Raw genomic sequence first — 72,089 nt, 5'->3', positions numbered from 1 at the left:
GCTCCCCTGCCAGCCAGCATGAGCAGACCCTGGAGCTCTGCCATTTCCTGGCAAAAGTCAATGGCCAGGTGCTTTCAAGAGTGTGTTATTTGAGACACCTAGAGCTGTTATTCCTGTCAGAGCACATCAGAACACATATAAAGAGTTAAAGCCCCTGCTTAGCCCACCGAAGGTTGTTGTTCCCAGAGGCCTCAGCAACATCTTCACTAGGAACCGTTAATGGGAGAGACCAGATACTGTTCCAGGAAGTAAAAAGCCATAAAAGCTGCAAAGAAATAATCCAGGCTTTGCTACCTGGTTGTTACATTACTGGACATTCATTAAACAGCACTGCCTGAATCACTGCGGGGAGAGCAAGGTATAAAATATTGTCCTTACCCTAAAAGAACTTTAATTAGAGGAGCATGGCATCTATGGATAAAAACATTTATTAATAATATAAAACAGACTCTGCTATGTAGTAGAGTTCAATGGAGCTTGTCGATACATAGTCATTGATTGCCTACTAAATTCCAAACATGAGTGAGATACAGACGTGTATATAAAAGGTCCTGTGCTCGCCCTTGCAGACTTTACACTCTAGGTGTAAAAAGTATGATTTATTTTGTTTTAATTTATTCAGTAGTGTTTAATGGACCACCTAGAACATACCATCATGCTAAACCAGAAGGATATGAAAAACTATAATCCCACCCACAGGGAACTCAGTCTGGCTGGGAAGGCAGACCTGTAAACAAATTGCTTAGTTTCAATGTAGTATATGTGTTATGTAGTAATATATATTTTTTCATTACTTTCAACTGTTTGTAGATAGATAGATATCTACAAATATCTATCTATAAGTACTTTATTTATTTATTTATTTTTGTCTATTTAGGGCCACACTCACAGCATATGGAAGTTCCCAGGCTAGGGGTCAAATCGGAGCTGCAGCTGCAAGCCTGCACCACAGCCACAGCCACAGCAACGTGGGATCAGAGCCACATCTATGATCTACACCACAGCTCACAGCAATGCCAGATCCTTAACCCACTAAGCAAGGCCAGGGATCAAACCTAGTCAGGTTCATTACCACTGAGCCATGACGAGAACTACTAAAGTATTTACATATAGGTAGATAGAGATAGATAAACAGATATAGACAGACAGGTAGTTAGATGGATGGATGGATAGATAAATAGAGGTAAGAAGATGGATGGATGGATGGATAGATAAACAGAGGTAGGCAGATGGATGGATGGATAGATAGATAAATGGATAGATAGATAAATTGTATTTGTGTAGTATAAAGATTATTTTAATTGCTGCATGGAAGATGGTTTGAGGTTGAAAAGGATTAGAGGTGAGGAAATAATTAGAAGTCTATTTCAGTGGTTGAGACAAAAACTAATGAGAGGGATAGAATAAGGAACTACATAGGATGTAGAACCAAGACAACATGGTAGTCAATTGATAAAATATAATGATGTGTTTCTATTGGGTGTTCTTACTCTATTGGGTCATGATTGATTGTCATCAACTCATATCCTAGGGCTGGCAGAAATGGGAGAGAAACTATAAGAAAATGAATGGGAGGAATAGAGGATAAAGAGCTCAGATCTAAGTGTGTTAAGTTCAAGGTACATGTGAACTATATATTGAGATGATGTATAAATAGCTGAAAGCTAAGGTGGTCATAGAATACTTCCTGGAAAAAATTAAGATTAATACAGAACTAGAAGGATAGGTAGAGTTTGTGGAGGGGAGGTAGGGAGAGGGGAAAGATTTGGGAATAAGGAGCATGACAGGTAAAGAAATATTCTTAAGGAAAACAAAGAGGTAGGAACAAGAATAGAATACAAGGTCACCATGAACAAAGCAAAGGGTAAAAAAAATTAACCTAAGGTCGTGGTGAACCTGGACTTTGAGCAAGACTATCCTATTCATAAGATTCAATACATGACTTAGAGACTAGAAAATCCAGATCAGAGTGGCAAATGGGAAGTGAGTACAATTTTCAAGGCATGAAGGATATAAGATAATGTCATTTCCCTTAACAAAGTAAAATGCAGACTCTCCAAAACTTAGTACCTAGAATAGAGTTTCCTGGTGTAAGCAGAAATTGATATAATATTTATTACATGCTAGGCATTTCTTTAAGCACATTACATATATCAATATATTTAATCTTCCCAGAAGCTGTATTGTGGGGATATCATTACTATTGTCATTTTATGGATGAGGAAACAGACATGGAAGGACCCAGTAATTTGATAAAGGTCATGCAGCTGGCAAGTGGTGAGACAGGAGTCTGGCTATGCAGTCACATCTTTAATCACTTCATTACACTGCCCCCCAAGTACTGTAACTGCTCCCACTTGGAAACTTCCCTTTGAGCCCACCCACTACCACCACCATGCAGATTCCAGGGGAGGTCTGCCCTGGCCAACACCTATAAAAGTCTTCACTAAATCATAAAGGAGAAGAAAGTGGAAACATAGGAAGAGTAGTCAGAAAAACAATCTGACTGATGAAACACGCCTCTAATCCTTCCCTGGCTAGCTTGGCCTCATCTTCATTGTCTCTGAATACTACACTCACCCTAAGGGCTGATATTCCCTGCATGCCTCTTACCTGAGATCTTCACCTTCTGGTGTGTTCCATGTGGTAAAACCATATGATCTAGCAATCCCACTCCTTGGCATATATCCAGACAGAACTACAATTCAAAAAGATACATGCACCTGTATGTTCATAGCAGCACTATTAGCAACAGCCAGGACATGGAAACAACCTAAATGTCCATTGACAGATGAATGGAATAAGATGTGGTGCATACACACTACTCAGCCATTTAAAAAAAGCAACAATGTCATCTGCAGTAACATGGATGCAACTAGAGACTCTCATACCAGCGAAGTAAGTCAGAAAGAGAAAGACAAATACCATATGATATCACTAATGTGTGGAATCTAAATCGACAGATATTGTAAATCAACTATAATAGAAAATATAAAAAACTTAAAATTTAATTTAAAAATTAAAAATACATAAAATAAAATGTCACAAATGAACCTACCTACAGAAGAGAAACAGACTCACAGACATGGAGAATGGACTTGTAGTTGCTGCCAAGGGGGAGGGGGAAGGAGTGGGATGGCCTGGGAATTTGGGGTTAGTAGATGCAAACTATGACATTTGGTAAGCAATGAGTTCCTGCTGTATAGCATGGGGAACTATAGCCAATCACTTGTGATAGAACATGATGGAAGATAATATGAGAAAAAAAGTATATATGTGTATGACTGGGTAACTTTGCTGTACAGCAGAAATTGATACAACATTGTAAATCAACTATACTTCAAAAAGATTTTTAAAAATAAAAAATGAAACAAGTGATACAAATCAACTACCTGAACATCTAACTTAGAGAAGATCTCCGTGGAACTCATTCCTCATTTCCATAGATTCATGGGAATGTCCACCTGTTCCCCAGGGCATTGACATCATACATGACTTCACTCTACCAGGGAGATTTCTTGTCCAGAAACCCCATACCCACAACCTTCACCCTGAAGTGTGTCTTCACTCTTCCAAGTACAAGAGCATGTCCGGATACATTACACCAAACACTGTGTGCAGATGGGAGCAATTACCCATCTGTAAAAATGAGAGTATTTCCTCACAAGGTGACAGATGTTAGACCAGGACTGGGCACTGGGCAAAGAGAGGAAAAGAATGACTTTGACAAAACTGGGATAAGTGCTGTGCTATAGGAAGTGAAGGAGAACCCAAAGTTTCAAGTCCAAGTGAAAGAGGACTGATTTTATTGAGAAATTCAGGGAAGTGTGTATTAGGAGTGTGGTTGCCAAGGAGGACGGGGGAGGGAGTGGGATGGTTGGGGAGTTTGGGGTTGGTAGATACAAACTGTTACATTTGGAATGGATAGGCAATGGGGTCCTACTGTACAGCACAGGGAACTATATCCAATCACTTGGGATAGAACGTGATGGAAGATAATATGAGAAAAAGTCACTATGCTGTACATAAGAAACTAACACAACACTGTAAATCAATTATACTTTAATAATAATAAACGAAAAGGAGATTCCATTCTTACCCAAGTTTTCTGGACAATGAGGGAGAAAGATCCAGCTGTGGATGTCTGATGGACAGCTGAACATGTACATCTACACCTAGGGCTAGAGATGTAGACAAGGATGTCATCAGAATAAAGGTGAGAAGTGACAAAGAATTGATAAATATTCCAGATGTTGAGGGAAGGGGGGAAAAAGACCAAGTGGGTAGAATTCAGAGCTACTGATGAAGTGAAGAAAAGAAGAGGAAATAAGATAAATGGAAAAGGAATAGTTCTGGGAAGAAGGGAAAACCGAGAGTTACCGTAGCACCACAGAACCACAGAAGATAGGAGAAAGGTTTCTGAAAACAGAGTGAATTCCTTAAACATCCTCATGTGACAGAGATGCCAAGGCCAGAAGGCAAACAATAGACAAGAAAACATTTGAACTACATATGGCAGAGGAGTTAAGATACATATGAAAAAATCTTCCATAGAAAAAGGGCAAATATCTGAATAGTAATTTTACAGAAACTGAACTGAAAATGGCCAGTTTATATATGAAAAAACACTTCCGTGGGTTGTATTTTACATACACACACACACACACACACCACACACACATGTGTGGTTTTCTTTGGTTAGGGTGGGTCCCCTTTGGCCTTGCCTAGGGTTTATCACATTCTTTTATACCAACAGATATCACCTCCATTTGGAAAACCTAGTCCTTCAAAACTTCAGTGTCCCTGCAGAGCTCTGCACATAGAATTCACACAAGCCTGAAGCTCACGAGCTAGTTACTCATGACTGGAGAATTTCTGGAGTATTCTACAGGTAAAAGCCAATAATCAACCGTCATTGAATTCTAAAACATGGGATTATAACCAAAATAATACCCACACTAGTACCATACAATTAGATTGTTACAGCCCCAGCTATAATGGTTTGGTGTTCTTTCATCCCTTTTCTAAAATTATAGCAGAATAAACAGATTACCTAACACTCTATGCATATGCCTGTTGTGTGTGTTCTCAAAAGCCTTCTAGGAGTTGCATATAAACCTAAAAATCAACTCTTTCATCACTTATTGAGCACAAACTATGTATTATAGCTAATGATTCTGCTACATACTATCTAGTATGTGTGACATAGTATGTTGGTTTGTTTCTCTTTTTTAAATTTTTTTGTTAAAGTATAGTTGATTTACCATGTTTTACTAATTTCTGCTGAGCAGTAAAGTGACTCAGTCATGCATATACACATTCTTTTTTTAATATTCTTTTCCATCATGGTCTATCCCAAGATATTGGTTACAGTTTGCTGTGCTACCAAGTAGGACCTTGTTGTTTATCCATTCTAAAGGTAATAGGTTGCATCACTAACCCCAAACTCTCAGTATGTCCCACTCCCTCCTCCCTCAAAGACACAATCCCTTCGTTGCAGAAAGTCACATTTGAGTGAGGAATCCAGCCAGTTCAGACTAATACCCTCCATTTCCACAAAGTTGAATGATCATCACTCTGTGTGAGATGCTAGGCTGGATCCTCTAGGGCATGAGAGTGTCTAAGGCAAGGCCTCTGCCATCAGGGACAGGCTTATAGTCCCCTTGAGTGGCTACATTGAGTTTTAAATGCCTGGTACACCACATCTTTCCAAGTTTCATTTCTTGCCTATTAAATGTGGAAGCCAAGGCAGTAGATGATGGAACTATGAGATGAGCAAACGTAAAAGGCAATTTTTCCTAACGCCTGTATCCATAATCCTTGATAGGCATCATAAAATAGCAATATGGTATAAATAGAGCGCTCCGGACATCATAAAATGTAATGGGTACTTTGGGCAGATCCTTTACTTTTCAATGAAGTAACTTGCTTTGGATTCTTTACATTAGGAAATACTGGCAAGAGAGAAAAAAAGAAAAAAGAAGGGAGGAAGGAAGATGAAAGAAAAAAAGAAAAGGAACAAACAAAAAGAAATCTTTCTGTTGTTTTGAAAACTTTATCAACTGTTATTTTTTCTCTCTCTCTCTCTCTCTCTTTTTTTTTTTTTTTTTTTTTTTTTGGTCTTTTTAGGGCCACACCTGCGGCATATGAAGGTTCCCAGGCTAGGGGCTAAGCGGAGCTGTAGCCGCCGGCCTACACCACAGCCAGGGCAATGCCAGATCAGAGCTGTGTCTGCGACCTACACCACAGCTCAGGGCAACGCCGGATCCTTAACCCAATGAGTGAGGCCAGGGATCAAACCTGCAACCTCATGGTTCCTAGCCAGATTTGTTCCCACTGAGCCACATCAAGAACTCAACTGTTTAAAAAAAAGAATTCTATTGACTCACAGTAGAAATGAACTCACTAGCTCATCCCTCTGCTTTTTTGGAGCAAAAGTGGTTTAGTTTCCAGAATCACAAGCTCCTTCCTCACCTTAGAGGAGTCCCCAGGTGTCAAATGCATTATTATTCCTCTCAGCCTCTGAATTCTTGACATAGAAGGTACTTCCTACCCCTAACCATTGCCTCTCAGTTACCTGTGTCATAGAATCAGTGTCAGGTTTTAACTTGGAAACCTGGTTAAATTTAGAGGACATAGGCGACATTAATCCAGTTTGAAACTTACCCAGTTGACAACTAAAAATAGGACAAGAAATTAGACTCTTATCTAGAGGGTAATAGGGAGACACTGATAAAAGAGTACAGATTTTCATCTTTAAGATGAATAAGGTCTGAGGACCTAATGTAAAACATACTGACTATGGGAAAGAGAAAGAAAGAAAGAAGGAGAGGAAGGAAGCAAGGAAAGGAAGAAGGAAGGAGAAAGAGATGGAGAGAGGGAAGAGGGAAAGAAGGGAGAAAAAGAACCTAGATTCCTGGTTGAATCCACCCAGATTCCTGGCGGTCATGAGGACTCTAGCACCAGAGACAAAACAGAGGCTGGGAGATAAAGGTAACTTCCCTGGCACATTGCATTTAGACTTTGAAGAAACTTAGCCTAGCTGGGCTTAAAGAACAATCTGGAAATGATCATAGCAGTCTCTTCAAACAGCTTCTATTAAAGTACAGCTGTCCCAGGGCCAGTCCTGGCTCAGGCAGCAGAAGGGAAATCAATCAGTACTTAGCTTTGCCCCCAGAAGCCCTGACCCTGTGGCACATCCCCTGGTTTTGACAGGTTTGGTTTTCCTAAAATTAAAATATCCAAGTCACATTAAGCCCAAAGATAAAGGAGCGGCAGGAGACGGCAGAACAAAGCAGAAGGACTCAGGCTAGGAGAACACTGCAGACCTCAGGAAGATCTGATGGTATTCCGGAAGTTCAAGTCATTAGAGTTTTCCTGAAATAAACAAGAAACCTAGAGGGAAAACCCCGGGAACGAAAGCACTTTTATTGCCAAAATTGAATCCCTGATTATTCTGATTTTTCTTATAGTAATCGCTCCTTCAGGGCAGCCAACTTGGCAGATGAGCACACAAATCATAGGAAGATATCAAAGCCTTAACAAATAGCCCAACGTCACACCTTCGTCTCTTCACAAGCAGAGAGTCAGAGTCCTAAGACTCAATCAACATTTTTGTTCTTATTTTGAAGCTACTGATCTCAAGTGATGAGAGGTCCAAACAGCAGAAGGGACGAGATCCCAGTGTGCGCTTAGCAGCTGGTAAGTTGATTCCACAATAATTCCAGAAGCCAACTGCCTTCTTACTGGATTCCTAATTTCACAGCAGCTTTCTGCTTCCACTTCCATCCCCTGGGTCATTTAACTCCCATTAATATCAAATCAATTTCTTCAGTCATTTAGGAATCTCCTAGTTTGTTTGATTACTCGTTTTATAGACATTTTAGTTCCAAAACCTATGAAACTTGGCACAAATACCACTTTATGTTCATTTCTCTATATCTTCACGTGAGTTCTAATCGTGAGAGGGAACCACAGCCCTTATTTGGTCCATTAATGAGCAGATGCTGGGACACTGGAGAGAAAAATGTTCAAGAATGAGAACAGAATTTCAGTGCTAACCCCACGTTCTACCTCCTATGTGTTGAGTGACTTCCTCTACTCCTTATCACCGAAATTACTCCTCCACAATCTAATATCTCATGGACATTTTCTATGGACTTTCAGACGTTGGGCCAGGGTAACTCAGAGCTTCCCTGAGGAAGGGAACTGGGTTACATCAAGCACCATCCTCGCCTTGCCTTTAATCAAACCAGTTGACACAAATTCTGTAGGTCCTATGCTCATCCTTGTACTTATCTTGCACATTTTCCCAGACCAGTGGGCAGAAGTGTTCCATCACAGAAATCAGTAGAGTAGCTTTGTTTAAAATATACTCTGAGTTGCTCATGAAGTTTCCAGGAAGAAGGAGGATCGAACACATGAGGATGTAGGGCAATGAAAGAGCTGCTCGTAGTGAGTGGGTTTACAAGAGACTCTCTGTTAATCGCTTTCTCCCCTTTGTCCCCAGTACAAGATCTTGTCGAATTTCTGTAACATTCTGTCTCTTTCCAGGAACCCATAGCCACAAAAATTATAAAGGTGGAAGAGAAGGCAATAGTGCATTTGTCTAATATGCTCCCACCCCTGTTCTCAGCACTGTGATCTAATTTTTTTAAGAAAGAAAGCATGGAAGAGAAGGGGAGAAAGAGGAAGAAATGGAAAATTTTCATAAAATGTCCAGAGTGGGGGATTTTCTGATGTAAAGATGTGTGACTTCTAAGGATTAGAAAGATCCTAGAGTGTCACCTCAAAGAAAACTCTCCTATAGCTGTGTCTCCTCTACCATTTTTCTACCAGGTGTTGGGGGTGGGGTGGAGGTGGGGACAGTAAGAGGTGGAGGTGGGGATGGGAGTGGAGGGTGTGGGAGGGAGGGGGGCATATCCTATGTGTGATGCTACTGAAAGAAAATGCAATACCCATAGAGGCCGCCCATTCCATCCAAGCTAATACATACAGTCCAGCATCTCAAAAGGCCATGACCCTGAGGACCCATCTAGACATCCCACTACCATTATAATGCCATCTTTAGCATGCAGCCTGGGTTCCTTCTCTGAAGCACATCTCTCTAAGTCAAGCGTGGAGGAGAGTGACTCTGCTTTGGTCTTAAATAATTGCAAGGTATTCCTGAGCCAACAATCCTAACCTCCTCTTGATCCTTCTCAACTAAGCTTTGCATGATACTCTCCTTACATTTCTACTCATAAATCAATCCGTAGTTCCTTTATAGTAGCCACTTCAATGGTTTTTTATAAAAACTAAATTACACATAAATATAAAGCCACTAGAGTAGTGTCTAGTATATAGAAAGACCTCAATCAATAGCTATTATGAATCACTATTATTCACTTGCAATTTTTCTTTTAATTCCACTCACATGAGCCTCTTCTGAAGATGTGGCATATAGATGTAAAAACAGGAACTGGCATTCTTTTTTTCTTCTCCCTGTACCCAGGGCATGTGGAATTTGCCCAGCCAGGGATCAAATCCACATTACTGCAGCAACCTGAGCCTCAGCAGTGACAACACTGGATCCTTAACCCACTGAGCCACAAGGAAACTCCAGGACCTGGCATTCTAAATGAACCAGTACCTAAAAGATTCTGAGAAGAGGGACTGGCCCTTTCTCTTCCATGAGGCGTTCCATCCAAAAGAGCCCTGCTCGGAGTTCCCATTGTGGCATAGCAGAAACGAATCCAGCTAGTATCCAGGAGGATCCAGGTTCAATCCCTGCCCTTCCTCAGTGGGTCAGGGATCATCTGGCATTGCCGGGACCTGTGGTGTGGGTTGCAGACACATCTCAGATCCTGCATTGCTGTGGCTGAGGCCGAGGCAGGCAGTTTGATTTGACTCCTAGCCTGGGAACTTCTATATGCCATGGGTGCAGCCATAAAAAGCAAAAAAATAAATAATACAGAAGACCCCTGCTCTTCCCCACTGGGAGAGCATGTTGCACAGATGGGTGTTATTGACTTTTCATTGTCACCATGTCTACTTTGAAATTCTTGTCCTTGTCATTGCTCCTAGAGCTTATCATATACTTTAAATTATTTTCCTTGGAAATAAATGAAAACCATCTCTTTTTTGGGAGGTGGCACCTATGGCATGCAGAAGATGCCACTCCAAGAAGTGAACCTGGAGCCACTGCAGTGACAATGCCACATTCTTAACCCACTGAGCCACACAGGAACTTGCAAAACCATCTTCACGTAGGTTTTTTTAATTGGTTCAAGCCTTTCGCTAGTATTTACTACTCCTTCAATTTAGCATTACCACCAAGTTTCATTAGAAAGGTATTAGGGAGTTCCCATCGTGACGCAGTGGTTAACGAATCCGACTAGGAACCATGAGGTTGCGGGTTCGGTCCCTGCACTTGCTCAGTGGGTTAACGATCCGGCATTGCCGTGAGCTGTGGTGTAGGTTGCAGACGCGGCTCAGATCCCGTGTTGCTGTGGCTCTGGCATAGGCCGGAGACTACAGCTCCAATTCGACCCCTAGCCTGGGAACCTCCATATGCCGCGGGAGCGGCCCAAGAAATAGCAAACAGACAAAAAAAAAGAAAGAAAGAAAGAAAAAAAAAAAGAAAGGTGTTAGTTGGGATAAATTCACATGGAGACATACATAGAAATATTTAATTCAAATTCTTCAATAAGTGGCAGTTGATTGATTGCATGCTGAGTGCACAGCACTGTCATGGGAAAGCATGATTGATACTTAACAAATATTAATTGATTCCTACCATGGGCAAGGTACTGGGGCAGGTTTTTCTTATGTGGGAAAAAAAAATGTAATTTTACAGGAAAATATGGTTTTCAATTGAAAATAAATATGCTGGAGTTCCAGTCATGGCTTAGCAGTTAACGAACCCAACTAGCATCCATGAGGATGTGGGTTCAATCCCTGGCCTTGCTCAGTGGGTTAAGAATCCGGCATTGCTGTGAGCTGTGGTGTAGATTGCAGATGCAGCTTGGATTCTGCTTTGCTGTGGCTCTGGTATAGGCTGGCAGCTACAGCTCAGGTTGGACCCCTAGCCTGAGAAACTCCATGTGCAGCAGTGGAGCCCTAAAAAAAAAAAAGAAAAGAAAAGAAAAGAAATATGCTATACAGTGGAACACTACTCAGCCATAAAAAAATAAAATAACGTCCTTTGCAGCAACATGGGTGGAACCAGAGACTCTCATATGAAGTGAAATAAGTCAGAAAGAGAAAGACAAATATCATTTGATATCATTTATATCTGGAATCTGAAACATGACACAAATGAACTTACCTTTGAAACAGAATCAGACTCACAGACATAGAAAGCAGACTTGTGATTGCCAAGAGGAAAGGGGCTGGGGGAGGGATAGAGTGGGAGTCTGAGGTTGGCAGGTGCAAACCAGTATACATAGAATGGATAAACAGCAGGGTCCTACTCTATAGCACAGGGAACTCTACTCAATACCCTGTGATAACCCATAGTGGAAAAGAATACGAAAAAGAATGTGTGTATATATACATATGAATATATATATATATGAATCACTCTGCTGTACAGCAGAAACTAACACAATCTTGTAAATCAACTATACTTCAATAAAAAACAGATCTAGAAGTATGCATAATATGTGTAAGATGCATAATAATTGCTATTTGCTATGAAGAATAATCTAGTATTTCTCCATCACTCACTAGCAAAGGCAAATATCCTGACATCCTCCATCCTGAGCTCACAAAAGATATCAGTAATTGATCATGGCTCAGCCAAAACAAAGCCTTGGAATCCTCCTCAACACAGCTCCTCAGGCAATCTATATAAATCCATCAGAACACAGCTAGTCACTCATTTATTCAACCAATTATTTATTGTGCACCTACTGGGTGCTAGGCATTATAATAGGTGCTAGGTAATCACAGCAAACAATATAGGATATGGTACCTGACTCCTGCAGGATTAATATGATGGGGCTGGCATGCAATACAAAGGATGTTTCCATCCTTGACTTAGACTATCCCTATGCTATTACATCTTCTCCCTTAAAAGATATATGATGATGGAATATAAGAAAGGGAATGTATATATACGATAACTGAGTCACTGCTGTACAGCAGAAATTGGCACAACACTATAAGGCAACTATACTTAATTTTTAAAAAGAGATATAAGATGAGTGAGGGGAAACAGACATGACTACTTTTACTGCCTGTTGATTCGAGGTCCTCAGGACTTGAACTCCTGGGTAAACAAAGAGAATATTCTAGATTATACACTAGAAAAATGTTGTATTAGTCAAGATATCTTTGGCTATATAATATAAACTCATTCTAAATGGTAAAGCAGTATTGCCTCACTGTGTCAGAGACTGAATTGTCCCCAGTATCCCATAGCCTTATCACCTGTGATGACTGGAGCACTTGACCACTCAAAATAAAAACTACTTTCCCAGGCTCCCTTACACTAAGTTTTAGCCAGTGAGATATAAGCCAAAGTGTATTTGGCAGCTTCTAAGTATCTTCCCCAAGAGACAGATGGTACATACACTTTGCTTTCTTTTCCCTTATGCCTTCCTCCTTCCAGGCTCCTGGAAAATGAATGCCATTATCTTGGACCTTAAGGATAAGGTCTATATCCTAGAGATAGTGGAATGATGATCTAGAAGAATCCTGGGTCCCTGAGGACTTCATAGAATATGATCACCGTACCAGCCCTGATTTGCTTTCCCACAGACTTTTCCATGAGAAAGAATTAAGCATCTATCTTGTTTAAGCCATTGTTACTTTAGGTCTGCATAACTCACAGCAAAACCTGACCCTAACATAACATTCATATAATGGGAAGTCCTGTGGTAGCATGGGCTTCAGGAATGGTGGGATCTAGTGGCTCTGACTCTATTCCTTGACGATATCCTTGGCCTCTGCTCTCCTCCATGAAAGAGACGCAACTCAAGGTGGTGACGATATAAGTGTACTGGTTCTGGACCTCACATCTGCACATGACAAAAATCTAAAGGGAGAGGGAAAAAGTCGCTTTCAGAAGTTTTTCCAAAAGAAAAAAAAAAGTAAAGCAACAAAATCTCTCCCCTTGTATTTCAGCTTGAATTGAACCCTGAAACGATCATTTGCAAGTGGGAAGTGTTCCTATGCTCTTAGACCCTAGAGCTGGGGATGGGCCAGGCTTCCTCTTCCTTGAGCTGGTGGGAGAGTGGAACAAAACTGAAACTGTTTTAGGAAGGAGGAAAAGTAATATTCTAGTTACCTATGAGCAAGCCACCCTAAACTTGTGCCTAAAAACGATTTTAATAACAATCTTATTCAGCTTAATAACAATTTTGGCAGGACTCAGAACAACTATTTTTTGTGCCACATGGCATCAGCTGGGGGAGGGGGTTGTTTGAGGATCGTGCATCTCTCTCTATCTCCACGTGGTCTCTGTATGGTCTCCCTGGTGCGGCAGCTTCCCAGTCACTGAAACTCTTACATAACAACTCAGGCCTCTGAAGACCTAAGTCCCAATGTAGAGTCAGTGAGATGCTCTGTAGCCTTTACTAACTTAGCCTTGGTTTTTGTTCTGTTTTTTTGTTTGTTTGTTTGTTTTTTGGTTAGTTTTTTGTTTTTTGTTTGTTTGTTTGTTATTCTCTTTTGATTTGGTGGGTTTGGAGCTGCATCTGTGGCCTGTGGAAATTTCCTGGCCAGGGACCCAACCTGCACCACAGCAGCAACCCAAGCTGCTGCAATGACAACACCAGATCCTTAACCCGCTGCACCACAACAGATCACACTAAACCTCACTTCTGTCTCACTCCATTTGTAGAAGTCACAAAGGCCCACCCAGTTTCAAGGGGAAGGAACAGAAATTCCACATCCTGATGATTCCACGGCAAGATTCTGGAAAGACATATGAGATTAGAATGGCCATTGCGACATATTTTGGAAAACACCCTCTGCCACCAAGCGAATGGGAGGTTGATAGGCCACCAATAACATCCATCACCAGGAGCTCAGACATATCTTCAGGCATCCACCTGCTTGCTGTGCAAAGTAATTACTGCTTTAAGACTCAGGGGGCAAGTACTAGAGCAGCTCAAAAATGCAAAAGGTTACATTTCTAATGTCAGGATACATCGAGAAGGCAGCACTGGTGTGGGTCATGAGGAATGGGAATGGTACATAAACAGAGAAGTGTGGCTGAGGGGGTTCCAGAGAGAGACCAAGTAAGTAAATCCCGAGACGAGAGAGAACGAGCGCAGGTAAGGAAATTCTAGAATAAGGGACTAGGTACATGAATCCAGAGGAACAGGAATCTAAGCAATCACTCGTTCGTATCTCCTACTTATTAAAAATTGAGAATGCTATTTTCCTAGGGCTCCCCTTTAAAACTTTTGGAAAGATAAATAAGTAAATTGAATGATAAGTAAGTAAGCAGGCAGAGGCACAGACAGATGAGGTAGAGACAGAGATGGAGCACAGACCTGGCAGCTGCCCTCTGTTGGAAGCATGCAGGGTTGACCCAAATGCCTGACAACATCCACAGCTGTGGCCTGATGACATTCACACCATCTTCCTGTAAATGACAGGGATGAGTTTTTTTCTTTTTATGGCTGCACCTACAGCATATGGAAGTTCCCAGGCTAGGGGTGGAAATGGAATTACAGCTGTCAGCCTACACCACAGCCACAGCCCCAGCCACAGCCACAGCCACACAGGATCTGAGCTGCATCTGTGAACTATGCCACAGCTCATGACAATGCCAGATCCTTAACCCACTGGGCAAGACCAGGAATCAAACCCACATCTTCATGGGTACTACATCAGGTTCTTAACCTGCTGAGCCACAAAAGGTATTCTGAAAGGGATGAGTTTTAAACCACCAGCTGCTCTCAACCTGTTTGATATAGAAAATGATCCTATTTCTCAGCAACATAGGTAGGGAGGCTTGAGGCAGAGGGAGCCTGCTCCTGCCCAGGAACCCTGGTCACGCTAAGAGCTAAGAAGATCAATATACCATCACACCTACACCCTGGTTTAGATTTGGAAGTTGGCCTTACAGCAGTGGGTTCCAGCCTGGGCTGCACACTTGGGTTCACTGGAGAACTTTCATAAAATTACAGAGACCAATTTCTCTTTCTTGCCCCCTCCCGAGAGACTTCATTTAATTGATCTTGGATGCTCTCTGTACAAGGGGATTTTTTTTTAGATAAATTTTATTGGAGTTGACTTAGAAAGTAGTGTTAGGTTCAAGTGTACAGCAAAGTAAATCAGTTATACAGTTATATATAAACAATTATAAATAAACATAAACAGTTATATATAAACAGTTATAAATAAACATAAACATAGTAAATCAGATTCTTTTCCCATATGTTTATTACACAGTATTGAATAGATTACCCTTGCTATAGAGTAGGTCCTCATTATCTATTTTATATACAGTAATGTATATATGTCAATCCCAACCCCCTAATTTATCCCTCCCACCCCACATTTCACAAGGAGATCTTTTCTAGTCTCCCCAAGTGATTCAAAATTGTTGCTCTACCAGCATTAATTCTTAGAGAACAAAGTCTTAAAGGCTTAGCAGCTCAGAGCTCAGGTTCACAGTGGCATCTCTACCCTGTTGTAGCATTTAACAATTTTTTTGCAGGTGAATCAGGAAGAAGTCTGTGGTGGAAAGCAAAAAATCTGGCCCTTATATCTCTATTATGGTAAATCTCCAACTGTGTAGAAGTAAGTGATGATTTTTTTAAATTTCCAGTCCAGATGTGTGCAACTTCCAGAGGAAAACTCTCTGTGGTCTGGCAATCCTAATGAGAAGACATATCTTTGTTATTAGATGCTGAGGAATTTGAACCTAAATAATCCCGGCTGGGAGTTTGTGCATCAGATTTACTTTTCTCCATATTGGTCTCTGCCTTGTGACAGAATAGCAGAAATATTCTCATGCTTGACATATGATTTCCACCAAGTCCCCAAAGTATCAGAAAGTATACTTTCTGATTGTTAATTAAGGACTTGGCAAGAATTAAGTAACTGCAGTAGCAGGAGCACATGGAAACATGACCACCACGGATTATACTCTAATTCATCGGTACAATCATATCCTAAGTGAAGAAATTCTCATTGTGGCTCAGCGGGTTAAGGACCTGATTTTGTCTCTAGGAGGATACAGCCTGATTCCTTGTCATGACTCAGTGGGTTAAGGATCCAGCATTGCCACAAGCTATGGGGTAGGTTGCAGATGCAGCTCAGATCGGGTGTTGCTCTGACTGCGGTGTAGGTCAGCTGCAGCTCCAATTCCACCCCTGGCTCAGGAACAGGTGCAGCCATAAAAAGAAAAAAAGAAAAGAAAAGAAAAAAGAGAAGAAAGGAAAGGGAAAGAAAGGAAAAGGAAAAGGAAAGGAAAGGAAAGGAAAGGAAAGGAAAGGAAAGGAAAGGAAAGGAAAGGAAAGGAAAGGAAAGGAAAGGAAAGGAAAGGAAAGGAAAGGAAAGATTTCTAGGACCACATCAGCCACAATCAGTCATGATTTTTTCACAGTACCTTCAGGGATGTCCAAATCAGACTATGCCTCAGAGTTGCAGGCCATAGCTTCTACCTGGGTGATGTGGAGACAGAGAAACAGGGTAGGGAGGAGCCTGAGCCTAAATTTCAGCTGAGGAATAAGGCAGAAATCAGGAAGTACATTCGGAAACTGTATCACCATGATCCTTGAGCCTGACTGGACCTAATTCCTAAGAGGAGGTTGTCAACCCGTGACTCACCTGGGCCAGGTATCAGCAGTCACCAGACATTTTCTGCTACAGACCATCAACTCTGTGCTCCTATGGCAACAAGTGGGTGGAGAACCAGACTCAACCATTGCCCAGTGGGTGCCCACCTCTTGCAGATATTGATTCTGATTGGCAGACCCTAGTTTCTCCATCCCCATCCCAGGTAGGAGATGGACTCTTCTCCTTGGAGACACTATTCTCCTCCAGACAGCCACCTGGTCCCCCCTCCTTGACCCTGGCATTGCTAGTGTCTAGAAAGTGCTGCTCCTCATGGCGATTGCCATGGCTACCCTTTGCTACATCCACCTGTAGATTCACACCCAAAGTAGGTATTATTTCATCCCTCACCTGAGCTCCAGCTCCTGAATTTTGTTTTGGCTTTTGCTTGCGTCTTTGCTTTTTTTTCTTCTGCTCTGTTGTCCTGATTGCCTTCCCAGCTCTCCTGCATTCCAAATCATTTTTGTTCCCAAAACACATGAGCTACAAAAACTTGGGTGATGTCCACTCCCCTCAGTGCCTATCCCCCACCAGGAACTGCCTCAAGCCCACATGTCACAGGGAGGAGGCCGTGAACCCTGCCCACTGCAACAGCCAGGCACCCAGACTCACTGACCCAGAGCTGGCACACAATAAACTGAAGGGATGGGGATTCATGCCAGATCAATAGATTGAAAATAGAAAGATAAAAAAATTAAATTAAAAAAATAAATGAGGAGCTCCTCATCATGGCTCAGCAGGTTAAGAAAATGACTAGTATCCATGAGGATACAGATTAGATCCCTGGCCTCGCTCAGTGGGTTAAAGATCCAGTGTTGCAGCTGGATGCAGGTCAAGGATGCAGCTTAGATCCCACATTGCTGTGGCTGTGGTGTAGGCTGGCAGCTGCAGCTCAGATTCAACCCTTAGCCTGGGAACTTCCATATGCCACTGGTGCAGCCCTAAAAAAAAAATGTAAATGAAAAGCTCCCTTGGGAGTGGTGAGGAGACTAACCACTGACTCACACTCCCTCCTGACCTCATATCTGACACAGAATCTCAAAGCCCACTTCATTATTCAAGCCCACAGTGAACACATGACTGCAGTGGGCCTCACACCTGCCTCCTAGTCCCCAGCATCACTGCAGAACATTCAGTTCAAACCCAATACCAAGGCTAGATTACAGATGAGGCTTGGCAAAGGAGGTGATTTTCCAATAGCTAATTCATGAGTTCCCATGACTATTTGTTGTTGTTGTTGTATGAAAAATGAGGTGAACAAAACAACAAATTCAACAAGCCATCAGTTTGGGCCATGATATTAAGCCAGTCTAAGGGCAACACAACACAGAGCAAAAGATGGGACCTTTTGGATCCTGAGGCCAGGAATCAAATTCTGGCCCTAAAGTATGAGCTTATCACAGAAACCCTCTGAGCCTCCATCTCTGCTCTGAAAAATGGTGAATTTGAATAATATCCAATTAGGAAGTTGATGATAAGATGGGTGTTGGGATATGGAGAAAACAACTGGGGCTTTCGAGTCAAATGGCCTTGAATTCCTAAGCTGGATTGCCACTCACTCCAGATTGACTGTCTGTCTCTGATCCAACCCTTCAAAACCAGCCTTAGCTAGAGTTCCCATTGTGGCACATGAGGATGCGGGTTTGATCCCTGGCCCCACTCAGTAGGTTAAGGATCCAGCATTATCATGAGCTGCTGTGTAGGTTGCAGACATGGCTCAGATCCTGTGTGGCTGTGGCTGTGGTGTAGGCTGGCAGCTGCAGCTCTGATTTGACCCCTAGCCTGGGAACTTCCATATGCCACAGGCGCAGCCCTAAAAAGCAAACAAACAAACAAACAAAAACCAAAAAAACCAGCCTTAGCCCATCTCCAATATTACACACAGGCATCTCTTAAAATATTCCCCAAAGCCCTGGCTAACCAACACTTTAGCAAGAAAGAGGCAGACTGGTGAGCTTAGGTATCCCCATGGGGATGCAGCCTCCACTGAGATACCCTTCAAAACTGCACTCACGTGAGGTAAAGACAGCTTCAGAGCAGGTGCAAATGGTCTTGCTAGCACTAGTTCTCCAACCAGGACCTATAAGCACAAACAGCCCATAGCTTCAGCTCCCTGGGTTCTGGGGAGCCTGGCCGCATGTGACTCCTCAGAAGACTCCACATTTCCTAGGTGAATCTCAGCCAGCTGGGTGCTGCCAGCCTTCTAGTCAGAGCCATGCACAGCCTAGATTTTATCACTGGAAGTTCAAATAGGATCATGTCATTTGGGGGTGGTGATGTGGACTGCCAGCTGTTATCAGAGACACTAGCTCTGGAAGGACACTCTAGGGAGACTCCAAGGGAAGTGAGGCCTTCTGCCTTAGTAATTAACAATTATTCATGTAGAAGTCCAGAACTTGGATTGCAAGCTGCTGATCATGTGTTTGAAGTCAGAATTCCTAGCTTGACATTCTCACTTAACCAGCTCCTGGAAACGGCAGGCAAATCATTGAAACTGTCTCAGCCTGTCTCCCCATCTGTGAGACGTAGTTTTATTATCATTAAGTTTTGTCACTAACTTACAGTTAAAATGACAGTGGAGCATTCTGGCTCCAATATTAAGCTAATCTAGGGGACACCACGCTGTGGAGCAAAGCATAGGAGTTTTAAGTCACAAGATAAAGGTAAGGCTCTCAGCCTCTCTGAGCTTCTGTTTCTTCCTGCTGGCAGGTCTAGGGGTGCTAAGTTGAGCAGCAGGACCTTGAGCAAATCACTCAGTCTCAAACTCGGTTTTCTTCATTGTTTAGTGGGACTGATATTTTCTATTTTTGCATATTACTGCAATCTTTTCAACAGAATAATGAATAATGGATTCATGCAAATTATCTTCTAGAGAGATGCTTAACAAATAACAAGCACTTAATAAAAAGAACAAAACAGAGACTATTATTATCATTATATGTGACTGTGCCTTGTAATTGTGTGAAAGGTTATACACATGCCAATTATCATTAATTTATCCATTTTATCCCACAGCATCTAAGGATACACAGGGTAGTGCCTAAATTATTACCTTAGAAAAGTAAATAAAGTTAGCTATGGTCAGAATATAATCATTCAAATGAACGTATTTGGATGGTTAAGAGCTTGGGCTAGGAGTCAAGCAGCTTGAGCTAAATCCCAGCTGTGCGACCTCAGACAGGTCACTTAGCCTCCCTGTGCTTCAGTTTTGTCATCTCTAAAAAGAGATGATAATTGCAGCTGTCTTGTATGGTCATTGTGAGAATTAGGTAACCTTAATATACTGAAACATGAGAAATCTTTAGAACTCACAGCAAAGTTTCAGTAGATGTTGACTTTTTTATGGCCATGTGCCGACGGCTATGCTAATAGTTTGGTAAATCAAAGATCACTATGCCCTCTGTAATTTTTCCCCAAATGACTCATAGGCTAAGGAGAAAATAGACCCTATCTAACCAGCCTTTGGGTTTCCCCTATGGTCCTTTGTGCAATTTTGAAAAAGCTGTCTTTCTTGACACTTTCTTGTCATCTGCCAGAAATTTTTCAAAATAAACATGCAATAATTATTCATGTAAATGACGCCCCCAGGTTTGTGCAGTACACAGCCTTAACAACCGTACATGGGGACCTGTATAGCTGGACATTTAAAAATATGTGTGTATGTGTGTGTGTGCATGTGACAAGTACACATTGTATTAGTTTAACAGAATAAAGGACCAAATGAAAGATAGTGGGCTGGAGAGAGTGAAGGAAAGTTTTGTGGAGAAAAGCGATGTTTAAATTGGGCCTTAAGCAATGAGTGGAAATTGGCCAGGTGGATTTAGGGCTTGAATGGGAGAGTGAAGAAGAAAATCAAAGCAGAGGAAACAAAATAAGAAAAGTTCAGAAACATAAGCATAATTATCTGTAGACAAGAGAGAGGAATCTGATATGTGATTAGAAGAGGGTGAGAGGTTGGATCTGATAGAGGAAGGTGGGAAAGTGCTGAGAAATGTGTGATTAGGTCCTTGTCACTCAAAATGTAGATGACTCTTCCAACAGAACCACCCAAAGTCTGTGCTGAAATGCAGTTTCCTTGACTCTCTCCCCAGAACCTCTGCAGCTGGCTCTCAGGAGGTTAATTCTGGGAATCTGCATTTTTATTTTTATTTTTATTTTTTAATTTCCCCAATACCTATTTTCCTACTGTACAGCATGGTGACCCAGTTACACATACAAGTATACATTCTTTTTTCTCACATTATGCTCCATCATAAGTGACTAGATGTAGTTCCCCAGTGCTACACAGCAGGATCTCATTGCTAATCCATTCCAAAGGCAATAGTCTGCATCTATTAACCCCCAGCTCCCAATCCATTTCACTCCCTCCCCCTCCCCATTGGCAACCACAAGTCTATTCTCCAAGTCCATGAGTTTCTTTTCTGTGGAAAGGTTCATTTGCGCCATATATTAAATTCCAGGTATGAGTGATATCATATGGTATTTGTCTTTCTCTTTCTGACTTACTTCACTCAGTATAAGAGTCTCTAGTTCCACCCATGTTGATGCAAATGGCATTAGTTTGTTCTTTTTTATGGCTGAGTAGTATTCCATTGTGTATATATACCACATGTTCCTAATCCAATCATCTGTCAATGGACATTTGGGTTGTTTCCATGTCTTGGCTATTATGATTAGTGCTGCAATGAACATGCAGGTGCATGTGTCTTTTATAAGGAAAGTTTTGTCTGGATATATGCCCAAGAGTGGGATTGCTGGGTCATATGGTAGTTCTATGAATAGCTTTCGAAGGTACCTCCATACTGTTCTCCATAGTGGTTGTACCAGCTTACATTCCCACCGACAGTGCAGGAGGGTTCCCTTTTCCTCCACACCCCCTGGAATCTGCAATTTTAGTTAGCATTTTAGATAAACTTGATGGTCAATAAATGTTTAAGAACCACTCTTGCAGGGAGCAGGGAGCCATCCCAAGTTCTGAAATGGAGGAAGATCAGAGAATAAGTTAGTTTAATCTGGCACTTCTCTCCAGGTGGGTGGAAGGGAAATTTTACACGACAGGGGTGACCCAGTAGACTCAAGAGGTCCTTCTCTGCATCATGGAAACAACATGCAGACCCTGGGAGCTCAAGAGTTAGAAGAGACTGGCCAACTCCAAGAGGTCGGAAAGCAAAAGGACACTGGAAACAACGTACCTGTTCATCAAAGACAGAAGGGCTGAGTCTACTTTTGTTTGTACACCACACAGAAGAATATACGCAGCAGTGAAAAAGAACAGCATGTATGTAAAACATCTCCAGGAAATATTGATTGAAAAATGAAAGTGGCCAAACAAAACCCATAGTCTGATCTTCCTTTTTGTAAAGCAAACACTCATACGTACACACAAAGCAAGATCCCACCACCTCCACACATGCAGTGCATATACATGTATGTAAATATGTAGTTGATGTTCTTGGATGGCTCCTCAAGGCACTGATAATAATAGTGCCTCTGGGAATGGCTTAGGCTTGGGGAGAGTGGCCAAGAGAAACTCAGGTTTATCACAGCATCTTCTTTTTATAAGCAGGATGTATTCATGTAGTACCATGAAAATTAATTCTGAGAAGAGATCCCAGATTAAAATGCTTTGAAGACACACTTGGCCCTCTTCCCAATTTTCCTCCCAAGACAACATTGATATGGGAGTCCCAAGTACCCCCTTGTATGTCTCCACCCAACAAGATGAGACAGGACTAAGCTGAAACCTTCTGCCTCCCCATCCATTGAACCTGGGTGGGTGAAAGCTAAAAATCTGAATAAACCCATGAAAGAGGGGATTCTCTGGAGTGGATAAGCAATGGGGTCCTACTGCACAGTACAGGGAACCATGTCCTGTCTTTTGGATGAGAACATGATGGAAATAGTACCAAAAAAAAATGTACACATATATATGATTGGGTCACTTTGCTGTACAACAGAAATTGAGGGAACATTGTAAATCAGCTATACTTTAATGAGAAAAGTTTTTTCAAAAAGAAAGAGGGGGTTCTTAAAAGAGTACCATCTCATTCTACACAAAATTGTCTCTGTGACCAAGTCCTCATTTACTCAGGTTCAGTTGTTGCTGGGCAACCTGGCAGGAAGGATTTCATTGTATCAAACTTTATGGCTTTGAAAAAAAAGAGCAGATGACCAATCCACTGAGGTAATAAGGAACCAAAAGCCCAAGTGTGCTTTTTTTTTCCCTTCATATGTTTTATGTTCCCTCTCTAGTATCATGGAATGGAAAGGATATCCTGCTAGGAATTGTTCATGAAGTAGGTCTTCCTCTGGGGTTTGCACCGAGAGCTATAGGAGCATAAATAGCAAGGTAACACTTAATTTTCAGTGCACAACTGTTGTTAATTCATGCACTACTCCTTACAAATGCCTGGAATCAACCCAGGAAAACCTGTTAAAGTCACACACAAGAAACTGCCTAAAAGCCAAACCTTATTGTTCAATTGAATTGGGTGTTTTATGTGTCACTTTTTGAAAAATAAACTGCATGACACATTTACTAGGCCAGAAACGTGCAGAAACTCTTAAGGTTTTGCTCTTCCACAATGGAGACTAGTATATGTCTTGATTCTAGAGCAGTAGGTTTTCCATTGTGGGATTACAGAATGTGATGTTTCAGGTTAATCTGGGTTATTACAAAATGGACAGCTAATGCTGTCCTGCCAGTTTTTCTGGGATACCCAAGGCACAGTGGTCATGTCCAATCAACTCCTAGAAATGACTCATTACTTTGTAAATCTACACTCCATGGTGACTCAGCATATCACACATTGGTCTTGACATATGGAAGCTCCTGGGGATTGAATCTGAGCCATAGCGGCAACCCATGCTGCAGCTTTAGCAATACTGGATCCTTTAACCCACTGTGGCGGGCCAGAGATAGAACCCGTGCCTCTGCAGCAAAGCGAGCTGCTGCACTAGGATTCTTAACCCACTGCACCATAGTGGGAACTCTCTTTGGGGGTGGGGGCTGAGCTTAAGGCATGTGGAAGTTCCTGGGCCTGGGACTGAACCTATGCTACAGCAGCAACCCAAGCTGTTGCAGTGACAACACTGGATCCTTAACCTGCTAATCCACCAGGGAACTCCACTCATTGGTCTTAGAATTGCCAGCATTGCCAGAAAGGAGTCCTCTTCTTTCTCCTCTGCATGCTGCTTGCAACAGAACAGAACAAAATAACCTTTTAACCAAGAAGGTATCTTGTGTTTTCCATTTTAAGTGCCCTCAGTCCATAGTTATTATAGGTTTCATAATAAATATCAAGCTGCCTAATACCCATGAAATACAGTGCAGTGCATTTAGGTATGCAAACACATTTTACCATATGATATATTATTTATCAAAAAGAAAACAACATAAATTTAATTTATCCAGGGTTTGGGTTCAAATGCAGATGATTTGAGTTCTTTAAAAGCAAGATCCACTCAGCTGAAGACACTGTGGACTTACACTCAATTAAGTTTTGAACCAACAGTTAAATAATACAGGAAAAAAAAATTCCAGGTCAATTTAGGCCACTGGATACAAAAATATTTGCAATAAGGCTGAGAGGTAAGGTGGGCTTCTCCATTCGAGAGTCCATGGAAGTTGTGATCTTTCTTTCAAAAGGCAGTTCTTTAACAAATTCTCCATCAGGACAGAGAATGTATTTAGATAGATAAGAGATAGAGAGATGTCCTCTATTCTTTTTTTATTATTTTTTGCTGTTTTTATTTTTTTATTTTTTAAGATTTTTATTTTTCCTACTGTAGTTGATTTACAGTGTTCTGTCAATTTCTGCTGTACAGTAAAGTGACCCAACCATACACACACACACACACACACACACACACACACACATATGTTCTTTTTCTCACATTATCCTCCATTATATTTCATCACACGTGACGAGATATAGTTCCCCATGCTATAGAGCAGGATCTCATTGCTTATCCACTCCAAATGCAATAGTTTTCATCTACTAAACCCAAACTCCCCTCTATCCTTATTTTAAAGCTCTTTTCTCTAGGAAATATATTGATAGACAATATTTATTAGTATTTACAGCAATTATCATAGGGTAAGCTACTACTCTGTAAGTGCTGAAGACACAGCTCTATCTTAAATACAGTTCCCAACTTCAAGGATTTTAAGGTCTAATAGGACAAAAAGTGGTAAGTTAACAGTCAAATGCTGAGGTAGAAGGAGGTACTGCTTACTATCCTCAGGTCCTTGGAGGAGAGAACCCTAAATCCATGTTGGAGGATCTGGGAAAACTCAGAGGAAATGCCACCTACACAGACAACTGAAGAACAATACAGCAATTAGATAGGCTTTCAGCTGCAAGTAAAAGAAAAATCTAACTTACACTGATTTTAACACATGGCAAGAAAACTGGAGGAGCATCCCCTTGGAGTTCTACCTCAAGCCATGCTTTTGACTAAATGACCCCAACCAACCACAGTTTGATGAGGTCTGAGCCCTCTGCCAAAAGAGGCACTTCTTCAGGATTTGAGCTGGCTAATCCAAGGAGTCCCCCCGTATTGGGAATTTTTTTTTTTTTTTTTTTGCTTTTGCTTTTGGTTTTTAAGGCCACACCTGCAGTATATGGAAGTTCCCAGGCTAGGGGTCAAATCTGAGCTGCAGCTGCTGGCCTACACCAGAGCCACAGCAACTCGGGATCTGAGTTGAATCTGTGACCTACATCACAGCCAGATCCTTAACCCACTGAGGGAAGCCAGGGATTGAACCTGCATCCTCATGGGTACTAGTCAGATTCATTTCCACTGTGCCACAATAGGAACTCTCTATATTGGGGATTTTTTTAATGTGACCCATAGGAAGGCAATCAGCAGACCATAGATTGGTGAAGTTCTAGGAGCAAAAGCTGTGATGTAAAATTTTTGATTGGTATAGAAGAACTCGTTCATGTGTTCTTGTCTTAAATGGGTTATGAGTCCATTGGAGTTATAATAATTGAGTGATGAATGAGTTTTGTTTTGTTTTGTTTTTCCTGTTTACAGCTGAACCTGCAGTACATGGGAGTTAATTGAAGCTGCAGCTTAGGGCTACACCACACCGTGGGGCAATGCTGGATCCTTAACCCACTGAGTCAGGCCAGCGATAGGACTTGCATCTTCACAGAGACAAGAGACAACATCAGGTCCTTAACCCGGTGAGCCACAACAGGAACTCAGAGTTTTATTTTTGTGTCAATATTTATAAAGTTCTTGGAAATAAACCCTTGACAACCATTTAAAGTAATGATGGTGAGGAGTTTCCATCATGGCTCAGCAGAAATAAATCTGACTAGCATCCTTGAGGACCCAGGTTTGATCCCTGGCCTTGCTTGCTCAGTGGGTTAAGGATCTGTTGTTGCCATGAGCTGTGGTGTAGGTTGCAGATGCAGCTCGGATCTGGCATTGCTATGGCTATGGTGTAGGCCAGCAGCTATACCTCCCATTCGACCCCTAGCCTGGGAACTTTCATATGTTGTGGGTGTGGCCCTAAAAAGACCAAAAAATGAAAAAATAAAGTGATGATGAAAAATATTATACACCTATTTTTAAAACATTTTTATTATAGTTTATTTACAATGTTCTGTCAATTTTGCTGTACTGCAAAAATATACATATACTCTTTTTTCTCACATTATCCTCCATCATGTTGCATCACAAGTGACTATATATAATTCCCTGTGCTATACAGCAGGACCTCATTGCTTATCCACTCCAAATGCTATAGTTTGCCTATTTTTAAATGTTCAGTTAACGGGATATAGAAGCAAAATCTTGAAGAGGGGTACTCAAATTGGAAAACTATGATTCAAGAGACATAAAGGGATCTGTTGCAAGGTAGGGAAGCTGATAAGCAGAACATCCATCAACATCACACTAACAACAGAAACCAAAGCAACCTTTAATTCAGTGCAAGAAGGTCACATTTAGCATAATTTTAAGAGGTCTGGTTATAGGAAATGCCCAACAGTGACCAGGATGGTTATTTTTTTTTTCTCTTTCAACAAAGAGATAAAACTATGCAGTTCACTGGCTTTGCATAATGCATTTCATTTGCTACTTTGCTCTAGGCAAATGACTTGTTATCAAACAGCTGGGCCTCAGAGTTCTCTAATGGCTCAGTGGGTTAAGGATCCAGTGTTGCCACTGCTGTGGCCTGGCTTGCTGCTAGGACACCTTCAATCCCTGGCCTGGGAACCTCCACATGCCAGGAATGCGGCAAACAAAACAAAAAAATTGTTGGGCCTCTTATAACCAAAGTCACCTGAACTTCAAGGACATCGGAATAAAGAATAGGAAAGTCTCCCAACCATTTCTTTAGCCATATTTGAGTCAATCAGTTAAAAAAAATAATTTGCTGATAGCCAAAAGTCTGGCAATAGTTATAGGCTTTTACTAGTCAAAAAGGGGCTGGGGGGAGAGGGAGAGGAAGTCAGAGAGAGATGGAAGGAGAATAAGAGAGAGAAAGTGGGAGAGAGAGAAGGAAGGCAGTAAAGAAATGGGAAATAAAGGAGTTCCCTGGTGGACTAGTGGTTAGGACTTGGCACTTTCACTGCTTTCACCACTCCAGCCCAGGTCCAATCCCTAGTCTGGGAACTGAGATCCCACATCAGCTGCTGAACACAACCGCCAAAAAAAAGAAGAAATAGGAGATATGCTAGGTTTTATGACTCTATGAAAAATTATTAGCAGTTATTTACACAGGTATTTCCTTCCCATTTGCTATTATATCACACTGATATCTTGCCAAAAACACATTATAGACAGCTTACTATATATATATGTATATCATATCTATGATACAAACAAGTATGTACATCTGGGAGATGGGGAAATAAAAGTAGAGAAAATAAGAGAAAGACAGATTTTAATTCACTACACATCTCATCAGATTCTGTACCCTTGCCAGAAATAGGCTACAAATTTGTCTTAAGCAAACTAACAGTCAATATAGAAGAAGAAACCTAATCCAGGAAGTATTATCTGCCACAGAGGGCCTTGCAGTCAGAGAAAACTATGTTTGAATCCCAGCTCCAACCACTCTGTGGCCTTGAGGCCAAGTCATTGAACTTTCTAAGCTTGTTTCCTCTTCTAGACAATGGAAGTGATGATATACAACTCTTAAGAGTTATGAGCCTTGGAGTTCCCATCGTGGTGCAGTGGTTAACCAATTCGACTAGGAACCATGAGGTTTCGGGTTCAATCCCTGGCCTTGCTCAGTGGGCTGGGGACCCAGCGTTGCCGTGAGCTGTGTTGTAGTTTGCAGACTCAGCTCGGATCCAGCGTTGCTGTGGCTGTGGTGTAGGCCGGTGGCTACAGCTCCGATTAGATCCCTAGCCTGGGAACCTCCGTATGCCGCAGGAGAAGCCCTAGAAAAGGCAAAAAGACAAAAAAAAAAAAAAAAGAGTTATGAGCCAGACAAGTAAGGTATCTAGTAGAACACCCGGCATTCAGCAAATATTTAATACAAGTAATCGGTTAAACAGCTCAGACAATCCCTAGAATAAAAAATAAAACCAGGTGCTGAGGATTAGCTAGTAAAGAACTAACCTTGTAATACCAGCAGAACGTCAATGAAACTCATAGAGAGAGGATCAAGAGTCTCCCCAGTTTCTTTGGGAAAACAAGTGAGTTTTGAATAAATCACGGTGAAAAGTAAAATCACTTACACATGTCCAGAAGTTTGGCAGTGCCTTCAGCCTTCCACCTAGGACATTTGGGTTTGTTGTGTCTGTGTGTTTGTATGTATGTGCATGTGTGTCTGTTATGTTATTGTTTTAACTGAGTAATCCCTTGACTAAAAGTAATTCATCCCTTTGCAGATTTGCATAGGTGGCTTCAGCATTGACCTTCCTTTCTTTCTCTATTTTCTTTCTTTCTTTCTTTCTTTCTTTCTTTCTTTCTTTCTTTCTTTCTTTCTTTCTTTCTTTTTTCACTTGTTAGGGCCACACCTCTGGCATATGGAGGTTCCCAGGCTAGGGGTCGAATCGGAGCTGTAGCCGCCAGCCTACACCACAGCCACAGCAACATGGGACCCGAGCTGTGTCTGTGACCTACACCACAGCTCAGGGCAATGCCGGATCCTTAACCCACTGAGCGAGACCAGGGATCAAACCCACATCCCCATGGATCCTAGTCAGGTTTATTCCCCACTGAGCCACAAAGGGAACTCCTCTCTATTTTCTTCAGAAGTAAACTGGACTTTCTGGCTCTACATCACTGAAGGTTGTGACAAGCTTTCTCTGGCTAAGAAGGCAGGAGAGTTCACTGAACCAGACTAACATCATTTTAATAGACCCACCAGTGCCAAGAGCTAGACTCACTAACTCAGGGGCAAACTCCCCTGCCCCATCTTCCAGGTTGGGGCTGGAGGTGGTTAAACTTCACACAAACTGAGCCCTCTTTGGCTCTCCCCATCTTTCAGCTCCAGATCTTATGGGATCCCACAGTCGGCAGGCTCCTGTGTCTCATTCCACCTCTGAAACCCCCAACAGCTGAGTCCGTGATGATTTTTTCCATGCCTCACCCCAGAATGTGTCAGCACACAAAGCCAAAGTATTCAAAATCTTTTGAATTCATTAAAATACATGCAGGAATTCCCTTGTGGTCCAGCAGGTTAAGGACCTGCAGTGACTTGGGTCGCTGCTGTGGCACAGGTTTGAGCCCTGGCCCTGGAACTTCCATGGCAAAAATAAAAACAGGAGTTCCCACTGAGGCTCAGTGGTAAAGAACCCAACTAATATCCATGAGGACCTGGGTTCGATTCCTGGCCTCACTCAGGGGGTTAAGGATCTGGCGTTGTGGTGAGCTGTGGTATAGGTAGAAGACAAGTCTCAGATTCTGCACAGCTGTGGCTATGGCTGTGGCCGTGGTGTAGGCTGGCAACTGTAGCTTCAATTCCACCCCTAGCCTGGAAACTTCCACATGCTGCGGGTGCAGCCCTAAAAAGAAAAAATAAAGTAAAATAAAATAAAATAAAATAAAATAAAATAAAATAAAATAAAATAAAATGAAAGATGTGCAGCTGAGGTCTGCTAACTCTGCTCTCCAGTATCCACTACTCTGACTTCCTACTCCCCACTGTTTCCAATATTCACAACCCCACTAGATTCCATTGAAAAAGACATGCCTCACTCTCTCTGGTGGTCTGGAAACAATAAGGTCATACTGAATTCCCACTTGCTCCTGGTTTTATCTTCAGTGGAGCCATGGCCTTGTTACCTCCCACATTAGCATCCCTCTGAGCCCATAAAAGATGTGACTGGAGGCCAAAGTCACACTTTCCCACGGGGGCCAAAATTGCCATATTTCTCAGAAAGCTGCAGTATTTTTATCCAGAACTGATTTGAAGTGCTCCCCCAAAAAACTTTTTTTAAGTTATGATCAGAGAAGTCAAAGTCAGAACAACTCAATGTCCTTTACTTGGTAACTTAGTTCTTCTTGGGAAAGAGATATTGGGTGGGAAAAAAAAAACTCCCGGGGCCTCAGAAGACAGCCAGCATGAAAGGAATACATTTTTATCATCTGAGACGTTCAAAAACAGAGGGGGAAGCCCTTCTAGACGACCTTCTGACAAAGAAACAGAGCACATCGGTCACCCCCAAGATATGAAGGTCTGCCGAGCATTGCTCGTGATTAGACAAGGTAAACAGCGTCAGGCTTCAGAGCTTGACTTTTGGAATCAAGCAGATTTGGGCGTCATTTTCTGGCTTCTTATTAGGTAGGGGTGGTTCAGCTGGCTTTCCCAGGTACTAACTTCATGACTTGGGGTAAATAACTTAATCACTTAAACCTCAGTTTCTTCCTCTGTAAAATGGAGCTAATTGTATCTTTTCTATAGGGCTGCAGTGTTTACATGACAGCTTAATATTGTACACAGAATAGGGTAAGGCAACACCCGTCTATAAGTCCCTACTTTGATGACATTTATACAGATAGACATAAATGGATGGATGATTGAAAAAGAAACGATCATTGCCCTCGAGGAGCATACAATCTAGTAAAGAAGAAAAGTGCAAACATCTGCTTATGATATAACTCAATACCTACCCAAACTGAAATTGGATGTACTGCTCCGGGGTCAGAGAACCAGACCATTGTCCTGGTGGAGTCAGGACGTAGATGCTGGCAGTCTGATCCCAGAGCTTCTGCTCTCCATCATCATGTTCAAGGGCAAGGAAATGCTAGATTTATCCATCTAGCTCCAGCCTTGTGACCTGAGAAGATTCCCAAACTCATCGGCCACTTTCTATGAGACTGCTGGGCCCAAAGACACCGGCCCTACCCTTTTAAATAAGTCCTTCCTCAGAGGACTTTGGCCATTGTCATTTATTTTCTGGAGGACTTTTGAGTCCACCCCACCTCATGGAGTCATTCAGCTGTGCACACAGTCTTCCACTGGAATCTTCCCATAAGGATGGGAATGTCAAAATTAACTCCCTAGAAAAGAGAGAAAAAATGGCTTTTTTTCCCTAAAATGGTCTTGTTAGCAAAATTTATAAGAGTAGAAACATGTCCTCAGAGACAGACAGAGGCTCATTTTCATCTGGACCAGGGAAAGCCCTGGAGAACAAATTCCCCTGGGTCCCAGAGGACAGACTATGTGCTGGAATTTGTCCCAGTTTCTAACAGTTAGGTTTTTTTGGTATTTTTTTATAGTATAGTTGATTTATAATGCTGTGCCAATTTCTGCTGTATGGCAAAGTGAGCCAGTTTTATATATATATTCTTTTTCTCATATCATACCCCTTCATGTTCTATCCTAAGAGACTGACAGCTAGCTTTTTGTTTTTGTTTGGTTTTTTGTTTGGTTTTGTTTCATTTTTGTTTCATTTTCTATCTCAAGGGTAGTGGGTTGGCCAAGCATTTTACACAGAAAAATTGATCAAGCTGGAGTCATGGACAGAGGCTGGCATAACACACTGCAGACAGCTTGGCAGAGGCTGAGGCATGTCCAGGTGCCAAGGATATGTGGAGAGGCCTAGAGCCCAGTTTAACTGTCTGGAACTTTACAAGAGATGCTAAAATCTTACTGGACTATAGCTTAAGGCACAGCCCATTTGGACCACAGACTGCCCCCAGACTCGTTACAGAATGATAAACAGATAAATTGGTTCCTCTGCCACAAAAGAAGACAAGAATTCTAAAACAAAAGCAAGAGATGGTTCTCGGAGTTCCCATTATGGCTCAGTGGTTAATGAACCCAATTAGTATCCATGAGGACGCAGATTCAATCCCTGGCCTTGCTCGGTGGGTTAAGGATCTGGCGCTGCTGTGAGCTGAGATGTAGGTCGCAGACAGGGGTTCCACATTGCTGTGGCTGTGGTGTAGGCTGGCAGCCACAGCTCCGATTCAACCCCTAGCATCCCCCATGCTGTCCCTGTCCCATGAAATAAGTGTTAGGCAGAATTTAAAGATTGTCAGCCTGGAAGGATGTCAAGTCTCTACCCTGCCCCCAGCTCCACCCCTCACCCCATCCAGTTGCTCAGAAGTATAGACAACTCTCCCTGAGTCTCAGAATCAAGAGACCAAGTGAACCGTGGGGGGAACAGTTCAGGCAAACCACCAGGTCTGATAAACAGGAGTGTTCCAGGGTAGTCAGAAAACCAAGACCCACTGACAGCCAAGGTCTCAGCAGCTGTGCCAGCAGCACAAGTATAGCAGCCAGGGGTCGGGCTGAGGGATGTCCACAAGGATGCAGCAAGACACGTCCCAGGTGGAAAGGGTGATGGCAGTTGGCAGCTCCAGAATTTCAAGTTAGGAAGGGCACTGGGGCAGCAACTGAGTGGGAAAGAGGACTGGAAAAGCTGGGTGTGTAAGCCCTTGACACAAGGCTGAAAAATATAAATCAGTCATATCCAAAAATGTAAGTGTTCAAGCAACTGGACGTGAGATTTGCAAGCCACTCAGACACAGCAAAAATTGACAAGTTTCCTGGACCAGAATTCTCTGAGGTCACTGCTATGAGGTTCTAAGCAGAATGGCAAGTTTAGAAACCAGGATTCAGGAGTTCCTCATGCAGCTCAGTAAAATCGAATCCAACTAGTATCCATGAGGATGAGGGTTCAATCCCTGGCCCCACTCAGTGAGTTTCGTACCCAGGGTTGCCGTGAACTGCAGCGCAGGTCACAAATGTGGCTGGATCTGGCGTTGCTGTGGCTCTGGCGTAGGCTGGCAGATCTGACTGAACCCCTAGCCTGGGAACTTCCTTATGCCGCACTTGCGGCCCTAAAAATAAAAACAGAAAAGAAACCGGGATCCGCAGTGGAGGGATGGGCTCAGGCTGCAAAAGGCAGCTGCAAGATGTCCTGCCCAGCAGGCAGGAGCAGGGGACTCGAAGCGTCTGGGGTGACCCTCAAAGAAGCACCCTCCATCAGCAGGATGGAGGGAGCGCTGCGGGGAAGGAGCCCTGGGGTCCGCTTAATTGTTTCCGGCCTCCAGCCCAGATGGGTCTGGGAAGCAGGCAGAGCCCAGCTGCAGGTGGGAGGGCTGTGTGGCCAGCTGGGATGGAGCTGGAGGAGGCTGAGTCAGGGGAAATGCGAGGGCAGGTCGGGGTGGGGGCGGGGAGGATGCACTGAAAAGAATCCTTGACTGCTCTGGGGGAAGGAGACGGGTCATGGGTCACAAGTGGGGCAGGAATTTCCTTCCCGCTTTCTGTCTTTTCCTTCCTCTCTCTTCCCTCACAGGCCAGCAGCCCAAGGCAGGATGAGCTGTCTCAAGGAAGGAGAAATAAAAACAGCTTTAAAATGACTGGAGGTCATGTCCTGTTTGAAACAACAAGAAAAGAGAGCAGAGTGCCACCTGTCCCCTCCCGCAGAGACCAGGCTGCCTTGAGCTCCAGCCAAAGGGACAGCGAGAGAATTTCAGGATCGCCTCCATAGCCTTGGGTGGAGGCATGGACCCCCAAAATCTCCCTTCCTACTCCTTTTTTTTTCTTTAAAAAAAATATGGGGGGGGTTCCTGTTGTGGCTCGGCGGGTTGCAAAACTAACTAGTATCCATGAGGACGCAGGTTCGATGCCTGGCCTCGCTCAGTGGGTTAAGGATCTGGTGTTGCCATGAGCTGTGGTGTAGGTCATGGATGGGGCTCTGATCTCGTGTTGCTGTGGCTGTGGTGTAAGCGGGCACCAATTCCACCCCAGCATGGGAACTTCCATATACTGCAAGTGGGGCTCTAAAAAAGCAAAAAAAAAAAAAAAAAAAAAGGAGCCTTCATGAATTTGCATGTCATCCTTGAACAGGGGCCATGCTAAGCTTCTCTGTGTTGTTCCAGTTTTAGTATATGTGCTGCCTAAGCGAGCAGCCTTCCCACTCCTTTAAAGAAATCACTCACCGTTCCCATGTCAGCCCCGTTTCCGCAAGGTCTTCCTCCCCTGAGAGTTGAGTACAGAGGCTGTAATCCAAGAGGCCGTGCCTGCAGCTCTTTTATCCTTGACCCATATCCCTGCACACTTGGCCTAGAGCGCAAAGAGGAGAACCCCAGACACAATCAAACAGCCAGGCATTGAGCAATGCTATCAGAGTTCCTCTCTTCTAACTCGGTTTCAAATTGACTAATCACCTAAGAAATAGCCATGCCTTTTTAATTTTCAGATGAGGAGTTCTTGTTGTGGCTCGGCATAACAAACCCCATTAGTATCCCTGAGGATGCTGGTTAAATCCCTGGCCTCGCTCAGAGGGTTAAGGATACAGCGATGCCGTGAGCTGTTGTGTGGGTCACAGATGCGGCTCAGATCCTGTCTCGCTGTGGCTGTGGTGTAGGCAGGCAGCTGCACTCGGATTCAACCCCTAGTCTGGGAAATTCCATATGCCACAGGTTTAGACCTAAAAATAAAAATAAAATTTGGTTTCAGATGAAAGGTCTTCAGAATGTAAATCTTCTGCCTTTCTTCTTTCCAGTCGCCGATCTGTGGCGGCAAAGTTCACTGCTGTTAGTACTTCAATGCAGCAGCAATCCGCCCCCAAGGAACTTAAAAACAAAGAGACAAGATAGACCTCAGAGAGACAAAATGTAAAATTAGTATCTGGAAAAATAGGCCCTCACCTCAAAGCATCAAGACAGCTCCCTGAATATGTCAGATATTCACAGTGTTGGGTAGGACAGCAGAGGGGTCAACAAGCCACAGGACCATGGCAAGGCATGGTCCTGGGACCCAGGGACCTGTGCTGTGCACTGGCTCATGTGGTTCAATGGCGAGCAGAGCTCCACGGAGAGGGACGTGCATTAGGCTGACAGTAGCTCAAGGCATGAAACAGAAAGTTCTTTAACTCACCGAGCAATTGCTGAAAAAAAAGATCAGGATCCTCTCATAGACCCAAGGAGGTAGAGAGAGCCAAGAGCTGTGTTTTAGTCCCCTCATCGCTTCCGGTTCTTATAAAAAAAAAAAATTGTTTTTTGTTTTTAGGGCCACACCCACAGCAACCACAGCATATGGAAGATCCCAGGCTCCGGGTTGAATCAGAGCTGTAGCTGACAGCCTACGTCACAGCCACAGCAATGCCAGATCTGAGCCGTGTCTGCAACTTGCACCACAGTTCATGGCAACGCTGGATCCTTAACCCACCGAGCAAGGCCAGGGATTGAACCCACATCCTCATGGATATTAATCGGGTTCCTTACTGCTGTGCCACCACGGGAACACCGTGGTTCTTATAAATTGACTTGGTTACTTTATTTACAAATAATCTTGGTTATTGTAAGCCTTGGGTCAGGTGGAAATTTCAGTGCTTTTGCTAAATTCAGTCATCATTTACCAAGTGAACAAATGAATAAAATTAGGCTTCTGTGCCTGCAAGTCTGAGCCACAGGCAATCCCAAAACTGCAGCTTGGTCCTGCTGTATAGCACAGGGAACAATATCCAATCACTCGTGATGGAACATGATGGAAGATAATGCGAAAAAAAGAATGTATGTAAATGTATAACTGGGTCACTTGGCTATACAGCAGAAATTGACAGAACATTGTAAATCAACTATAATAAAAAAAATTAAAAAACAGATTGCAACTCAGGAGAGACCCTGCCTGTCTCTCCCCGGGTTTGAACCACCTGTCACCATTGCTTGTTGATCAAATGTGCAACTAACATGTTGTGAACACAGACAGAAACAAATAAAACCAGCTCTTTGACCAGGAAGGAAAACACTGATACAACAGAGAATAATATAAAGCAACACCTAACTATTAAATCACGTGGGTCAGGGGCAGGAAAGTAGGAATGGCTGAGAAGGGCCTTGAGGAAGAGATGGGCTTGAGCTGGCTCTGTAGGTTTACATGGATGAGAAACTGGGCCCTGGTGCCCCGGATAGGGACGGAAGTGTGTGGGACCTACAAAGAAGGTGGGGACCCTGAGAGCAGAAAGTTTTGGTTTTGAAGTGCTAGAAATGATGTCAGAGACTTTAGACTGACCAGACTTTGCAAGGTCTTAAACGCCAGGCTGTTGCAGGTTCTTGCAGCAGAAGCAGGCATAAGAAGCCTATGCTGCTTGGAGTTCCCGTTGTGGCTCAGCAATAATGAACCCAACTAGGCTCCATGAGGGCTTGGGTTCAATCCGTAGCCTCGCTTAATAGGTTAAGGATCCGGCGTTACCATGGGCTGTGGTGTAGGTTGCAGACACAGTTCAGATCTGGCGTTGCTATGGCTGTGGTGTAGGCTGCTCCCATTTGCCCCTAGCCTGGGACCTTCCATATGCCACAGGTGCAGTCCTTAAAAAAAGACAAAGAAAAAAAAGGAAGAAGAAGACTGTGCTGCTAATGGAGCACAAACTGGGTCACAGAGGACAGAGACTAGAAGTAAGAGAACAATTAACATATGAATGTGGGAATATGTGGCAAAGGGCTGTGGAGTCTATGTTTTAAGGTTTTTGTTTTTTGTTTTTTGTTTTTTGTTTTTTTGGTCTTTTTTCCTTTTCTAGGGCTGCTCCCATGGCATATGGAGGTTCCCAGGCCAGGGGTCCAATTGGAGCTGCAGCTGCCGGCCATAGCCACAGCCACAGCAATGAGCGGGGTCTGAGCCACATCTGCGACCTACACCACAGCTCACGGCAACGCCGGATCCCTAACCCACTGAGCAAGGCCAGGGATCGAACCCGCAACCTCATGGTTCCTAGTTGGATTCCTTAACCACTGAGCCACGACGGGAACTCCTATTTTTTAAGTTGTATTGAAGTATAGTTGATTTACAAGGTTGTGACCATTTCTGCTGTACAACAAAGTGATTCAGTCATACATAGACACACCTCTATTCTCATTCAGATTCTTTTCCCACATAGATTATCACAGAATATTGGGTAGAGTTCTCTGTGCCCTATAGCAAGTCCCTGTTAGCCAATCATAAGGGTGCATATGCCAATCCCAAACCCCAGTCCATCCCTTCCACACCCCAACCTGTCCCACTTTGGTAACCGTAAGTTTTTCAAAATCTGAGTCCATTTCTGTTCTGCAAATAAGTTCATTTGTATCCTTTCTTTTAGATTCCACATATAAGTGATATCATATGATGTTTGTCTTTCGCTGCCTAAATTCATTTAGTATGATAATTTCTAGGTCCATCCATGTTGCTGCAAATGGCATTATTTCATCCTCTTTGTGGCTGAGTAATACTCCACAATAGTCCTGCAGTGACCATTGGGCTGCATGTATCTTTTGGAATTATGCTTTTCTCTGGATAGATGCCCAAGAGTGGGATTGCTGGATTATATGATAGTTCCATATTTAGTTTTTTGAAGAACCTCCATACTGTTTTCCATAGTGGTTCCATAAATGTATATTCCCCTCACCAGTGTAAGAGGTTCCCTCTTCTCCACACCCTCTCTAGCATTTATAGTTTGTAGACTTTTTGTTGATGGCCATTCTGACTGGTGTAATGTGGTACCTCATAGTTGTTTTGATTTGCATGTCTCTAATAATTAGTGATGTTTCAAGTGATTTTTTTTTTCTTTTGGCCACCTGTATGTCTTCTTTGGGAAAATGTCTATTTAGATCTGCCTGTGGAGTCTATTTTCAAGGCTTTGTGCCTCCTTTAAACTCTCTAGATTTTTTTTTTCCTATGCTCTATTACTTCAGCTCAGCCCATTTTACTGGCTTCTGCTCTACATACATTATCTCATTTAACTCTCTCAACAAATGTGAGGTAAGTACTCTTTTCCCCAATTCGTAGGTGAGGAACAAAGAGGCCACCTGCAAGTTGAGTAACTTGCCTAAGGTCACGCAGCTGATTAGCAAATAGCTGGTCTGAGGCATAGATAGCCCTGAATTCAAACTCAGGTCTGCCTGAGCTGAAGGTTAACCATCATTTATGTGCATGAGAACAGTTTTCCTGCTATGTAGAGAAGTTAGAAAATATGATATCTTAGCAGAGGCTTTAAAAGTCAAATTCTATATTTGGCACCTAGCTTTTTGTGTGTGCTTTTATATTCATATCACATTGAGTCCAGGAAGAATTTGCTCTCAACAGGCATTAATTAAGCATAAGGAAAGTGAAATTCTTAAATTTATTCGTTTCTCAATAATATGAACAGGATCAGCATGAATTAACACAATCAAATAGGATTTAATACGCCAGATAAAAATTTGTTATTTTCCAAGTAATGAGGTCCAGGAATAAGCAGTTCTATAGTGGTGACAGAGGTGACCTTGAAGATGGAAGTTCCTATATTAAGAATGTTGGGAGTTCCCGTCATGGCTCAGTGGTTAACGAATCCAACTAGGAACCATGAAGTTGCAGGTTCAATCGCTGGCCTTGCTCAGCGGGTTAAGGATCTGGCGTTGCCGTGAGCTATGGTGTAGGTTGCAGACACAGCTCAGATCCCGTGTTGCTATTGTCTCTGGCCTAGGCTGGTGACTACAGCTCCGATTAGACCCCTAACCTGGGAATCTCCATATGCCAAGGGATTGGCCTTAGAAAAGGCAAAAAGACAAAAAAAAAAAAAAAAGAGAGAAAAGAGAATGTTGAAGCAGGGAGATAGGAATGTGGATCTTTGATGGTCCACTGGTGCCATTGTCACCAATGTAGAAGTCCATGATCCTGGTCAGCATTGAGGAAGTGAAGATGGGGAAGGAAAAATGTCCTGCCTCCATCTGTCCCTGTCATAAGGTGCACTTTCTAGAAGTCCCTCCCAACAAATTCCCCTGGGAACTAACTGGCCAATTCCCAGGAGAAAATGGGTTGGAAAAGTATCTTGTTCTAGACAGTAATGTGCTCAGCGAAAAATCTGTCACTCTGGAGAATAGATACTGAGCAGGCAACTAACAGTCTCTACCACTTAGATAACCTGAATCAGCAAGGAAGCCAAAAATTAATTGAAATTCAGACCATGTGCTAGGATTCCATTTGCATGTGAATCATGGAGAATCCGAGGCTCTTACAGCACTTTTCTACAGGCCAAAGAATACAAAGATTTAAAAATATATTTGCAGAATCTTAGGGATTGTTTGTTTGTTTGTTTTAATGATCTTTAGGTATTTTAATGAAAAAAATTTGCTCCTGTCAAATAAGGCTTAATTTCCTGAGACCTGTCAACATGTTCTCTTATTATATTTCTAGTATGAGCTCTTAGAATAATGAGGGATACACACACACACACACACACACACACACACACACACACACACACACGAAGGGTGAGAAATACAGCTACAGGGGTTGGGAAGGTGGATGCTGGATCTAGGGAGTATTAAACAGTGGAAATATGATGCTATTAAACAAAATGACCACCACTCTTCCCTGAGAGCTCAGCTTGTCCACAGAACTAAGTTTTATCTTGAGAATTTCAGGGTAAAAATTATGTAATATTTTAAAAGCCATCCCCAAAGAGGATCATCTTGCTTCCCTAGGACCACCAGAAGTGGCCTCTTATTGGTAAAATAGATTCCTCTGCACCCTTTGTTTTATTCCTAAATGGGTCAATATGTTTTAGGAATTAAGGCAGCCTTGGACACTTTTCAAGAAGGTCAGAGTTCAGTCAAGCAATTCTGATTTTAAAAACTCATGAGAAAAGGACCAGCTATCTCCCTGATTTCCCAGACTTGGCCAATTTAGAGTAAATACATGAAAACCGTCTCTTAACCATGATTCCAAATCTTCTGTATTATGCCAGAAAGAAAAATCTGCAGAAATTCAAAGAGCTGCCATTTGGACAGTTTAAAAATAAGAGAAAACCATTTTCAATGGACAGGAACATGGGAGAGCCATTATAAGACAGTGCTGAGTTGAGGTAAACAGTTGTAATTCACCTTTCAATAAAACAGTGACCTATTTTTAGAGACCAGGGGTTTCAGGGTTTCACCACTCTGGAAGTAAACATCATCATCTTCCTTTTCAATGAGCACAGCTGTCTGGGTGGGGATGTAAACATCCCCTGGCCCCGTTGTGAATCCAAACACAACAATGTCAGGCTGCCGGGTGAGAACCAGGAAATGAAGCTGATCGCAAATGGCACAAGAACCAATCTCTTCTCATTATCAAATGGAAATGTATTAAGACCTACCAGCTAGGTAATAGGCTTGGGACGCTTTTAGAAATTAGCCCTGTTGTCAATCCCTGCTTCTCCCAGAAGTGCAAAAATCCTGATGGAACTCTGTATTAATCTTATTTCTTACTTTCTACATTTTACAATGTTTTGACTTCTTAGGGAGCCTAGCTGGCTAGGGAGAGACTGCCTCCCAGGGTTAGACAACTCCTAAGATAATCACATGCCTATGAGCATACTTTTCATATGCCAGCCAAACAATTCAGAGTCCATATCCCCAAACTAGCTAATCCTTTTTTTTTTTTTTTGGCTTTTTAGGGCCTCATCTGCAGCATATGGAAGTTCCCAGGGTAGGGATCAAATCGGAGCTGTAGCTGCCAGCCTACACGACAGCGACAACAGCCACAGCAATGTGGGATCCAAGATGTAACTATGACCTACACCACAGCTCAGAGCAACGCTGGATCCCCAACCCCACTGAGCAAGGCCAAGGATTGAACCCACATCTTCATGGATATTAGTCAGGTTCATTTCTGCTGCACAACAATGGGAACTCCTAGCCAATCCCAAAATAGTTCCCCTGCTCTGCCCTGTCTTTTCCCCAGAAAATACAGCAAAGGCTCTGGCCTATGTTTTCCCTTCACTACTTTCTGTCTCCTGACCAACACTGGTGCTTCCCCACATGGCCCTGCATGATGTGGCATAACCCCTCCTTTTGGGAAGTGTAAGTCCCAGTTCTTTCTGTGCCCATCATCCAATCAGCTAGCCCAGTCTGTGGGCAGTTGGGTAACTATGACATTTGACAGGGGAAAATATTTTCTCAAGAGTGTAAGAGTGTCAGAAAAATCTCATCTCACAAGACTCCAATACAATTGTGTCCTGGCTTTCCTTTTATGCAAAGAACAAAAGGGGGGTTCCTTCCATACAGTACAGCTCTCTTAATCAGAATGCAGGATACAGACTCATACCATCTTTTTTCTCTTCTTCTTCTTTTTATGACTACATCTGAGGATACTAAAAAGTTAGGTTTGGGGGGGGGTTGTTTTTGTTTTGCTTTTTAGTGCCATACCTGTAGCATATAGAAGTTTCTGGGCTAGAAATCAAATCATAGCTGCAGTTGCCACAGTCATGGCAACACTGGATTCAAGACACATCTGTGACCTATGTTGCAGCTTGCAACAACGCTGGATCCTTAACCCACTGAGTGAGGCCAGGGATTGAACTTATTTCCTCACAGAGACATCAGGTCCTTAGCCAGCTGAGAACTCTAGAGTCAGACCCTCTTAACCCCCTGCTTGGACCACTGTGGGCTCCCCGACTCATATAACAGTAACAAACAGTGGCCCGTGGGCTGAGTCCTGGCCTGCAAATGGATCTTATTTAGCCATCATAAGTTTAAGTCAAATGTTTAAATACATTTAAGCCAACACTTAAGTCACAAAATTTCACACAAAAATCAAGATTTCCAGCTTCATTTAAAATTTGAGGGAGTTCCTGTTTGGCACAGCAGAAATGACCCTGACTAGTATCCATGAGGATGCGGGTTCACGATCCCTGGCCTTGCTCAGTGTATTAAGGATCTGGCCTTGGCATGAGCTGTGGTAGAGGTCGCAGACATGGCCTGGATCTTGTGTTGTTGTGGCTGCTGTATAGCTGGCAGCTACAGCTCTGATTCGACACCTAGCCTGGGAACTTCCATGTTTCATGGGTGTGGACCTAAAAAGCAAAAGAAAAAAAGAAAAGAAAACTTTTGTGGTGCTAGCCTGTTTTCCCACATGGCAACCACAAGCTAGAGGTGAGGAGAGTGTGTCACTTAAGTGAGCCTGTCCCTTCGGCCCCCACACCCAACAGATTGAGGACACAGAGAGTGTCAGTGGCCTCTTAGCCTTGCGCTCGCTCAGCTGACTACCTTAGTCTAGCTGTGCTTTTCTGCACCCCCACGGACAACAAATAAGGAGCTTTGGAACCAGACATTACCTGGGTCCAAACCTTGGGCCTCCCAATTGTGTTGCATTTGACCTCGGGCAGTTTTGCTCATGAGCTTGTGCCTCAGTAACCTCATCCTTAATTTGGAAGCATAATAATAGCACCTACATTGTACGAGGGTTGTGAGGATAAAAGAATTAAAAGCACTCAGAACATTGTCTAAGTGGCACAAAATAAGTGTACAAACAATGTGAGCTTTTAAAATCCGTGTCTTTCTTTGAAATTGAGTCAAGGGAGAGGGGATGGACTGAGAAGACCATGTGTTCAAAAAAGAAAAAAACAGGAGTTCCCGTTGTGGCGCAGCAGAAACGAATCCGACGAGGAACCATGAGGTTGTGGGTTCGATCCTGGCCTTGTTCAGTGGGTTAAAGATCTGGCATTGCTGTGAGCTGTGGTGTAGGTCACAGACGCGGCTTGGATCCCGGGTTGCTGTGGCTCTGGTGTAGGCCAGCAGCAACAGCTCCAATTAGACCCCTAGCCTGGGAACCTCCATATGCCACAGGTGTGGCCCTAAAAAAAGACAAAAGACAAAACAAAACAAAACAAAAACTGAGAAAACGTTTCTTGGTGGAATGAATACAATTCACTCCCAGATGTTTAACAGGCAAAGCACCAGCCAGCTCAGCCAGCTTCATCCAGTCGCTGCCTTTCCAGACTTTATAGGCAAATGCCATATAATAGAGCCCAGCTCCAGGCTCTCAACCTGGGCCAACATGTGATTTCTTCCCAGAAAAATCATCCCAGAGCAAAGCTCTATTCATTTCCCTCGGCCTTTGGAGGAGCCAGCCTCCCTAGTCTGACAGCAAGGTTCCACATGATCAGCCTGCCTTCCAACCAATGAACTACTGAAATCTGCCCCAGATAAACCCCCGAACACCTTTCAGATGAACTCGGAACACCTCTCACACCTACTGTGCCTGAGGCCACCTCTGGACCTGGTCCCTGCTGTTGGCTCACCCTGTCACGTTCTTTCTTCCCCTGCGCATGGCATGGTCAGATCCCACTCATCTCCAGGTTTAACACAAAGGGCCACTTCTTCATGAAAATGCCTTAATCACTTTACTTGAAAAATAAGCTCATCCTCTAAACTCCCCTATCATTTCTCTCACAGCGTTTTATACTTTCTACATGAAATTTCAGTTAAGGGTATACGTCTCTTCTTTTTTCCCACAAAATTCTAGGATTCTTAAGACCAATCCTTATTTTTTTTTTTTTTTTTTAAGGGATGCACCTGCAGCATATGGAGGTTCCCAGGCTAGGGGTCGATCAGAGCTGTGGCTGCTGGCCTATGCCACCACTACAGCAACACCAGATCCGAACCACATCTGTGACCAATACCACAGCTCATGGCAAATCAGATCCTTATAACCCACTGAGCAAGGTCAGGGATCAAACCTGCATCTTCATGGATGGTAGTCAGATTCGTTTCCGCTGAGCCAGGACGGGAACTCTGATTCTTTATTTCTCAAAGCACCAATCCCAGAAAAATGCATTGAATGTGAGATTAAAAGAATAGAGGATAACTTTTTCCCCTTTTTAAAATATCTTCTAAGATATAGTCTGGGTTTTGGTACAAAACAGAAGTCAGCTAATAGACACAGACTCTCTCAACTTCCCAGAAAAGTAGGAGAAGGTGAGTCAGGGGAGGTGGAGATGGGAAGCTGGTGGGAGGCAGGGAGAAAAGAAAAGAAAAATGCACTGTCAAGTGAGAGCCAGAATTGGGAGGAATCTTCAGAGATTTCAAGATCAGTGGGACTGGATACAGAAATATGAATCCTGGTGCACGAATGCAAGGCCACTTGAAACAGAGTAAACCTGCCTCTACCTGGAAGGGGTATCCCTCCCACCCTCTACAATGCAGTCATAAATCAAGTTTGCAAGTTATGAGAAAACAGAACCACCTTTAAAAGTAAGGACATAGGAATTCCCATCACAGCTCAGTGGGAATGAACCCGACTAGGAACCATGAGGTTGCAGGTTCGATCCCTGGCCTAGCTCAGTGGGTTAAAGATCCGGCGTTGCTGTGGCTATGGTGTAGGCCAGTGGCTACAGCTCTGACTAGACCCCTAGCCAGGGAACCTCCATATGCCACGGGTGAGGCCCAAAAAAGACCAAAAAAAAGTAAGGATATAAAAAGAATGGAAAAACTACCAGGGAATAAATTAAGAAAGTTGTCAATAAAATAATGGAAAGAAAGAACAAATGAATAAACAAAAGAAAGAAAGGAAGAAAGAGAGAAAGAAGGATGTAGGGAGAGAGGAAGGAAGGAAGATGCAAATACACCAAAAGTTAAGATTGCTGGGATTACATACTTTTTCCCTTGGGCTGATTTATACTTTATAATTATTCTAGAACTGCTTCTATAATAACAAAAAAGTAAATACCATTACTAATTTTAAGTTTTTTAAAATACAAAATAAAACGACATTAGATATCATATTGCCTCTTAGAATAGACATTTTAACTATTAGTTACATTTATAGTTAGCATTTATTAGGCACTTACTGAGCACTGAATAACATGCCATGGTATATTTCCACCTCAATTTGTTGTCAAGGCATTTATGTTTGAGAAGCTGAGGTCCCGCAAAATTCAACAGCTTGCTTCAGATCCCATAGGTAGGAAATGGTAGGCGCCAGGTCCAGACTTCTCAGATTCATTCCGTGGCTTTAGCTCACACAGGGGGAATATGCACAGTCCTGCAGGGGGCGCTGGGAGACACCGTCACGTGTTGCGGATATAAGAAGAAATAGTACAACCTTTCTAGAAAGCAGTTGTGAGGTAAATGTCAAGGGCTTTAAAAATTCTTTGCAAGTAATAACTCTAGGAATACATGCTGAGCACATATACTGAGAGTCTCCAAAATTTACAAACAGGATGTTCACAGCATCATTACTTATTATGGTGAGAAAATGCAAACAACTATATGTCAAAGAAGGGAAGCAGTTAAATAAATTATAGCGTCTCAATTTAAAATTATTTTCAAAGTCCTCAGTGACATGCCAAAATCTTAAATAAAAGCATAATATGAAAGCAAATTTCATATAATTCTGTTTTGAAAATATATGGAAATCTATTTACATATACATGCATAGAAAAAGAACTAGGGGAAAAATCACACAGCTGGTATTTATTGAGATGAAATTAAAAAATTGATGAATAATAAATTTTCTTTTACATGATTCATTCTTTAAAAGCCTGATTTGGAGTTCCTGTCATGGCTCGGCAGAAATGAATCTGACTAGCATCCATGAGGATGCAGGTCCAATCCCTGGCCTTGTTCAGTGAGTTAAGAATCCGGTGTGGCCATGAGCTGTGGTGTAGGTCACAGATGTGGCTCAGATCTGGCATTGCTGTAGGCCAGGAGCTGCAGCTACATCTCTGATTCTGATTCGACCCCTAGCCTGGAAACCTCCATATGCCACGGGTGCAGCCCTAAAAAGATAACAACAAAAAATCCTGATTTATACTCAACTTTCTGGATTGCACCTATTGCCTCAAAACCACCTTTACTTACAAGAAATGTTTTCAGATTTTAGGTTAATTCCTAGAATATAAGTAAATGTTAAGTATTCTATATGAGCAATATTAAAGTTAATGTAACACAACAGATTTAATTCACATGGAACTGCAACATTAAAATGTGATCACTATTAGAAATAAAATTAGAAATTGTTTCATTTGCAGCAAACATCAGTTTCTCTTGAAATCAACCTGCTGGAAAAATAAGATAAGCATAATTATTCCATGCTGCATAATTGGAGGGTGATTCCTGTTCAGAATGATGACTGAAGGCATGGTAAGACTCTGAAATGTCTCCTAAGTCACCACAGAAAGGCTGCATTGCCCTGCATTATGTAGGTTCATTGTTAAGACTATTTTATTGCTCTGAATGCTCCGAAAATTGGCTAATCTACATTTGGCAGGTATAGTTACTTTCAATAAGCTAATACTGTCTGTTGGCCTGAATGCCCCAGTCCCCCACGCTTTTAAATAAACTGGAGTGCACCATATATTCATCAGAATTTGTTCAGAAAAATGGAGAGTGTGAAATGCCTCTGAGCTCTTTACTGTTTACACTTATGACGTGGGGGCTGGGAGTTACAAAAACAAAGACTATACGGGACTGAAAAGAGAAAGAAAACCTCCAGGTGGTCCAAGAGCAGCTTAGAAGGACCTGTCTAAAGATAATGCAATGTTGGAACTGCCCAAGTTCTATTAGCAAAAGTTGAAGTTCCATTAGCAAAAGGGAGACTTAAGCACAACGGCTGAAAAGAGGTTAGAAGCCAGAAGAATTTTGGCAAGGGCTGAGCTTGGAGTGTGTCCGGCTGTGGGAACTGCAGGATGCTCTCAGCAAAGGACAATGGCAGCAGGAACAATTCTTCTCAGTGTTCCCTGGTGGAAATGCAATGCACTGCTATCCTGAGAAACAGAAAAGCTGGCCGCAGGGGCTTCGGGTTTGAGGTCAGCACCCTGAGCAAGGATCACCCATGTTGTCCTTCCCAAGCGCTTCTTTGGACTTCCTGAAATCACATGGTGGCTGCTTGGGTCCCCCTGGGGAGTAAAGAGCTATGCAGACCAAGACATAGAGAAGGTAGGCTGGTGAGCAGCGCTGGGGGAATGGGGGTGGGGGGGCGGGCGGGCATTGTTTACCAAGAGCCACAGGGAGAATGGCAGGTGAGCCAGCACCACAGCTGCCTTGTAGATTCTAGATCCACCCATGGACAGACCACGTTTGAGCAGGAGGCAGTACTTATCCCCAGAAATAATTACCATTGTACCAGGAAATGCATGAAGCCATTGGCTAAACGTCATGTGTCCGACTAGAGCTGTGCTGTCCACTATGGCAGCCACTAGTCATGTGTGGATACTTAGTTAAATTTAATATAATTACAAATTCAGCCCCTCAGTCACTCTAGCCACATTTCGTGTGCTCCATAGCCACATGTGGCCAGTGGCTACTGTAGAGGACAGTGCAAATATAGAAATATTTCCATCACAGAAATTTCTCTTGAACTTATATTGAAGGCAACATTGGTAGATAAATGGAGCAGAATAAAAGAAGCTGATGAATTTTTAAGACAAGATACAAGAACTCAATGCATGTTTGTGCTTATAACTGGCTGCTTTGAGCTAGGCCCCTCTGGGCCACCAGGTATACCAACTGATCCCCCTTTTTGCTGGGAATGTTTAAGAAGCATCATGATAGTGGTTGGGCAGCACCTGGAACAGAGCATCAGACTCGCTTAACAGTTTCAGGAACCACAGGAAAAGCCAAATTTTGAGATAAAGTCTATTCTCTTGGGCTCTGTCTGCTTCTGAGCAGCTCTTTGCCCAAAGGCAATAATTGACTATTCTCAAAAGCAGAAAAGTAAGTTTTAAAATGTATTTTGAGTTCCCACTGTGGCTCATCAGGTTATGAATCTGATATAGTGTCCGTGAGGATGCATGTTCAATCCCTGGCCTCAATCAGTGGGTTCAGGATCCAGTGTTGCCACAAACTGCAGTGCAGATTGCAGATGTAGCTCGCATCTGGCATTGCTGTGCCGTGGCAGAGGCTGGCAGCTGCAGCTCCAATTCCACCCCCAGCCCAGGAATTTCCATATGCCATAGGTACAGCTGTAAAAAGGAAAAAAAATTATTTTTCCACTCCAGTTCTCTAAGACCAGTTGTCATCTCCCCAACTGGTGGAGAATCTCAGTAGGATGGCGCAGTTCTCCTCAGCTTGAAGACAGGTAAGAAAAGGGGCAAATGTTTGTGACTCAAGTGTACTTTCCAGAGTAATTTTAGCATTTATTAGTCATTGTATGTTCTAGAATACATGGGTGTCTCTAAGGACCTTCTGCTTCCTGTGGCTGATGTTTTAACCTCACCCCACCTTGGTGAGGTTCATGCAGCTCGAGAAGAATGTTCTTGGGCTCAACAATTGACAATATCTGAAGCACAATAAGTCAATCTTTTTTTAAAAAATGGGGCTGAAAGTCAAACCTTGTAAAATAATTCAGACATTTTATAGTGTTGTTCTGATTACATACAATTCCCACAAGAAGGGAAGTACCTTTAAAATAAGGACTATTCAATACTAGTACAGGATTTCCTCTTGTTGTTGATAATTTCCTCCTAACAGAAGACATGACACAGTCCAAACCAAATTCAAAGGAGGTGTTCAGAGACAACTCGGCATCTACGTTCTGCAGGGAACATTGTTCAATCTAATTGATGTTTTCCTTGCAAAGCAATGGTGAGTGGAACTATTATTATCCAGATCAGAATAGGTTCCCCCTTAAACTGAGGATCCCCCCACCCCCACCCCGTTTTATATATAGTCAGAATCACAAAGTGTACCTTTCCAAAGTCAACTTCTCCATGAAGTAAGTTACAAACAATAGGCCAATTTAAATGCCAAATTATGTTCTCACTCAGCAGGCAAAGCTTTACCAGCCATAGAGTTTGAAAGCATAGAGATTCTGGTTCAACCATGACATTTTCAATGGATTCTATCTTCTCAGCAAGTGTGGTGCCCAGGAAAGGGTCCTCAACCTCCATGAAGTTAAAGAGCTTCCTCTTTGCTAGAACAAAGTATATCTACGCATCAGTTGAAGTTACCTGGAGGCGCTGATGCTTTCATTACACAGGGTCAAGTTCTCGAGGCAGAAAAATAAACCTTGATTCTTGTATATACAACGGCAGTAAATCTGTAAGCACATTTTGGCAGGACATTTTTCCAATTTCCTCCCTTCAGTCAGAGAGGCACAATTCAACCTTTGCAATTTGGCCAGACTTTCTAGAAATAAACTAAGGTTAGCCTTTTATCCAATGACATAAACATACCTAATGGAGAAGATGGTTTCTACATTAAGGCGAATTAGATGAAAGTTATCATTATGAAAAAGAAATCTGCCTAGAAGAGGGGAAAGGTTAATAGAAAACTTCTAAGAGCCCATCGTCACACAGACTTTTTAGAATTTTAGCCTGAGAACATCATAAAATGGGAGGACACCCCTCAGCATAGCCCAGAGCACAGCTACAGGCATTCAAGAAATGGATACATGGAAGTTCCCTGGTGGCCAAGTGGTTAAGGATTTGGCATTATCACTGCTGTGGCACTGGTTACTGCTGTGGCACAGGTTCGATCCCTGGCCTAGGAACTTCCACATGCCACAGGCATAGTCAAAAAAAAAAATGGATACATGAAGAATGAACTTAATATTCTGTAACAGTATAATTGCCATAGTTATACTGTCAGCTTTCCAAGTCATACCAGCCATCTGATGGCTAAAATAAGTTCACAATAGGAGCAACAAAACCACTATTTCTTTGGCTTTATTTGCTCCCACTAGGATGTATGTAAAAGTTAAGAGGGTGAGCTCAAAATGCAGACAGATCAAGTTAGAATTCCTGCTCCGGAGTTCCCGTTGTGGCTCAGTGTTAACGAACCTGACTAGCATCCATGACGACTTGGGTTCAATCTCTGGCCTCACTCAGTGAGTTAAAGATCTGGCGTTGCCATGAACTGTGGTGTAGCTCGGATCCCTCGTTGCTATGGCTGTGGTGTAGGCCAGCAGCTGCAGCTCCAATTCAGCCCCTAGCCTGGGAACTTTCATATGCTGCACCTGCGACTCTAGAAAGACAGAAAAGGAAGAATTCCTGCTCCAGTACTGGCTAGATGTGTGCTCGTCCTGGGCAAGTTACTTACTTTTTTTTTTTTTACTTCTTAAAAAGATTATTATTATTATTAAAGTATAGTGGATTGACAATGTTTTGTGAAGTTCTGTTGTACGACAAAGTGACCCAACCACACACATTTCCCTGTGCTGTATGGTAGGGTCCCATTGCCCATCCATTCCAAATATAGTAGTTTGCATAAAAAAAAAAAAAAAACCAAAATGCCCATCCATTTCACTCCCTTCCCCTTCCCTCTTGGGAACCCCAAGTCTGCTCTTCTTGGCCATGATCTATTTCTATTTGTTTGTTTGTTTGTTATTTTTAGATAGGATCATCTGTTCCATATTTTAGATTCCACAAATAAGTGATAACTTATAGAATTTGTCTTTTTCTTTCTGGCTTACTTCACTTAGTATGAGAGTCTCTACAGCCATCCATGTTGCTGCAAATGGCATTAGTTTGTCTTTTTTATGGCTGAGTAATATTCCATTGTATATATGTACCACATCTTCTTAATCCGCTCATCTCTTGGGAGACATTTAGGTTGTTTCCATGTCTCTGCTACTGTGAATAGTGCAAGTTACTGACTTTCTCTGGAGACTCAGTTTCCTCATCTGTAGAGCAGCTATAGTCATGAAATCTACTTTACTATGGTGTGATTATTAAAGGAGACAGAGTGTAGATACCTGGTCCATGGTAATCATACATTACGATAAACTCTTATGTTATTATAAGCTTACACTATTGAACTACTATCATCATAGCAGTATTATTATTATAGCATCATTATTATTATTACGTTGTTGTGGCTGCCTTGTGCCACTTGTGGTGGTTACTGGCCAGCCCACCTCCCCATGGCCAGCTCTTATCATGGCCCAGGTAAAGCTCACAAGGTCTTCTGACCTCACAATGACATTTTTCTCTTCTCCTTTTCGTTTTTCATTTGCTAAAATTTTATGGAAGTAGAGTTGATTCTGCTTGTTGATTCACAATGTTGTGTGAATTCTCTTCTCCTTCTTAACAGCTGCTACCAAAGTCATCAGCATCACCTCGAAATCGCCAAGACCTCAGAAGCATCATGTCTTCCCTTCATCCTTTCCAGATGCTCTGTGCTCAGAAGACTTCCTTTTCAGACTAGCAGTTGGGGTGGGGACTGGTATGGGGGAGGGAGTGGCTAGTTCCATTGGGTTTTAACAGTGACCTGTGGAGAAAATAACCTTTTGCCCCAAATCACACTGAGCTGTAGTTCAGCCTGGGGTTCTCAGTGCTATTAGAGCCATTTTAGTGAAACATCTTTTTTTTTTTTTTCCCCTTCTTAGGGCCACAACTGCAGCATATGGAAATTCCCAGGGGCTGTATCAGAGCTGCAGCTGCTGGCTTACCCCACAGCCACAGCGACACCAGATCCAAGACACATCTGTGACCTACACCACAGCTTGCAGCAACACTGGATCCTTAATCCACTGAACAAGGCCAGGGATCAAACCTACATCCTCACAGACACTACGTGGGTCCTTAACCTGCTGAGCCACAATGGGAACTCCATGAACCATCTTTTCAATTTTCAGGACCCTTTTTATTGCAGATCCCAGCATTTGTCCTTGGGGACTGACTGGAAGAAAATCTAGACAACAGACACCACATTGCATTCAAAGCAAACCCTTCAGTTCCAAGGCTGGTTGTCCTTGTTTTACTCAATTCCCTCTTCCCTTGAATTCTTCCCAGGAGTCACCCGAGTCCTTCCTATAACTACTGTCCCTAGATAAGCACAGACCTGACTGCATCCTTGGGTAGAGGCAGCATGGGGACCCTAAGTGAGGCCTGTTCCCCCCAATCCCCCACCCCCACAAATCTAGCTCTGCATCAGAATTGAAGAGTGATGCTTGGAGCTTTGAATTATTTGGCCAAAACACCATTAAATACCACATGATAAAATACTAAAGACCTAGCCCAGATCCCTGCACGGGGTATAGAGGTTTTAGCAAGTGGAGGGTCCAATCCATTGACATTACTGCACTTTTCCGAATACACTTTTTCAAGGGGACCCCATCCCAAACTCACCAGGGATCCCCAGGTTACAACTCTTCAATTTTCTCACTCCCCAAACACTTGTCTTTTTTTTTTTTCTTTTTCTTTTCTTTTTGGCCAGCCCATGGTCCTGAAATCAGATCAGAGCCACCGTTGCAGCCTTAACCCACTGTGCCAGGGGGGTATCCAACCTGCCTCCTGGCCTTGTAGAGACATCACTGATCCATTGCGCCATAGCAGAAACCCCCCCGCCCCAACACACCTTTTGTTCCACGGCCTCTTTTGTCAGGTGTCCTTGGCTATGCTGTGCCTCTGTCATCATCCCTGTTTCCGAGAAAGCTCAAGGGGTTTATTTTTCAGTGAGAAAGGGAAAACAGTGGAAACCTTAATAAAGCCCACTTGGGGTGGATCCAGATTTTGTAGAGCCTAAAGCTTATAAACTTGGGGGCCACCTAAAGTGCACCAAATAATTGACTTTCACACATTTTGAGCAATCAGACAGGCACATGGCCAAGCCCTCCGGGGTTTCCGGAGGGGCAGGTGCAGGGGCCCGGAAGTCCCACCAACCACCTCTGACTTTTCCTGAGGTCCTCGCTGCCGAGTGCCGGTGTGTCTTACATGCGGGCGGCAACCTCAGTGTAAACAGGAACGACTAGGTCGTTCAGATGCCTGTTTTAAGGCTGCATATAGATCTGCAGGAGCACAGGGGTGGGGAGAGGGCTGCAGGCGCGGGGGGCGGTGGACTGCGCCCCTTACACTTCATTAACTCTGATGTCGACATGGCAGGCTGACCACAAACACACCCAAAGGTAACATTGTTGTGTCGCCTTAACTTGATTTGGCCCCATGCTCCTCTTTGTCAGGTAGTCTGGGGCTTTTCTTTTTTGTTGTTGGTTTTGAATTTAGTGTCTTTGCTGTGACCTATGCTGAAAAACAGTCTTTTTTATCTGGTTGCCTTGAGCATCCCGGAAGGTCCCGGACCCCCACCCCAGAGGGGAGGAGTGGAGTATTGTTTTGTTTTGTTTTGTTCCTAAACTTGACAAATAATAGAAGAAATGATATTGTTTGTATTGGGTGCACCTGCTTCCCCAAACCAGGGTGAGGTGTTTTGTTTTTTTTTTTCCCTCTCCACCCCCCACTCTCCTTTTATCTTGGCTGTGCATCCTTTGTTGTTTGGTGGGAATTTCAGTGGCTCCTGCTTTCTTAGAGAACTTCCTATCCCAGGGAATTCAGAGATTCTCCCCAGGGGCCCCCAGACACTGTATTGTTTTATTCTCCCCACTCAACCCCACCCCCATTCCATGTAAACCTCATAAACACACACCCAAACACACAAGATGTTTTTAAAGGAGCAAAAGGAACGAAATCCTGGAAAGATTTCCTCCGTATGTGCTTCATATGAATGTATGTGTGCACATGTGCGAATGTGTTTTTACACACAAAAGTCCATGTTACTAAAAAAAGAAAGGGAGGAGTTCCTGTCCTGGTACAGCAGAAACACCGACTAGGAACCATGCGGTTGCAGGTTCAATCCCTGGCCTCGCTCAGTGGGTTATGGATCTGGTGTTGCCATGGGCTGTGGTTTAGGTTGCAGAGGAGGTTCTGATCCTTCATTGCTATGGCTCTGACGTAGGCTGGCGGCTACAGCTCCGATTGGACCCCCAGCCTGGGAACCTCCATGTGCCCCGGGAATGGCCCTAGAAAAAAGACAAAATAAAATAAAATAAAGTGGATTTGGATTTATCTCTTTATATCATATTAGTTTGTGTTAGTGCCCATTACATACATCGAATGGGGAACAAAGGTAGTCCCTTAGATAAGATGAAATTCTCCTTTCATGTAAAAGATGTTCAAAGGTATATTGTCCAGGGTTCCGAGATAGCATTAGAGACCCAGGCTGCCATCTTCCTTCCATAGCCATCCTCAGGCCAAGAGAGTTGCTATACTTAATGGCCACCATGTTCTCCTTCTAGATAAGGTGAAGGAGAAAATATGGGAAAACAAAAGGTTCCCTTGGTAGCTGAGCCTCAAGGAAGCACTGCACTGGAAATCTCACTCACCATTTTGCTTATATCTCATTGGCCAGAATCAGTCACGTGGTCAACCCTACTTAGAAGGATGTATATGCACTCTTTTAGCAGGACACGCTATTGCCCCAAATAAACACTAGGGTTAAGTTACTAAAGAAGAAAGGGAGAATGGATATTGGTGTCAAATAGCAACCTTGCTACCTTATTCAACATTGCTTGGCCCGATTTCAACCTGAAGTAGCTGTTCCACTTTTCAACTCTCTAACCCTTCTTTGAGACCTCAAAATTTCCCAAATCCCTGTGACATTTTCACCAGTCTTTGAAAAAATGAGCCAGAGAATTGGTATTTTTCAAATGCTAATTTTACAGTAAAATGTATTTGGCTTAAAGAATAGCCCTTTATTTCATAATTATTTTCACTTTTTCTCTCACATGAAAATTTGCTTTTTTTCATGAAATGTTCATGGAAGAGATTGTTTATTTTTGTTAAGGCCTTTACTTTGAAAAACAAAAATTTGGAACTCTACATCAGTCACCTGATTTTTTTTTTTTTTTTTTTGTAAACTGGTTCTTTAAGTTCAAAAGTCTAGGGGCACTGCTTTAGTTCATTTGCTTAGTTGTCTCCCTGGTCTCCCTCCTTTGGGGACCGAGTGTTAATGACAAAACTATATCCCATCAATAATAATACAGAAATAGAGAAGAGAGGTGTAGTTCACTCAAGAGGAACATCAACCTTCTCTGCTCTTGATACAAGAGACCCTCATAAGAGTGATGTCCTCAACATACAGAAATGAGGACCCGGCTCCCAAACTCTGCCTGCCAGAGTTCAAATCCTGCTCCCAGAACATACTAGCTAAGTGACAGTAAATATGTTCCGTGAACTCCTTATGACTAATTTTTAAAATCTATACAATGAAGATAATAACAGGATCTCTCTTAAAAGCTTTTTATGAGGATTAAATGAGAAATATATATGGAAAGAGCTTAGCATGGTGCCTGAACACATAAGATGCTATCAATTAATGTCCCTTATTAGCACAGGTTTTGATTCAGCTGTGAATAACTAAAAAGCCAAAATTATTAATGGCTTAAATGCAGAAATGTTTGTTTTTCTCTCATGGGATCAAAGTCCAGAGGCAGTCAATCCAGAGCATGGCTGGAGTTCCTTGAGCCTCAGAGACCAGATCCTTCCATCTTTTTGCTCCACCACCCCTGGCTCATTGCCTCCAGATCCAAGATGGCACTGGCACTCCAGCCAACATATTCACCCCCAAGAAGCAGAAAATGCACAGAAAACTACACCTCTGTCTTAACTTCCAAAAATCCTGCACAGCACTTCTGCTGACAGCACACTGGGCAGCATTTAGTCCCATGATGACACCTAGCTAAAGCGGAGACTTAAGACTGGGTGCATTGCTGTCCTGCATAAAAATTGAGATTCCATTAATTTAAAAAAGGAGAGAATGAATGGTGGAGTTGGCAAGCAGTCATCTCTGCCTCAGATAATAATGGCTATTGATGCTCTTGTTGTTATTACAGAAGACAGGACACTGGGAAGTGGGAGTGGATGGGAGCCAGGATTCTGAGAGTCAGCACTGTCAAAGGTGATGAGTGAAAGTACAGGAGCAAGTAGAGTCCTGGAGCAGTGATAAGAACAGAGTTTCCAGAATCCTCTAGGACTGGTTACACCCATGGATCTCCAGGTTTCCAAAATCCCCACTCCCCATCCCACTCAAATCCGATTCAGTATAGTGGGATCAACCTAAATAATCTGTATTTTTGTTGACAAGCCCTCAGGTGACTGATGTAGGCAGGCCCATGTACCAATCTGTTTTATGTGTGCAGTTACTTCTCTGCTGGAAGTACTTATAGGATTTCTGCTTCAGTGGAGGTACAACATTGTGGCTGACCCTGGGCTGTGGGAAGGTGAGGGGAATGAGTATAGAAGACATTTTTACCCCCTCACCATTCACTTAGCGATCCAATGTTTTCATCGAATGAGAAAGGATATACATAGACATTATGTTATTTAATTTTTAAATAACTTCATCAAATTGAATTGCTCAGAGCATCTAATATAAAACAGCAAGAACATATAAATATCTTTATGAATGCAAAGATGGGTTTCCTCCACAGCTGTTGACAACCTCATGTCCAGAAACCATGTCGTTGGAGACGGGGGAAGAGGGGCAGTTTCGCAGCTCCAGATCAACAGCCAAGGTTCATTATCTTTGGAAGGGAGCCAAGCTCCATATCGACAAGAAAAATGAAAGTTAGTTCAGCCCTCAGGAAATATTGACAATCAGCGTTGACAATGAGGACCAGAATTTATGTCCCACCCACTCTGATTGCGGGGCCAAGTCTTCGGCTTTCATACACGCTTCCTGACTAAAGGCACACAGGCTGCAGCCTGCTTGGCTGTACTCCGGTCAGCTTCGTGAGCAACCTCCCTTTCAGTGTCTGGACTGTCCCTTCTTGCCTGAGTATTTGGCCCCAAGCTCCCCATCACTCTCCTCTTATTTTCCTAAAGCTGCAATTAGCAACCTTGGCTGCATATATTTTTGAATTACCTGTAAAATTTGTTTTAATACTAATACCGCTCCAGAGCTTCTGATTTAACTGGTCTGGGTGTGGGTTGGCCATGGGGAGGGTTCTCAGTCTCCCCAGGTGACAGGGGATGCTCCCCTGCAGCATCATTAACAGGGAGTTATCATGTATTCAGATCTTTACTGAAGTTTCCCAGTTAGGAAGTCATAAGTATGGCAGAAGGTGAAAAATAAGTTCAAAATCAATTTAAAATACTTGTGTGGGGGAGTTCTTGTCGTGGCTCAGCGGAAACGAATCCGACTAGGAACCGTGAGGTTGCGGGTTCGATCCCTGGCCTTGATCAGTGGGTTAAGGATCTGACATTGCCGTGAGCTGTGGTAGAGGTCACAGATGCAGCTCCGATGGTGTTGCTGTGGCTATGGTGTAGGCCTGCAGCTGTAGCTCTGATTGGACCCCTAGGCTGGGGACTTCCATATGCCGAGGGTGCAGCCCTAAAAAGAAAAAAAAAAAAAATGTGTGGATTTCCTGTTCTGGCTCAGTAGTAACAAATCCGACTAGTATCCATGAGGATACGAAGATGCAGGTTCAATCCCTGACCTCGCTCAGTGGGTTAAAGATTGGGCATTGCCATGAACTGACACAGCTCAGATTCCATGTTGCTGTAGCTGTGGTGTAGGCCAGCAGCTGCGGCTCCAATTCTACCCCTAGCCTAGAACTTCTATATGCTGTGGGTGTGGCCCTAAAAACCAAAAAATAAAATAAGTAAAATAAAACAAATAAAATATTTATGTGCTACTGAGGTGTATAGGACAACTGGCCCACAGTGACCTACTGCAGAGCACAGAGAACCCTATCCAGTATGCTGTGATAAACTATGTGAAGAAAGATTCTGAGCAAGAATGGGTATGTGTATATGTATGACTGGGTCACTGTTGTACAGCAGAAATTATCACAACCTTATAAATTGACAACACTTCAATAAATTAAATAAAATATTTATGTGCTAAAAAAAAAAAATCCCTTAGTCTGTCCCCTCCCTTAGGAAATTCCTCCTGGCTGGAGAGAGTTATTAATACCAGGTACCATTTAATTTCATCTCCACAGGCCTCTCTCCTCTCTTGATCAATCCTTTTTCCTCTCCACTGCAGCACCCCACGTCCCAGTTCTAGCATTTTTGTATACAAATCATGACCACGGTAAAAGTGGTGCCCCACAACCCACAGGAGCGAGTCACTATGAGGTGAATGAAGTGCCCCCGGTGAACACCTGCAGTTGTCCAGCTGGGACTCTGGGAATCAGGCTGTGCCATCCAACACATTCCACCTGGTGGTGGTTTCATGGTCCAGCTGAAAGGAAGAGAGGGATAACTCTGGACGCTCTGGCCAGCTATAACTTCCAGGACTACAGCTGGGATCACAGGCTCGCCAGGTGGCTGGCCACCCTTTCTTCCACCAGAACTGGAGAGATTGGACAGGATCCCACAGGAAACTCTCTGCCTCCCAGTATTCCAAAATGAGATGCTGGCCATTGCCAATCTGTTGGCTTGGCTCCAGTGTCCTCTGTTCCTCTTCCTCCTGACATGCTCGCCCCAGCCTCAACCCCACTGCAGAAACTGAGCACCTCTGGTGGCCCAGGTGGAGATGAGAGATGAGCAGGCAGAAGAGGGGAGTTGGATGCTGTGGTTAGTTGGATGCTAAACCAGCATACCTCACCTTTCATAACCAAACATACCACCACCATGCTCTACACACAAAAAGAGATGCTCTCCTATGTGGAATTTGGTGCCGTTAGATACCATAATGATTTGATGTCAGCCATCATCCTTTTTGGAAATGCAAGGACAAGTCCCTCTTGGAGAGAGGAAATTTTACATCATTCCTTTGTCTCTGTGAATTCCCATTGCCATTGAACATCCCCACAGAATTCCAACCAAGGAACATTTTAATGTTTGAAGGTATTTTGATCTTATCTCCAATACAAGTGTGTACCTAAATTCAATTTTTTTAGTTTCTTGTATCTTGTAACCATTAGGCTCTAAGTATAGAAAGAAGGGAGGAAAGAAAAAAGGAAAGAAAATTCCGCATTGAGTTATTACAATTATTAGTACCCTACAATTAAAAAATATTTTGATAAATTATAATTAAAAGTAAAAATGTTATTGAATGTAAATCTCTTCTCAATAAAATGAATAAGGCTTTTTCCCCGAAGTAGTTCCGGTATAAATGAATAAATAGTGCCAAAAATCACATTTTTTTTGGTTCTGGGGCCAGGGATCAAACCCACCCCACAGCAATAACCATGCTGGATCCTTAACCACTAGACAACCAGGGAACTCCCTAAAAAAAGATCACATTTTGATGATCCATCACCGAAATTAATAGTAATGTTCTAGCAGCTAACAATTTAGGTCAATCTTCATGTTGACGAAAGCTAAGAATTGTGAAGTACCTACCTTTCAAAAGTATTTGTTACACAGTCAATTAGCTCCCCTCCCCTTCTAGGGAATATGCTAAAAAAGATTTACCAAGCTTTATTAAAGGAGCCACTTGTTACACCAATTTCTCTTCCACCCAGAGGTACCTAAGGGATGGGTATTGAGAATCACTGGAAAGAATTCCTTAAGTGTCACTGTGCAAAAGGGGAAAGAAGGCCCTTTTAGCACTCACATTTCTTCCCGATGCTTTGCTCTTACCCTACTCTTTGGAGAGGGATTAATATTGGACAATATTTTGAGAATGGAAGAGGCAAGGTCATCATATGATCCCTGGAATCATTCCACCACCCCCTCAATATTTCTGAATTCAGGTCATGTGAACACGAACCAAAACACACTAGTTTATAGCCCAGGTTTCACCCATAACCAAAAATATATGTAAGACAGGGAGAAATAGAAAGCCAACAGTGAGTTTATAGCTCCTCAACTATCAGTAAGGGAAACTTCTTGAAACCAAACTTCAAAATTATCTTTTTGTTTGGTGTCTTGTAAATTTCTGTGTCCATAGATATGGGATGGATAGGGGTATGGCTTTCTTATGTGATATAGGGGAAAGCCCGCAGTGAGCTTAGAAGGAAGAAGATTGAACTTGTAAGTTAAGAATTGCGTACCTGTGATGGTTTATCATTGGGAGACTGATGCTTGTAAAACATCTGAATCCATATAGCTGTCACCCTTGGAAAGTCTTAGAAACCCTAGTCTATTTCCTACCTGAAGCTCTTTTAAGATATCCAGTCAGCTAGCCTCTGCTTCATTGCCCTCTGTACCAGGGAGCATCTTCTCTCAAAGAAATCTGTTCCATTTTCAGACTTCTAAAGTCAACATAAAGCATCACAGAGAGTTCCCACTGTGGCTCAATGGAAACAAATCTGACTAGTATCCGGGAGGATGTAGGTTTGATCCACGGCCTCATTCAGGGGGTTAAGGATCCAGTGTTGTTGTGGGTCGAAGATGCAGCTTGTATCTGGTGTTGCTGTGGCTGTGGTATAGGCCGGCAGCTGCAGCTCCAATTCAACCCCTAGCCTGGGAACCTCCATACGCCGAAGTTATGGCCCTAAGAAGACTGAATAAATAAATAAATAAATAAAGCATCACAGGAGACCCTCTTGCCAAATTGAAATCAGTCAACGGATAAATTGAGTTTATGTGTTTACAAAAGCGGACTTCTGATCTGCCATCAAATCCAAGCTTTACCTCCTTACAAGTGCCCAAGACATTTTGGATGAGTGTCCTGCAAAATCTCATTTTCCCCATCTGTGTACAGGGATAAGGAGTGACAACTCTAGAATGATCCATGTATGAAAAACCTCTACCCCAGTACTTGGCATATTTCAAGCCCTAAATTTAAAAAATTCTTGTCAATCAACTGATTCCTGAGCCTTCTAACTGTCTCATCATCTGGCTCATATTGCTGTCCCGGGACCTAGGGGAACACATGGTGAAGTGACTCCCTGCAGTACAGCTGCATGATCCTGCAGTGACCCTGCCACCACCACCAACCCCCACTCAAGGATGGATCAGCAGTGTAAGCCTTTTCTTTTCTTTTTTTTTTTTTTTTTTTTTAATTTTTAGGGCTGCACCTGCAGCATATGGAGGCATATGGAAGTTCCTAGGCAAGGGGTCAAGTCGGAGCTGCAGCTGCCAGTCTACGCCACAGCCACAGCAAGGCCAGATCCAAATCAGGTCTGTGACCACACCACAGTGCACAGCAACCCACCGAGTGAGGCCAGAGCTCAAACCTACATCTTCAAAGATACTAGTGAATTCTTAACCTGCTGAACCATAACAGGAACTCCAGTGTAAGCCTTTTTTAAAAGAATGGGGAGTGCAGAAGGCATGATTCATCCTCCGTGAACTCTTGTCCCCAAAGAGTGAACAAGAACAGGTGCTTTCCTGCCACATGTGCAGCTCAAACAAGAGGGGAAAAAAAAAAAAAAAAAAAAAAAAAAAAACAAAAAAAAAAAACAGGTTCTTTCCTTCTTATAAGTGCTCTGAATGACCCTGTTAATTGTCTTAAAATTTTTCCCTGTGTTTACATTAAACTCACTGGTTTATAGAACAGAAGATCAATCTTCTCTTTAAAAAGAGCCCATCTCAGAATTCCTGCTGTGGTTCAGGATTAACGAACCTGACTAGTATCCATGAGGTTTAAGGTTCGATCCCTGGCCCCGCTCAGTGGGTTAAGGATCCAGTGTTGCCATGAGCTGTGGTGTAGGTCACAGACATGGCTTGGATCTGGCATTGCTGTGGCTGCAGTATAGGCCATCAGCTGCAGCTCCGATTCCACCCCTAGCCTGGGAACTTCCATATGCCGCAGGTGCGGCCCTAAAAAGCAAACCAAAAACAAAAACAAAAAAAACACCTGAAGGAGGTATTGGGCCCCAAGTGGGTTTTGGTTCTTTAGAATGTGAGGTACTTACTGCTTCTGTGCCCTCAGCAGGAAAAGCTGTGCCCCAAATTCTGCTACAAACCATGGCTGTTAGATGGTTAGCATCAAGGTCAAGAATGAATGTTCCTACCATATCACAACCCTAGACTGTCTCCGCCCTGTGTGAGGATGGGACTCTCAGGCCACTTGAGAACCACCGGCCTCCAGCTTTCATAAGACTCACTCCTGACATACTCAAAATATGAGTTAGTATTATTTACCCATAGTCCTCCAGCCTCCAAAACTTAGCCCAGACTCTAATAGCTTTGTTCCCTTAACCTTGCATCGTTTAGTCACTTTATCTGTGTTGCTCTTCTGTGAACCCTGGGTAGATGTAGTCTGTTCACATAATGCAACTTCTTTTTTCTCACTTCTATAAATGCCAGTATGGCGCTCTCCCATCCCTACCCCAAAAGATTCCACTGAAATGTGGCAAGATCAAAAATGCTGAGACCCCTTAGATGAAGAAAAGGTGGAGGTAAAGATGAATAAAAAACTGAATGCCAGAGTTCTTGCCGTGGCACAGTGGTTAACGAATTCGACTAGGAACCATGAGGTTACAGGTTCGATCCCTGGCCTTGCTCAGTGGGTTAAGGATCTGGCGTTGCCGTGAGTTGTGGTGTAAGTTGCAGACTTGGCTCGGATCCCGTGTTGCTGTGGCTGTGGTGTAGGCCGGCAGCTACAGCTCCGATTAGACCCCTACCCTGAGAACCTCCATATGCCACGGGAGCTGCCCAAGAAAATGGCAAAAGACAAAAAAAAACAAAAAAAAAAAACAAAAAAAAACCTGAATGCCTTGGAGTTCCCGCTGTGGTGCAGTGGGTTAAGGATCCAGTGTTGCTGCAGCTGTGGTGTAGGTAGAGGCTGTAGCTCAGATTTGATCCCTGGCCCAGGAACTTCCATATGCCACGAATGCAGCCATAAAAGGAAAAAAAAAAAAAAAAAAAGAACTGAATGCCTTTGTGGGAAAGAGTAGGAATTCTTTTTTTTTTTTTTTTTTTTTTGGTGTTTTTGTATTTTTAGGGCTGCACACGCAACATATGTAGTTTTCCAGGCTAGGGGTCTAATTAGAGCTGTAGCTGCCGGCCTACACCAGAGCTACAGCAATGCCGCATCTGTGACCTCTACCACAGCTCACCGCAACGCCGGATCCTTAACCCACTGAGCAAGGCCAGGGATCAAACCCGCAACCTCATGGTTCCTAGTTAGATTCATTTCTGCTGCTCCATGACGGAAACTCTGGAAATTTTTTAAATATATATATATTGGAGTTCCCATCGTGGCTCAGTAGAAATGAATCTGGCTAGCATCCGTGAGGACACAGGTTCCATCCCTTGCCGAGTGGGTTAGGGATCCAGCGTTGCCCAGAGCTTCAGCATAGGTCACAGGCATGGCTCAGATCTGGTGTTGCTGTGGCTGTGGTGTAGGCTGGCAGCTACAGCTCTGATTCGACTCCTAGCCTGGGAACCTCCATATGCCATGGGTGCAGCCCTAATGGAAAAAAATCAAAATAAAAATATGCATATTAATGTTTACTGAGTGCTTACTATGTGCCTGGCATTGCATTAAGTACTCTATGTACACATTAAATACAAGGTGTAAAACTTACAAACCTGTGATTTACAGTGACACTCCCATTTTACAGATGAGGAAACTGAGTCACAGGGCATTTAAACAAGAGTTAGAACTAGGATCTGGACAACAGGCATCTGGTGCCTGAATCAGCTCTTGACTGTCACATTGAGTCCTCACAGGATGGAGAGTGACAGGAGTTGGGGAAGGAGATAGCTGTGTTTGCCAATATGATCCAGGAAGGACCCTCTGAGCGGTGACACGGGACACTGTTTTAAATAGGGTCCTAAAGGAAGATCGCAAGCGCAAGGTGACCTTTGAGCAGAGCCCCTAGTAGATGACAGGTTGCAGGCAGATGAGCAGATAGCTGGGCGAAGAACATTCCAGGCACAGGGAAAAGCCAGTGCAAAAGCCTGGAGCTGAGCGCATACTTGGCATGTTCCAGCAACAGCAGAGTGCAGTGTGGCTGGAGCAGAGTGGCAGAGGAGCGGGCAGTAGGAAATGAGGTCAAAGAGAATGATTAAGGGCTCAGATATGTCCTTCTTTAATTTTATGATTCAATTCCGCGTGCATAAAACATTCCTACAACACCAGAAACAAAAACCATGCCCCCAGGGGAGAGATTCACAACAATAAAACATAAATAAAGAAAAGGAGCTAGAGAAAATTTTCAGCCGTCAACGCTCTCCGGGGTAAGAGCCAGCCTCTCTCTGCCTAATGTGGTATTTTCAAGACTTTTCTGCTAAGTCAAGCTATAGACCACCTAGCAATTGCATACGAATGATTAGAGTTTTTCTATTCAGACAGGGTCTTTTCACTTGAATGTATGTCAAAAGCCAACACAAAGCACTTGAAAAATACAAACATCATAGTAAAGATGATGGGAACTTTTACAGCAGAACTCTAAAGGAGCAGGACACAACACCCTGTTAGCACAACATCCGGAATCCTGCAGCGTTCTGCAGACCCAGCTCTCCACAGCTGTTTACCTTGGGTTTTCTGGGACTCGAGGGCCTGGGGAAACAGTTCTGACGCAAATGCATGTCAATACCTGCCCAGGGCTCAGAAGGAAAAGCCCCGTGACTCCTTCCTTTACTTCTTTCTCCCCTCTCTCCCTGCCCCCCACCCCAGAGCAGAACGCTAAAGCATCTGAGTGAAAAACCCTGTAGCATATCAAGATCAAGGCAGGCATTATATTTCAAGTTGAGGTTCAAAACAGGTTGCTGTGTGCCGAGACTTCTTTCTTCCTGAAATCAGATGGCGCCTCGGAGGACTTGGGTGTGCTGAGTCACAAGCCAGCTACACACCCGCTCTTTCATGGAAGGCCACCAGGCTGAGACCCCGTCTTCCTCCTTGGTCAAGTGAAACCCGGGGGCCAAGTTCAGAGCCGCTTCAGAGGAGGTTCCTGTGAAGGGTCTGGACTTGGAACAAAAAGAATGATTTCGGTTTCTCTCTCCTTGAGGAAATATGACAGCCCAGAAAGAGTGTAAAAACCTCTGCCCATTATCTTGACATACTACCACCTACAGCTGCCTAATTACTGCACTGTTTATGTTAGGCAAATGTTTATTCATTCAGTGTATTCATAGGCTGTGCACGACAAGAAAATTCTAGCCCTCAGGGAGACTTTCAGGTTAGAGCCCAGGAGCTGAGACTTCGCTGCTGCCTGCTGGCCCAGACCTGCTGGCAGACAGGTTCCAATGAATTAGTTACCACCTACATAAACTGGGCCATGTCCCATAAAAATCTAAAATTGGAGATGCTCTTAAAAACTTGAAAGATCTGGAGTTCCTGTTGTGGTTCAGAGGGTAAAGAACCTGACTAGTATCCATGAGGATACGGGTTCAATCCCTGGCCTCCCTCAGTGTGTTAAGGATCGGGTGTTGCTACACAGGTGCAGCTCAGATACTGTGGCTGGGGCGCAGGTCGGCAGCTGAAGCTTCAATTTGATCCCTAGCCCAGGAACTTCTGTATGCTGCAGGTGTGGCCATTAAGAAAATGGAAGAAAAAAAAAATATTGAAAGATCTGGCAACACTGGGCCAAAATTCCTACACAGAAACTACTGGTGTGACCCTTCAGACAGAAAGTACTGGAAACATATGCCCCCTGGGTCAGTACCCATTGACATTTTCCCCATGCTTTGCTTTCTTCCCCATGAGTGCCTGTCCCACGAATACACACACACACCCAGGACCTCCATCTAGTCCAACCACAACAGATGGAGTAAAGCGGGGCCCAGCAAATTCTTAATGACTTACCTAAGGCCACTCGATTAGATAAAAGCAGAGCGGGAACCAGAAATCGAGTCCCCTTCCCAAGACACTGTCATTCCCCGGAGCTCCAGTTGTGAAAGAAATTGGGCCACATTTGAAGCAGTGTCTCAGATGATATTAGCTCTGAACTTGTTTTAATTATAAATCATCTCTGCGATGTAATGAAGGCATCAAAGCTGTGATACTGGTACAGACCAGAAAGGCTGGGGGAAACTATAACTAGGAGATATAATGTTTTCTGAGAATTTCTAAATATAAGTAATCTATATTTAAAATACCACGATTTTTGTGAGTAACAGAGTGAGGCAAAGAAAAGCTGAATAAAAGCCGCATCTTAATTGAACAACACTAAATAAATTAAAAATGATACCTCTTGGATTTTTTTCTTTCTAAATCTTTCTAAAAGATTTATATTGAAAGGTTTCTCTAATGCGAGAATTCTGCCCAACTATCTTTTATGTCGTTAATGCATGGTAATATATAATGAAGATAATGGGTAATTATTGGTGATATTATCTACATAAGATAAATTTATAGGCTACATAAAAATTTTTTGTTTACATGGGTAGAAGTATTATAAATATATATAGGAGTTCCCTTCGTGGCTCAGAGGTTAACAAACCCGGCTAGGATCCATGAGAATACAGGTTCGATCCCTGGCCTCCCTCAGTGGGTTAAGGATCCTGTGTTGCCGTGAGCTGTGGTGTAGGTCGAAGCCAGTTTTCGGATACTGTGTTGCTGTGGCTGTGACATAGGCCAGCAGCTGTAGCTCCAATTCAACCCCTAGGCTGGGAACTTCCCTAAGCTGCAGGTGCAGCCCTAAAAAGCAATATATACATATATATATTGCCACTAATGACTCCAATTTTTTTCTCCATACTACAACAATTCAGAATAGAAATGAGAGTTCTGGAGGAACAAAAGGGAGAGTTTTCCTACTTTCTTTTTTCTACATACAACTGGCTTATCATTATAACTCCATCCTGTTTCCCAGGAAGTTCAGACTCACCTCCACCATTTCTAGAAAGCTTGAAAGTGTTTAAAAAGAAACCAAAATATTTCTTTGGAAAACGATATAATCTTGAAAATGACCCCCCCCACACCTCTTCCTCCAAAAAATAAGACCTAACCAGATGGTGACATGCGATCACTGATGTGACAAGAGGAACGTGCCACACGTTTACAGTTCTACAGTGTTTCCAGCAGGGCCAGCAAAATGAGAAGTTATACTTTTTTCTCACCACACTAGCAGCCATCTAAACCTGGGTGCCAGAGAGAGCCTCTAAGGTAGTCTAAGCACAATGCTGTTCAGTAATGCTATAACTGCATTTGAAATCACAGTTGCTAAAATTAAACTGACACTTGGCAGAAATCATCATAACACTTTCCATCACAGCATTATGACAGAGTGTCTGCGTGGCACAGGCAGCGCTGAGAACAGAACCGTGCATCGCAGGAGGACCAGCATCTGAAACCACACAGAGAAGCATTGAGTGGGAGCTAGCATTTGAAACCCACAATCACAAAAATGCCACTGTCTCCATCCATTCCCTTCAGAGGGACCCAGAAGTCCCTGCTCAGTTCAAAGTCCAAACTTCGCTTTGCTTCCCTGTCTTCTTAATCAGAGGAGGGGGCTAGAGCTCAGTGGTTAGGCAAAGAAAAGGAAGGCTCTATTTCATCTGCCCGAATGGGTTTCCTACCTCTCCTCCCCACCACCCTCTGGATCAAGGCAAACTCCTTCCGAGCTAGGAGACTGTACTCCTTAGTTGGCAGGAGGATGATTTTTAAAGCAATGGGAAGACACTTCTCTCCCCGCAGGGCCAAGATTACCACCTCTGTGCCGACATCGTTTTGTTCTAACCTAAAGCCTGTGTCAGCTTCCTCACCACACAGCGCAGAAGTCAAATGCAACTAAAGGGTTAAACAAGTTCCTTGGAAGCAAGACAAGGAAAGGCTCCTGGAGCTGTGCAGGTGTGGAATCACAGCCTGCCACCTCTCACCATGCCTCAGATTCCCAGGCTTGGTGGCAACATTAGGCTTTTCCTGTTTTGCCGTTAAAAAGGAAAAAAGCAAAGAACTTAAATATTCTATTCTCTCAGCATAGGAACTGAGTATCTAGTAAATGCTCTTGGTAAATGAGTTTTATATGATTTCATCAGAGTTCTCTCCCCACCTGCAACTCCCAGTCAGATTTGAGGTTTCTAGTCCATAGATGGCCAGTTCGGGGCCAGATCATCTGACACAAGAGCCAGAGGACTATCTTGCCTTATGGGAGTCACATCAAAGTTCTGTGTCATAATGAAGGCCCCTTATTCAATAGCACTAATTCTAAAATTAATGAAATCAAACATTAGGAAACTGATGACCAGGCAAAATGAAAACGAAGGAAAATTTATCTGGTCTTAGCCAACAGAGGGAAAGACTAAAGTATATAAGACATATACAGCAGAAGAGTTTGTTCTTTTTTATTTAGTCACAACACATCAGTACAACAGAGGTCAAACCCAGTTCAGTGGAGATTGTTTAAACTACACCTGCTAAAGGAATAAACCTGTAAAAGGATGACTTTATAGCCCAAATCAAATTAAATAAACCAAAGAGAAGGCAGCAAAGCCCTTTAAAGTATCTCGACCACATTTCCATGCACCAAAAAGGAAAACGCAATGGAACAATTTCCAGTTGAAAGAAAATATGGCAATTCCAAGAAGAATTCGGTTATGCATTTAACAGGTTCCACTGGACTCTTCCATTGACCACTTGCATACCATGATCACTTATCCATGTTAACATTTGTCAACTTGAGATCTATGAGATTAAAAATTCATTGCATTGCTTGGGGCTGGTAAATGCAGGCATATTCTACACAATTATCTTCTGTCTCTTCCCTGCCAATTCCAAATGGGGACCTCTCCCTACTAAGCCAGAACTGTGAGCCTCGGCAGAGAACAGCCATTGGTCATGCAGATTCAGAGCCCCTGATGGTTTGTACATTCACCTTACTGCTGTAGGAGGCAGAGAATTAGCAAGTTTTCTTTCTTGGATAAAGCTGATCATCTGATTTGTCAACGCTTTATTCAGAAATATAAAATTCAATATAGACCCTCCCCAATGAATATTATTTATACAACACCTTAATGGTCAAAATATTAACAAATAGCATCATGTTAACATTGAGCATAGTGGTTTAAAAAATTAAGCCTAAAAAGAGATGGGAACTATACAAGGAGAAAAACAGACCAAAATACTAAATGTTAAAATTCCCAAACTTTGATTCATCCTTAGACAGATAGGTTTACAAAGTAAATTAGGCACAGAACAAACCTATCACCACTTTGTTGGTTTATACTCACTATTTCAATGTAACGTTGGAAACAAAATTTAACTAGTTTTTTAAAACTGCTGATACATGACATGATTTTTAAAAAATTAAAAAAATTAAAACCAACAAACCTTTTGTCTTTCAACAAAATTTATCTGAAAATGTACCTTTTTTCCTTTTTATTTTACTGATGACTTTTAAGGTGATGTTGGCAACAGCCCAGCTCAGCTGGGATCTTAAGCTTTCCCCTCCCTCATTCTACAGCATCAGTTCTTTAAAAAGCTCCGATCTCTGTCCCCCAAGGTCTATAGGGTTTGCCAAGGTTTGCAGCTTGCGTGGGTGCCGAAGGGCTCAGCGCATTGGGAGAGAGTAAGTGGAAGGAGCCGAAAGAGAAGGGGAAGGCAGACAGGGAGGCTACCGAGGAGAGCAGGGGCGGCGAGAGTTTGGAGGCGGAGGTGACCACGGGGAGCACTGGTCCAAGGCCGCCGCTAGGGGGCGCTCGCAAAGCGGGCGCCTCCGGATGTGCCGTGGCCAACCTGCCCTGGTGGTGGGGTTCCGTGGGCGAAGCGGTGGTGCCAGCGTTCCCGTGGCCGTTCTGGGGCAGCAACAGGGGGTGCGCGACGTGCGGGTGATGTCCGAAGGCGCTCCCCCAGGGAATATGTCCAAGGCCTGCGTGGGCGCCGCTGGCCGCTTCCCGCTGGGAGGCATAGTTGTTCAGATGCGAGACCAGTCGAACGCGAAGAGGGTCAGAGGCATCTAGTCCTTCAATGATGCTCAGGTAACGGGCGACTTCTGCCAGGCATTCCCGAAACCCCAAACTCCGATAGTCCATAGCAAGGGCGTGCGCATCAAAATAGCCTGAGGAAACGAACAAAAGAAAAACCTCAGAGCTTTGCTCATTTCCCGCATTTCTTCAATCCCAAAGGCAGCCCTTCCTGGCAAGTAGCTACATCCTTAAAAAAAAAAAAAAAAAAAAAAAAAAAAAAGCATTCATGGGCTCTTCTGAAAGTCCAGATTTATTTGAGAGTCGACCAAAATCTTTGCATTAATCAGCGTAAGAAGTATGTGTTTGCTAATGCAAGTTCAAAGCCCAATTAGAAACTGCCAAGCAGAAACTGGAATTATACCCTACCAGCAGATGAAACTATGTTCATTCCTTTAATGTTTTCCCTCAAAAACAACAAAAACTACATCAAGGACAGAAAAACCACAGAGTAGTGAAATTCATTAGACACACAGATGTAAGTTATCATCACGGAGCTTTTAGGCACTTGGTCCAAAGTAAAGCATTTTCCGGCTGGAGACAGACACTCAGACCTCCGTCTCCTACCTTCCTTTGGGTTTTCTTTACTTAACCACAACAGGTTTCTTTCCTCAAGAGTCGCGTGGCAGCTCATTTTTTAAAAATCTTGGATATTAAATTAAGACCATACACTTTAAAAAAAAAAAAAAAAGCTTGTTCTCAAAATGACAATACACAAATGTGGCGAAAGCTACTTTATTTGAATCAGAGCTGTCACAACTTTTGGGCATCTCACACGTAATAGGTATTTTCCAAAAGAAGGTGCATAAGTTTAATTTGTAGAGGGCTGGGGTGACGCACTCCCTGGAAAAACCTATGTGCATATAAAAAGGCACTGGCAGGCAACCCCACACACCACGCACTGTTCTCTCCCCGCCCCCAAAGCACACAGTAAAAAGAAGGCAGCGACTGCACCAATCCTAGCCATCAGCAGCTGTTCACTCTACCCGCAAACACTCAGGACTCCCCTCCCCCACCCCAGACTAGAGATGTACCTTTCCCGCCTGCGGTGTGCAGCATTTTCAGGTGATCCACCGTCATCTGCAGGATCTCGGCTTTTTCTAGCTTGGCAGATCCCTAGAGAAGAGGACAGCAAAAACTGATCTGGCACCAAGTGCTTTTGGGGAACAACTTAAATATATAGGCATGCTTTTGCTTTGTAAATCATAAAAGTGCAAACGACCACAAAATTAATTGTCTTCGCAAAATATGTTGGAATATGGATGAATTCATCTCCTCCGCACAAACAACGCGATTATGTTCCAAGGTACTGGTGAGGTTCAGATTAATGAGGGAAAGATTCTGAAGGCGTGGATAGCTACACTAAGAGCTCTACCTACTTTCTCCATTACCTGCTTCTCAAAAGCACTGGGTACCAGCCTCCTCAGCTCAGACAAACTGTTATTGATCCGGTCTCGACGGCGCTTCTCAATGATCTGAAGAAAGCAGGCAAAACAAATGGGGGCATTTCCATTACAACTGTAAATGCCAAAGTGACGGAAGGTGGTTCTTTCCGTTAATTATTAAAACAAAACAACCCCCCCCCAAAAAAAGCACTAAGATACTCACGCCTCTCCGTCTTTTTCTGGCCAAGATCTGTGAAGATGTAGTTGGGGACATGGAACCTAAAGCCGAACTCAAGTTCCTAAATGGGGTCGGGAGGAGAAACAGGAATCGCCGTTAAGCCAGAGGAGGTGATCTGAAAGGTCGCCTCTACGCCCTCCCGGTACTCTGGTTGTTTTGGCAACTTGGGCATGAAAGCGCCTTGAGGGTCCCTCACCGGGGGACAGAGGCCTGCCAGAGATGCGCAGAGGTCAGCGCTGGGCGCCGAGAAGCCCCGGGCCCTCGTGCGCTGTCACCGCAGCCAGCCAGCGCTGGCCTCGCGTTCAGGCTCCGCTCGGCCGCCTCCAACTCACCCATTCTCATCCGCACTCTCCTTTTCCACCTCGATGGTCTCGTCCAGTTCGCTATCGGAGGAGCTGTACTCGGGGTGGGCTCGCTTCATGCTGGCTGCGTGGGTACTCCGGGGGAGGGTCGGCGCGGCGGGCAAGAAGGAGTTAACAGCACGGCGCCTCTCCGCGCTCGGCTGCTCGCGTTCCGCACACACTGGTCCAGCTCACGCTCTGCCTCCGGTTAAAACTCAACCATCCCTTTCCCACGCTGCGCCCCTTCCCAAGACCCTGGGGAGGGCGGGGGAGTGAAGGGGGCGGGTAAAGAGGGCGGAGGGGCGGGGCCGCGCCCCCTCCCCCGCGCAATAGCCTTCCGTCGACCAATCCGGGTTCTCGCTGTGCTGATTGGCAGCCTCTCAGGGGAGGGGGCAGGGGCGAGGCCGAGGGCTAGGGCGAACCCCGCCCCCGCCCTCCGCGCCCGCCCCTGGCCGGCGGCGGTGCGTCGGCTCCGCAGGGGCTCCGCCGGGTCTCAGCTGGGGGGGAAAGAGGAGGCGCGGGCGGCTGTGGGCCCGCGGCGGGCAGGCGGGGGAGGCCGGGCCGGGGCATAAGCCCGCCGGCGGCTGCGGCACCTCCCCTCCCCGCGCGCCTGGATTGGTCTGGCCGCCCGCCAGGGCCGCGCCTGCAGCGCCGCCGGTGAGCCGCACGCGCCGCGGGCCGTGGGAAACTGCCGGCGCCGCGGCCACCAGCCAATCCGGGCGGCCGGCGGCGGCGGCGC

At 43.5% G+C, this 72,089-nt stretch overlaps 1 protein-coding gene, 1 long non-coding RNA gene and 1 other non-coding gene across 4 annotated transcripts; 1 reads left to right on the top strand and 2 right to left on the bottom strand.

Moving 5' to 3' along the window:
* Window positions 1–34,009: 34,009 nt before the first annotated feature.
* LOC146403824 (U6 spliceosomal RNA) lies at window positions 34,010–34,116 on the bottom strand. The gene has a single exon (XR_014845053.1). It is a non-coding gene; the product is annotated as a U6 spliceosomal RNA (small nuclear RNA).
* Window positions 34,117–48,368: 14,252 nt separating this feature from the next.
* On the top strand, window positions 48,369–53,698 carry LOC146403823 (uncharacterized). The gene is made up of 2 exons (XR_014844990.1): window positions 48,369–48,507; window positions 50,956–53,698. It is a non-coding gene; the product is annotated as an uncharacterized LOC146403823 (long non-coding RNA).
* A 14,047-nt stretch (window positions 53,699–67,745) lies between these two features.
* On the bottom strand, window positions 67,746–71,574 carry HEY1 (hes related family bHLH transcription factor with YRPW motif 1). 2 transcript variants are annotated; one of them, XM_005663011.4, is made up of 5 exons: window positions 71,342–71,574; window positions 70,995–71,070; window positions 70,766–70,861; window positions 70,421–70,502; window positions 67,746–69,481 (listed from the first exon to the last, which is right to left on the bottom strand). In XM_005663011.4, exons 1-5 carry the CDS (start codon window positions 71,428–71,430, stop codon window positions 68,898–68,900), a joined length of 927 nt encoding a protein of 308 aa, XP_005663068.1. In that variant the 5' UTR covers window positions 71,431–71,574; the 3' UTR covers window positions 67,746–68,897. The 2 variants fall into 2 exon arrangements, with proteins under 2 accessions (XP_005663068.1, XP_001928567.2); XM_001928532.7 differs by having other exon boundaries at window positions 70,778–70,861.
* Window positions 71,575–72,089: the final 515 nt, after the last annotated feature.

The sequence above is a fragment of the Sus scrofa genome, chromosome 4 (genome assembly GCF_054392235.1).
Source record: "Sus scrofa isolate SSC_HxYL_T2T_F1_AM1 chromosome 4, Sscrofa_HxYL_maternal_Yorkshire_Landrace_v2.0, whole genome shotgun sequence".
Lineage (NCBI taxonomy): Eukaryota > Metazoa > Chordata > Mammalia > Artiodactyla > Suidae > Sus > Sus scrofa.
The sequence above is the reverse complement of the archived record's forward strand: the minus strand, read 5'-3'. Positions and strand labels throughout refer to the sequence as shown.

Excerpts from the sequence above, each read along its gene's own strand:
- HEY1 (XM_005663011.4), bottom strand. The coding sequence starts at position 71,430 with ATGAAGCGAGCCCACCCCGAGTACAGCTCCTCCGATAGCGAACTGGAC. Across the intron at positions 70,862-70,994 it reads CCAGAAAAAGACGGAGAGGC|ATCATTGAGAAGCGCCGTCG; the intron begins GTGAGTATCTTA and ends TGCTTTCTTCAG. Across the intron at positions 69,482-70,420 it reads GCACACCGCAGGCGGGAAAG|GCTATTTTGATGCGCACGCC; the intron begins GTACATCTCTAG and ends TCGTTTCCTCAG.